General features: G+C 45.2%; 1 protein-coding gene and 1 pseudogene across 2 annotated transcripts; both read left to right on the top strand.

Moving 5' to 3' along the window:
* The first annotated feature begins 19,288 nt into the window (after positions 1 to 19,288).
* Positions 19,289 to 23,152, top strand: LOC308431248 (uncharacterized protein C3orf38 homolog; annotated as a pseudogene). Its single transcript has 2 exons — positions 19,289 to 19,320; positions 21,709 to 23,152. The product of its transcript is annotated as an uncharacterized protein C3orf38 homolog (transcript).
* A 3,064-nt stretch (positions 23,153 to 26,216) lies between these two features.
* Positions 26,217 to 69,582, top strand: ARID3B (AT-rich interaction domain 3B). Its single transcript, XM_080930353.1, has 9 exons — positions 26,217 to 26,311; positions 28,719 to 29,320; positions 51,230 to 51,301; positions 51,471 to 51,543; positions 63,466 to 63,649; positions 64,861 to 65,165; positions 65,281 to 65,526; positions 66,656 to 66,754; positions 68,922 to 69,582. Exons 2-9 carry the CDS (start codon positions 28,790 to 28,792, stop codon positions 69,092 to 69,094), a joined length of 1,683 nt encoding a protein of 560 aa, XP_080786479.1. The 5' UTR covers positions 26,217 to 26,311; positions 28,719 to 28,789; the 3' UTR covers positions 69,095 to 69,582.
* The last annotated feature ends 1,761 nt before the right edge of the window (positions 69,583 to 71,343 follow it).

The following is a 71,343-nucleotide window of genomic DNA, read 5'->3' as shown; positions in this document are numbered from 1 at the left end:
GCAATATTCACCCTGACTAAAACATAGGAGGCAAACGTGTGTGTGTGTGTGTGTGTGTGTGTGTGTGTGTGTGTGTGTGTTGTTGTTGTTGTTGTTGTTGTTGCAGGATGTGTATCTCCTGGATAGGTTTTAAAGGGACCAAGAACGGTGATATCCTGAAGCTTGGAGTCTGCTTAACACCCACATGTTCGAATCTGACTTGTAAGAAACCCAGCTGATAACATCTTCCATGAGCCAAGTACCAAAGGCAGCACCGGTAATGCAGACACTGGCACTATCAGAAGGGTACACAGGAGGAAGGGAATCACTCCTGTGATGTCTCTGCTACATCTAACAAAGGCAGATCAAGGGGCGATGTATGAAATAGCTGGCCTGCTAGCTTCAAAAGTGGTCACGAAGGTCAGGGAGAGAATGAAACAGTGTTCCAGACCAAAGCAGACTAGAGAGGGATGAAAACCAAAAGCGTCCAGTGATCCTGGCCTGGGTACTTTTCCGAGAATGTTCTGGTGACAACTGTCAAACTTGAATGGGCTCGGTGAGTTGGATTGAAGTGTCATTGTCAGTGACCTAGTTTTGATATTATATTGATGTGTGAGAATGTCGTTTCTAGGAAATACATTAATTTTTCCGCATGGGTAATAGGGTATGTTGCTGGTGATGAATTCTTAAATTGCACTAGCTCTGTAATGTTTCAAAACCATTAAATTATTTTATAATAAAGAGAAAAATGGGGGGAAATCTTATTTTCACCATCAATCTAGTGGAGGGAGAAAAATCTAAAGTAGACATGTACAGCTATGGATATTACGTGTATATACTCCAACACAAAATCATCAATTTTCAGAAGTGACTTTATTATACTTCTAGGGAAAAGTTAGTTAATCAGTTTTCACTCTACCAATAATCCATATCACCCGGATCTATTATCACCCATGCCAATAATCCATATTGGCATCAATAAACCCATCCTAGTATAATTTCAAACTCTTGTGATAGGAGGGTCCATAAGTAAAGACCTCAAGACACATGCGTGTGCCTGTACCACTTGTGTTACACAGACTAGTTCATATTCTGAAACCTGGCAGTGAGCACCCTGTTCTGCAGAGTGTAGTCTCTGCTTCAGTTGTGCCTCTCTCCCTCTTTCCCAACAGTATCAAGCATCTTCTTTTGGAACAGTGACCTATATACCTTATGTTGATAGACTAAAGCAGATGCCCAGTATGGTGGTGCTGTTCCTTTAATCCCAGCACTCAGGAGACAGAGGCAAGTGGAACTCTGTGAATGCAAGGTCAGATTGGTCTACATATCGAGTTCAAGGCCAGTCAAGGCTACATAGTGAGACAAATACACACACACACACACACACACACACACACACACACATACATACATGCATGCATACAAAAATAAAAGAAGAAATAAAATAAGTTAGAATGGCTGTGATTGCCTGAGTGAGACCCTAAAAAGACTGGGCCTACTGACAAGTCCCTTGTGGAAGAAGGAGGGGCTCAAGCTGCCTTTCACAAGTCCTCTCCGCAAGGACATAAGGGTTAAAAATTGCTGGGCTGAGCTCAGCCTAATGCCACATACCTTTAATCCCAGCACGCAGGAGGCAGGAAGATCTCTGTGATTTTGAGGCCAGTCTGGACTGCATAGTGAATTTCAGGACAGCTGGGGATACACAGTGAAACCCTGTCTCTAAAACACCAAAACCAAAACAAATAAACAAAACAAAACAAAAAAATAGCTAGACTTGAGGGTGGGGGTTGGGGGTTCTTAGTGGTTTGAACACCGTAAGTTTGTTCATACTCCTGTAAGTACGCCCTCACCCGTGCTGCTACAAATAATCCCAGTTAAACTTATTGGCTCTTTAAGCTCGGTTTTAATGGCATTGATTCTTTGGTCCATCATTAGTAAGGGCTGAGTAGACATTTGTTTATATTTCCCGGGTGAGGTGGGGATATTGTAATACATGGACATTGGTCCCTTGTCTGATACCAACACGGGATACCGTGGCAAACATCTCCTATATCCTAGGTTGGTGATACTGGCCCCAACCTGGGCATAGAAAAGGTAAATCTAAACCTCAAATATAAATCGTTGCCTCTGATTCCAGAACAGAAGTGGTTTAGTGTGGTCAGCAGAGGGTGGCAGTAAAGGGGCCAATATGCAGAAAGAGCTGAAGGCCATGAGGTGACACTGTGTTTTAAGAAATGAGGGGGGAGGAGGGGGAAGGAGAGGTGGGGGAGTGTTATATGTGTTCACATATGTGAGTATGGGCATGTTCATGCCACAGTGCTCACGTGAAGGTCAGAGGACAACCTTAACTGTCAGTCTACCTTGTTTGAGACAGGGTCTCTGGTTTACCACTGTGCCAGCCAGGCCAGCTCCCCAGTGAACGTCAGAGTCCCCTCCTCTTCCCACCTCCCATTTTCCCACAGGAGCGCTGGAGTAAAGACGTATGTTACTGCATGTGGCTCCACATGGGCTCTGAGGAGCTGAACACCATTTCTCAGGCTTTCCTGGCAAACTCTGGGCCTTCCTTGGAAGGAGTTACTCACTCTGAGGACCAGGTCACTCCTTATCAGTCACCCTCTCTGGAGACACCTTCAACAGGCCAGCTTAGAGCTGTGTCTCCTGGGTAAATCTAAATCCCATGATCCCATGAAGCTAACTATTAAAATCAACTATCACAGCCTCTGTCTGTCACTATGGCCACTTTATCCATGTGCCCCTTAAAGTCATCTTGGGGTGGTTGACAACAGAGGCTGGCTTAGGTCATCTGGCTCAATTTGTCTTCTTGGGTGTTATGAGAGTTAATAGTTACTGTTGTTGTAAAGTGCTAGCCTCACAGCCAAATAGCCACCATCTCTGTGAGTTCAGCTGTGCCTGATTGCAAAAGATCACCACAGCTGTGTGTTGACTGTTCCATATAGAAGAAGAGATCAAGGAGAGCCAACAGGATACTCCCCTGAAAATCCAGCCACTCCTCCCAACAGTGTTGTGCAAGTCTGCCCTGTTTTCTTATGGTGTGGGTGTGGGGCTAGAGTATAGAAGCTGGAGACTAATTAAAGAAGAGGGCATGGTCTATGCAGTCATGGGGGAACTGTCTTCCTTTCTGGGTACAGTTCTCCCAGTGTGATTGCTTTAAGGTTATCCACAACCCTGCCTGTAACCATTTTCTCCCTTAGTTCTGTGAGGAAACCCAATAAACATAAAGATTCTCCAGGGTGCACTTTGGTGAAATCCAATTCTGGTTTCTCATTGGAACAGGAAGGGGAGATTATTTTGTCCCCATTATAGAGAAAATCCTCACAACTGTCAACTTGACAAGTGTTTTAGCTACTTTTCTACCGCTGTGATAAAATATCCTGGCTAAGGAAACTTATGGAAGGAGGGGTTTATTTGGGGCTCACAGTTCCAGGGGGTTAGGATTCCAGCACTGCCATCATGGGGAGCACGGCAGCAGGCAGGCATGCTGCTGGATCAGAAATGAGAGCTCACATCCCAGGACACAGAAGCAGAAAGCACACTGGGAATGGCTCGAGTCTTTTGAAACTTCAAAGTCAGTGGCCCTCAGTGACACACCTCTTCCAACAAGATCATACTTCCCAATCGTCCCTGTCCTGGCTATTTTTATACAGCCTGACACCAGCTAGAGAGGATGGTACCTTGGTGCTGCACTTCTAAGAAATCAACACACTACCCGTTTTTGGCTTCCACGGACATCATCGGGCATACATTTGGCTCACAGACACACTTTTGGGCAAAACATCCATACACAAAAAAAGCAAATGAAGTTTAAAAATGTAAAAGAATGTAAATCTCACAGATATGGGTAGAACTGTGTCTTTGTAGGCCTAAGGTTGGAACTAATTCTGTTATTCTTACTCCTGGCATTTTCTTATACATCAGATATTGGTTCACTTCTGCTCAATCCCCGGCCACTCTCAGGGACTAGGAGATGACTCAGTGAGGCCAGTGGACACACCATAGATGAAGCCCGAGGCAGGATCCCACCTGTTACCTGGACTTCAGGTTGTCGATTTTCCTGAGAGGGAAAGGCCATGAGGACTCCTCAGGCTGCCAGTGTCAGAACACCTAGGAGCTCACAGCTCCACCATATCCCAGCCGCACTTGCCGCCATCAGTAACTTCCTTCCGGCATTCTCCTTGGTGTAAAGTGGGCTCACTTTGCAGTTTTAATTTACTTTTCTCCAGAGACTGATAAGACTTAAAACTTCTCCCATTTATCAATTAGTTGGGTATCTACTTTTACAAAGTATAAACATTTAGTCGGTTTTTTTTCCTGATTTGTTTGCAGTATTGTGCTTTGTGTACTTTTCAAAGGGTGATATTCTGCTATAAATGGCATTGATTTACTCCAGAGTCAAAAATTGTGAATTTATCATCATGAATTCAAATAATTGGCCTTTTAGTTTTTATTGTAGTTGTTGTTGTTCGAGTGTGTGTATGTATATATGTGTGTGTGTGTGTGCACATGTGATGTATATGTGTGTGAGTGCAGGTATATGCATGCTGTGGCACATGTGTGAAAATCTGAAGACAACTTTTGGGAATTAGTTCTCTTCTTCTACTATGGAATTTGGCAATTAACCTCCTGTTTGGGAAGTGAATGCTTTTATTAACAAAACGATTTCATTGCCTTATTGATCTTCCTCTTAACGTGTTTTTTTTGTTTTCTTCTTACTACATACCAGACTAATTATATATGTATTAAAATAAAAATACTCTGTGAGTCACTTAAATTACTTGGGTAGCACCCTCAGTCTGGAGGAAGTGCGGACGGCCTAACATGAAGCACATGATCAGGATCCTGCAAGCTCTGCAGCATCTGATGCACCCTCCAGCTCCCTCCTCCGCACTTACACAAGCGGCTCTCAGGAAGCCCAGCGTTCTCCCTACCCTTCTTCCCCCAAACAATGGTGTGTCAGCTCCTGTGACACATTCCTCTTCTCACCTGCTCTGATCTTCTTCAGACATACCTTCCTCCCACATAGCTTAGCACTGGAAGACCTCTGTGCCCTGAGCTACAAGAAGGTCATTTTGATCACATGATCCAATCATAGTTCCACATTCTTTCTACCTGTCATGCAAATGGGGACCAGTTCTGGCTAAAGAGATGTAAGGGGTTCCTAAGAAAGTCGACCTTGCTCCTGCCAAAGAGAACAGAAAGACTTCTTACACTGATCCCTCCAAGGACAATTTAGGACAGCCCAGCAAAGAGATCTGCCTGATAAAATAGAAGCCGTGGAGTGCTGACAGCCATACAGGCACGAAGGGACAATACAGCTTTGTATTGGTCTATAGTCTTTAAAGACCTTTACTACATTTTATCTCTTTATTGGTGGGGGCACATTCATGTTCAATAATTCTTAAGCTTAAGACTGGGAACGACAGTGATTCACACACTTTTATGCCAAGGCAGTTGGTGCCAGTGCCTGATCTCCCAGATTGCGCTCTCCCTTGGCGCAGCAGCTGTTCGAGCAAACATTTACATCCTGGTGCCATTGGGTGGGTAGCCCGGATCCTTAAGTCACCACGAGGAGCTTGCTTGAACACGTGCATTTGCAAGAAATGCCCAAGTTTGTGCAATCAGGAATTGAGCTTCAAAGTTCTATGTTAGAGTGTAATTTAGCCAACCTGAATACAAGTTTCCCAGAAGCACTCTTCATATATTTCAATACCAAAGTAGAGTTTTATTATTTATAAGTAGGCACGTTGTGGGATATTCTGGAATTTCCCCTTAGTTATGTAACAATATGTCTTTGAGGTTTTCTACATCAATATATAGCTCACTCTTCTCACAATTTCCAAAGTATGTCATGAATGCACCTCAATATAGTTCGGAGATACATGTCCTTAATGTTTTTGAATAGATATCACATACATACCGTATAAAATTAAAAGACTTTTAAAGACTATATGTGTGTGGGAGGTCTCCCTCTCACTGTTGTCCTGAGCCAACAAATTCCCTTCCAAAGGTAACCGAGATTTTCTGTGCCCTGTATATTTCCAAAGATATGTCATACACAGGATGCTTAAATAAACTCCCTTTGCTTGAGATCTCAAAATGATAAGGTCGCATGTCAAAGTTAAGCATGGGTCCATCAACACAAAATATGCAAAGATTACAAGGAGCCAGTTTTCATTCCGAGCTCACCACCCACTCACAGCCTACAAAAACTAAACATAAACAATTCAAAGATTTTAGAGAACTCTATTAGCGTGCCAAGTCATTGCTACCACCCCTAACCTCACCCTTACAGGGTATGCAACTTGCCTAATAAGAGAAGTTTACTGGGATAAGCAAGTAAAACATATGTGTCTTCCAATTTGGTAAACATAGTGAGCTAATGTCTGAGTTATGCCTAGTAGATGTGGCTGGAAAAACAAACTCTAATGCACATGACCTATGAGTAGATATAACCATAGTTTAGGATGCAGTACAACTCACAAACCAAGAACGAAGGAACCTATTTTCTCTAACCAAAAATAATGGAGCTGGAGTTAAAGGTGGTTTGTAAGCCACCATGTGGGTACTGGGAACAAAGCACTCAAGTCTTCTGCAAGAACAAGTGCCCTTATCTGCTGAGCCATCTTCCCAGTCTCCTATGCTTGGTTTTTTGTTTTTTGTTTTTTAAGTTTACTATCAAACAGTATGCCATCTGACATATGTAACATACCCAGATATTTCATGTTCGGTAGATTTCTTGGTCTTGTGATAAATGCGGTCCAAATGTGGTAGTTTGAGCATTGGGAGCAAGACTGTATCAGAAAAAGAAAGTTGGGTGTGTTGTCTCATACATATCAACCACCTAGGTGTTTGGATGTTGATCTAGTTTGGTTTCTGTTGCTAAAAGCAGCTTAGGGGAGGGAAGTGTTCATTTCAATTACAGCCCATCACCAGGGAAAGCCTATGCAGGAACATGGAGATAGGATCTGACACAAAGGCCATAGAGAGACATTGCCTACTGTCTTGCATTGCCATGTCTTTGCTCAACCTACTCGTCTATACAACCCAGAAACACCGGCCTAGGAATGGCACCGCTCATGGTGGGCTGAACCCTCCCACATGAATCATTAGCCAAGAAAACACCCCAAAGACATGTCTACAAGCCAATCCAACAGAGACATTTCTCTCAGTTGAAGTTACCTCTTCCTAGATGACTGGAGCTTGTGTCACGTTAACAAAAACAAACAAACAAAACAGCAGAGCTAGTTAGATGTATGCTCTATAATATTCAAATAATGATAAAAACCCTAAATATTCATCTCTCAGAACCATGCCAAATGCTAAGTGGTATGAAAGTCACATGTGTCTCATAATTTGGCTCATTAAAAATTTTTGCAGCTATCTTGGAACTCACTCAGTAAACTGCTGTTCACAAACTCATAGAAACCTATCGGCACGTGCCACCACCACCCAGAAGCTCGCATTTTTAATATCTTTTTTGGTTTTAATTTTTTTTCTGATGGCTGAAATGGGTAAAAATGACAACATCCACATTAAAGGCTATACTGTACATATTTCAAAAGTTATAGTCCTGGTAAAATGTGGTCTTCTATCATTAGACAACTGGATCAGAATAATCACTGTGGGAATATGAGGTACAGCACTGTGAGGTGTGATTACTTTGACCATTGCTTCAATTTATTGAGAAAAGAAATTCACTATCACACTATTACCAATGCATAGCTGTACTACGGTTTGCTAGAGAAGTAGAACTGTGTGTGTGTGTGTGTGTGTGTGTGTGTGTGATTTATTAAAGAATGGCTTACAGGGTGTGGTCCAGTGAGCCCAACAATAGCTGTCTCCCCACAAAAAGTCCAAGAATCCAACAGCTGTTAAATCCATAAGACTGGATACCTCAGCTGATCTTCAGTACAGGTTGGAATAGGAAAAAAAAGTAAGCTCTAATGTCAGTTGAAAGATATTCTGCGGCAGGGTATGGAAACTTGCCAGTGAAGGTGAGGGCAAGAAGGCAAAAAGGAAAAGGGGAAAAAAAAGCAAAAATGTCCTTCCTCCACGTCTTTTATACTTTTATAGGATGCAATGAGGTGTGGTCTAGATTTAGATGGGTCTTCAACCTCAAATGATCAAAAAAAAAAAAAAAAAAAAGAAAAGAAAGAAAGAAAGAAAGAAAGGGAAAAAAGAGAATGAAAAAGAAAAAGAAAAATCTCTTACAGATGTTCCCAGCTGCTTGGGATGTTAGTTAATTCCAGATGCAGTGAAAATGACAACCAAGAATGACCATCACAATCTCTTACTCACACAGGGAAGTCACTGCCTGAGCCCCCTTGTTCCAAGGGTCTCTTAAGATAGGGTCCAACCTATGCTTCTTAGTTTAGATGGTGTTTGGTGTTACATTGTTCATGATGAGCATGAATGGCTACATCTTCTGCTAGGAAAGCTCTTCACCAGTTAAAACAGTTATTGTAGAGAACCACTGTAGGCCCCATTTAAAGTTTGCTAGCAGTTCTGAGACAGATTAGAGGTGCTCACCTCTCCCTGGAGCATTGTGGCAGGAGTTAAGCACTTTTAAGCATTGTTAAATACCATCAACTACTGTGAGCTATTAGAATCATTAGTTTCTGCGCTTTTGTTAAGTCTTTACTGTAAACGCCCTTTTAATGCTTTCTGTAAATGGCTAAACCGTCAAGAGCAGGCGTTTGACAGGCCCCTTCCTTTATGCCTGGTACCCTTGAATGGGGAGCTGTCAATTGAGCCGCCCTTTATTGGCAGCCTGGTGTGTCTGGACACTTTACAATTTCTCGAAGGTTATTTTGCCAGCTGCAGAGGATCGTTATAATGACAACTGAAGGACTCTGCTGGGAACTGCTCCAGACAGCTTTGGAAAGCAGACCTCCAAGCCAGGCGAGGCTTTGGCGAATTCTAAGCAACCCCGCAGCCATTTTCACCGAAGCCAGGAGGAAAGCACTTCCTCAAATCTGAGGCTTGTGCAAACACAGTCCTTCATTTGCTTGACGTATTGTGACAGGATAGATGCCAACGTCACCCTCCATTTGCATATGAGTCCTCTGTGGTGGGTGCGAACGCCCCTCTTGCCGCACTCGCTTCGCCGCTTTGGATGCAGGCCGTGTGGCTCAGTTAGTACTTCAGCTGGGAAACACTCGCCTGTGCTGCCCTCTGGTGTTACAACATCAGAATAGTTTTTGCTCGCCAACATTTTGCTCATAATGAAGCAAGGACCGCAGAAGTAGCAGGAAGGCAGTGCTGGCAGCTACAGCAGTAAAAAGAAACAACGGGCAGCAGAGGTAACGGAAGCCGAGAGAATCTAAGAAAACGCGGAGAGCTAAGAGTGAAGAAAGACAGAAGGGTGTGTATGAAAGCCAAAGAAGAGAAGCCATAGACTCTGGCCACTGGAGTTGGTCTGGATCTGCTGTGCTTTAAAAGGGTGGGCTGAAGAGATGGCTCAGCGGTTACGAGCACTGATTGCTCTTCCAGGGGTCTTGAGTTTAATTCCCAGCAACCGTGTGGTGGCTCACAACCATCTGTAATGGGATCTGATGCCCTCTTCTGGTGTGTCTGAAGACAGCGACAGTGTACTCACATACATGAAATAAATAAAATTTTTCTTTAAAAAAAAAAAAAAAGAATCCTGACGCTCTAGTCCCAAGACCTGTAATGCTAGCCAGCCCAAATTGAAGTCCATGTCAGAGTAGGTCAGGACCCCTTTAGAGGGGTCGAGCAACCCTTTCACCATGGTAGCCTAAGACCATCGGAAAATACAGATATTTACATTATGATCCATAACAGCAGCAAAATTATAGTTGTAAAATAAGGACGAAATAATTCTGTGGTTGGCGAGTCACCGCAGCACGAGGGACTATATTAAAAGGTCACAGCATTAGGAAGGCTGAGACCCACCTGGAAGGCAGGGATCACAATAGCAATCAAACGACAGTGTTCTAGCAGTTCCAAGTTGAGCATCACGACCCCACTGGTCTAGCTCCAAAAACCTGGAACAATGGGCCCTAGCTTTCAGGATTGTAAGACTCTGTCTGGTTCTGTCTACACCCCTCGCCCCGCCCTTGGCACAGAAGGGTCTGGGATCTCCAGCACCAGAAGGGCTTATCCTATTCACAATTTCTATCTAGGTGGAGCAAAGGTGCTCCAGGCATCGTTCCTTAGAGGCTGTCTGCCAACATCTTATGGGACTTATATGCGATGAAATTCTTGAGCCTCTTCCTGACTCATCATCACTCAGGGTTTAAAAGAAGCCATTGTTTAAAAGCCTTCAGGAGAAGCACCTTGTAAGTATGATCTGGTAAAGCTTTATTAGTGTGGACCTCTTAGGGACTGTGGTTTCTAAGCTGTCAAGAAAGATACTCATTTGGTGGGCTTAATGGGTAAAGGTACTTGCCTCAAAAGTACAACTATTTGAGTTCAATCCCTAGACCCATGTAAAGGTGGAAGGGGGAAAAAAAACACAACTCCTCACAATTGTTTGGGAATAAATACCTACACAAACACAGTGTGCACATGCTGGTGTGTGTGTCCGCGCACATGCTTGCAAGCGCACACACACTCACCAAAGATATGAATAAGCTTAAGGAATTTAAAACAAACTCACTAATTTGGTGTCTACCAACAACAACAAAACATTGTTCTTCCCATGATGCTCTGAAGTTATGACTCAGGCATCACAATGTGAGTTGTGTTGACTACTGTCCTGTGCTGTGTTTAACAAGAGTCTAGAGACAGAAACTCAGGCAAGCTCCAAAGTGAAGTGAACCAGAATAAAGAGAGTCCAAAGATGGCTCTGCAGAGATGGGACAGCTAAAGAACCCCCAACAGCAAGTTGAGGTGGAAACTTAAGGGTTTTTTTTGGAAAGTTGGTTGGATGGTGTTTTGCTGGGGCAAACATGTGAAGGAGTGTTTCATTAAAGCGGGCACAGGCGTGAAAGCCAAAGGCTGACTTGTGAAGGAGCTATATCCCTAGTCCCTGTTTTTGCTTTGTACATAGCTGAAGTACCACACATTATTTACCAGTTTCCTATGGATAGACAGTTAGGTTGTTACTAATCTCTTGCTACTGTCTTGAGTTGAGTTCAAGTTTTCCCACTGGAACTCTGTAAATGCAAAGACCTGACTAGCCTCCTGCCAGCACTGGCCAGCTCGACCCACTAGCTTACAATTTCTTTTAGTCTGTAGCCAAGTTATAAAGCTAATGCATTCCTCTATTACTGGTCAGCATCCACTACTCAAAGTGTTCACTGGAGAAGGTACTTGGGTGATAGCAAAGCAGATATTTCCACTATAGGAAGACTATAAAACAGTGGCCTGACAGGAATCACAGTGAAACACCCCTGGACACAAACCCCAGCTTACTACCTTTCCCCAAACTTCAGGCAAGTCACTGAACTTTCAAGCATTAACTTTCTTGAGGTGTGAAGGTCGCTGTGAGAACTAAGCAAAATGAGGTGCTTGGTAGTACATGGTGATTATCAGTTCGTGAGTGTACACAGGGTTTCCCCCTAAACATTTCATTTTCTCAATTAACAAAGAAAGCAATATTTTACCTTTAGTTTAAAAATAGGACATGTATCATAACTGTCTTTATTGTTAAGATAGAAAATTGTTTTTCAAAAGACTGAATCAGCATGATTTTTTTTTCCTTACTTTTTTTTTTACATACTTCTAGCTAGCCAGTTTCTTTTTTAATTAAGGATTCTTATTATTTTTATTTGTGTATGTGTGTGCATGCTTTGACACAGTGTGGAGCTCAGAGGACAACTTGAGCCAATTTTCTTTCCATCATGCTGCCCCCAGGGATCAGTGATGTCCTCAGACTTGGCAGCAATGGCCCACTGGTTTGTCTTCAAATTGAATCACTAATACTTTCCCATGTCAATACAAGTGTGCTAACTTTAGTTATAGATGCTCGTGGGTTGCTTAGTTTGTTACATGAGTTGCTAGGATACAATACAAACTCTGGTAGCAAGTGCTCTTAACCAACAACCTACCTCTTCTGCTCCTAATATTTACTCTGTGTGTGTGTGTGTGTGTGTGTGTGTGTGTGTGTGTGTGTGTGTGTGTGTGTGTGCATGGGTGCTTGTATGTAAGAAGTCAGAGGACACCTTGCAGGAGTTGATTCTTTCTGTCCACAATGTGAATTCCAGGGGTCAATCTCAGAACTCCAGTCTTTACGCTTGGTAATATTTTTACCCGCTTAGCCATTTCACCAACTCCATGTTGGTTTTTCGTTTGTTTGTTTTTTCTCTCTCTCCCAACAGAGTTTCATGTACCCTGTCTGGTCTTGTACATACTGTTTGGTGAGGTTGACCTTGAACTCCTGAACCTCCCGCTCCCACTTTCCAGTGTGGACCATTACATCTGGTTTGCCATCTATTTTTAATAAGAAGAGTCATTAAACTTTGTGACTATTTATTTGAATTTTGTAATTAAACTATTAGGACTAGAATACATCAGAGCAGATCCTATCATTTGGGGCCAGGGGAGTCAGTCAGTTATTGACGATGCCCTCGTTAACACTAAGACATTCCACACAGAGACTCCCTCGCTCTGCAGTGGGCGAAGGGAGAAAGTCGTAGAAGCACAGAAGTAAACGCCAATCCCTTAGCACTTGGATTTCAGAAGTGAAACTGGCTGGCAGGAATGCCCATATTAGGAAATGGCTGGTTATTAGATGGTTGTAGTGTTAAACTAAATAACTTACCCCTTTTTATGGTGTGTGTGAAGGGAATTAGTCAGGATGGTTTTTAACAGTTGCTTTGTGACTACTCTATTATTTTTCAAATTAGATCTCAGTATAGTTTCAAATTCATAAAAATCAAACTTCAGAGTGAGTATGACTTATATGTGTGAAACTGAATTTTGAAAAATTTAAATTGAAACTTGATCTCGGCAAAACAAATTGAAATCCCAGCTGGGTTTGTAAAACTTGGATTTTTGAATCGGGTTCCCAGATGAGCTTTATCGATTTCTCCCTGTGTGGTTGATTTGCATGAACCTTATATTCAACATGTCTTCTTTCCATAGAGCAAAGGCCCAGAGGACAGACAACTTTTAAATTTCTGTGATATTGAATGCATTTCATTTTAATAGAAATTTAGTACCTCAAGACCAAAAACACAAGTGACAGCTCATGCTGGCAAGGATATGGAGCAAGGGGAACACTCCTCCATTGCTGGTAATAGTGCAAATTTGTGTAGCCACTTTGGAAATTAATATGGTGGTTTCTCAGAAAATTGGGAATTGCTCTACCTCAAGACAGAGCTAATCACTCCTGGGCAGGAGGACAGCCAGACCCAGACCCAAGCATGGCTGGTGTCTAGCCCAATTGTCATCAGAGAGCCTTCATCCAGCAACAGATAAAAACAGATGCAGAGACACACAGCCAAACATCAGGTGAAGCTTCTGGAATCCTGCAGAAGATGGGGGTGGGGAGGACCATGGGAGCCAGAAGGGTCAAGGACATCACAAGAAAACCCACAAAATAACTAATCTGGGCTCAAAGGGGCTCAGAGACTGAACACCAAGGAGCCTGCATGGGACTGCACTAGGCCTATGCCACAGTTGTGTAACTTGGTCTTCTTACAGGACTCCTAACACCCGGAGCAGGGGCTGTCTCTGACTGCTCGGCCAGCTTTTGGGACCCTGTTTCTTATACTGGGCTGCCTCTTCCGGTCTTAATACAAAGGGAGGTGCCCTGTCTTACTGCAACTTGATATGGCATGTTTGGTTGACATCCCTGGGAGGTCTGCCCTTTTCTGAAGAGAAACAAAGGAGGAATGGGTAGGGGGAAGGGGCAGAGAGGTGAGGGGGGGAAGGACTGGGAGGAGAGGAGGGAAAGGAAACTGTGGTTGAGATTTAAAAAAACATTTTTTTTAAAATAAAAAATTCTGTATGTCTCATTGTATCTTCCTTTAGCAAAAGTCTAGGAATAAAATAGCATTAATTTTGCAACAGGTGCACATGTGCTGTGTACAATAATGAAGACAATGCATCAGTCCGTATAAAAGTACCACACACCCAAGCAAGCCCTTCCATTCTGTAACTGGGAAGGGGTCTTTCCACTGAACTTTCTCCACAGTGGCCTGCACTCTCTGACACCAGGGTTCTAAAACACCTACCTCAAGAGCATTGTGATTTTGAGATTACCCTGGGCTACCTAATGAGATTCTGTTTCAAAAACCACATTTTGGGCAAGAGAGCTGTCTCAGCAGTTAAAAGCAATGGCTGTACTTCCAAATTTTCAGCAGTTCTCAGCTGTCTGGAACTTCAGCTCCAGAGGCTCTGACACACATACATGAAGGCAAAACATCCATACATATAGAAATATTCAAATATAAAAATTTAAAACACATTAGTTTTAATTGGAAAAAAAGTTTTTAAAGGTTAGCTTTGGCTCTTAGTAGGTACTAGGATTTCCCCCAAACTGCTTGGCTAATGCCTCTGCTTTATCACACAGGGATCACCAGACACCAAATACCAGATGTCTAATTCAAAATCCAAATAGTTCTTTAAAAGAGGAGACTCCAAGAGGAGGCCTGATAGGACATCCCCTTCCTGTAAAATGACATTTGGGAAGCTTCAGATAATACACACACACACACACACACACACACACACACACACACACACACACGGAGCCCTTGATGAATGTGTTAACTTGATAAAATACCTTTCAGGAACCCCTTCTGTCAGATTCTTTCTCTACACACATTACTATTAATACTACTTACTCAACAGAGGCTTAGCACATGCCAGCAGAGGCTCCTGAGAGCATCCCTTGATCTCATGACCAGAGGAAACCTTCACCCTTTAGTAAGTTCCAATGATGGTTAAAGGTACAGAACTTCACAACAGTCTTTTCCAGTCTCGTCAGGGCAATTAATCCCAGAAATATCCCTCAAAGACCAACTCAAGCTGAAGAGGCAATAACTATTCATTTCAAAGGCAATGCACTGTATGTCTTTTGGGTCCTTGAAGGAAAGACCTGATAACTAAAATCTGGTTTCCTAATTGATTCTTGATCCTGTCAATAAAGACAACAGAAGCTGATCATTGGGCAACGATAAAGAGGTGGGTTTTCCAGGTCAAAGGAGGAAGAGGAGGGAAAGAGAGAAAGGTTTTTTGGAGTGGGGGCAGACTTTGGAGAGAAGAACACAGCTATGTAAGGTCTGGGGGCTACCAGAATTGGTAGCGGCCTCCGTCACTGGCAGAATTCTAAATAGGATAGCTGATGAGTTTGGAGCAATAGATTCTTCGCCTAGCAGGTGTGTTAGCTAGCCGGTATGAAAATATTAAGGCTGTCTGGTGTTTTCTATCTGCTGGGACTCAGGAAGGCAGGAGAAAGGGCATAGCCGCAGAGTGATCTTTCGAGGTTTGGCAGAGCTAGCTGGAAGGGGTTGGAGGAGCGATCGCAGCTCCTGGGGGTCAGAGAACCATCTGGCCATTGGCAAAGCTCTGTCGGGAGTGGGACCAGTGGCGGCTCGTTCTCAGAGTCGAACTGAGAGCATGGCCCGGAGAAGATGATAGCAAGGCTTTTTAAAACCACACGCTACAGGTCCCCAAGTTAACACTCACTCATACTGTACTTTCGTCTTTCAGTTAAAAGAAGTATCTTCTGTACATTGGCATATCCAAACCACCGTCTTGGCTATTCTTGTAAGCTTTGGAGCCATTTCTAAGTAAACTTGTGTTTGGAGCCATTTCTAAGTAAAATTGTATTCTTTGAAAACACGCACTGTAACACTAGGACCGTAGATCTAAGACCTGGATGGTTACTAAGTAACATATTCAACATGGATATTCTTCTGACAAAAAGGATGGTTCCTATCCTGGATAAGGAGGGGCAAGATCCTGAGAGAGCTCAGCACACTATTCAAAAGAATAACGAAAAACACTTGGCTGTTTATTTCTAAAATTTCCCCTTTAAGATTTTGGGTCCAGACTGATCATTAACAACTAAAACTACAGGCTGGAGAGACGGCTCAGTGATTAAGAGCCCTGGTTGCTCTTCCAGAAGTTCCCAAGTTCAATTCCCAGCAATCACCTGGTTGTAATGGAATCCGATGCCCTCTGTTGGTGGGTCTGAAGACAGCATCAAGAGTCTTGTAAGCTCAATTTCTTCAAAACCTCAGAATTGTTCTTGGGATGTATTATAGAGCTGATCTCAGATGTAATAAATAAGAGTGGGTTTACTTCAGGTTATTCATTATGGCTGGCTATAGTTATCTGTTTACATGCCTCTGTGGAAAAATCTGTTTTGCCCTGTGTGGTTTCTACACTCAGTGAAGTTTCTTAAGCCTTGGGGTATAAACTGTCTGATGCCTTGAATAAAAACAGCTATTTTATGAGACTTTAGTCTGCCTCATTTTTAGGCTCCATTCTCTCAAGTTCTGCAGGCTTTCGAGTGGTAAACAGAGGGGGAAAAGGGAAAATTTAATGATGGAAATTAATGTAACTGGGCCAAATATATGAGGATGAAAGAGTGTCTGCCTCTGTTTCTTCAGTGCTTAGGAGTTCCAAAAAGTAGATCAACCAAATCCATCTTGACCATTTTTTTTTTTTTTTTTTTTTTTTTTGTTGCAGAATAACCCATCTCAAAAGGTTCTGGTTTAACCATAAGACAATAAATGGTTTTTATTTTTTCATTAGGCTGGGAGTCTGTTGGGGGAATTCTGGTCTCAGCTCAATCAAGCCTCAGTGGTCTAGACTGGCATGATTCTTGTGTCTAGAGGTCTCCAAGCTATTTGTTCTAAGGGACCACACTTGACTATGGGGCAGATGAACGTCCTTTCATTTGTTAGCCATCAGGTCAGTTGGGAGTTATTTATGTGACAGTAGGAAAATGCTCAGTAACACAAGAGGGTTAGCCCCTGTTATCATGGTTCAAGCATCTTTTCACATCACATTTGCTTTTTTTACAGATGTGAATACACTTTGACTTTGTTCAAACATGCCAGAAGAGGGCACTGGATCCCATTACAAATGGTTGTGAGCCAACATATGGTTGCTAGGAATTGAACTCAGGGCCTCTGGAAGAGCAGTCAGTGCTCTTAACTGCTGACCCATTTCTTCAGCAGGGGGTTGGGGGGCATTTCTACAAGATGGACAAAGAACACTTTTCTGTCTTAGCTACTATAGAGAAGTTTTAATCCAGCAAACAAGACCTCCTAAGTCTCTGTGATCCAGATGAAATACAGACACACCTTTATCTCACAACTCTAATTCCTCTGGCTGGAATCTTTTAGTACACACCTTTAATCCCAAACAATGATGTCTAATTGAGGGGCAGACAAAATATTTTAGAGAAAGATTTTACAGAGTGGATCAGAGTTAAGATAGGACCAACTTTCAGGAAGAAAGCTGTTTGAGAGAGAGAGAGATTTTGAGGAGAGGGAAGAAAGGAGAGGAGGAAGAGGAAGAAGGGGAGAGCAGGGGAGATCAGAGAGTTGGGAGTTGAGGAGATGGGGAGCCAATGCAATGACTGCAGTGCAGTGGAGTTGAGCTCTTTATGAGTTCATGCAGTTGAACTTGCAGAGTCAGTTGAAGCTAGAAGATAAGAAGGAGCCAGATGAATAGAACAAATTGCCAGAATTAGTTTGAGGCCAAGTAGAGCAATTCAGTAAGAAGCTGAGAGAAGCCAGATTGAGTTAGTCAGCTTGAAGGGGAGTTTTGAGCCAGGACAGATGATTTCAACCATTCATCCAGAGTTCAGTATGAACCAGAAAGGGTGAGCATATTCAGCAGTAAGCCTCTGAGATGACAATGATTACACCAGGCAAATAAAGGTTACATTTACAAGACTGTGGTATCATCCAGGTTGCTTTCCAGAGCCCACTACTATAACCTGGAGAGGAGCTAAAACCAAAGAGATTGGCAAGTTGGATCTTCCTGGGGTCCTGCAGACTATGTGGTAGAATCTAGGTCTTGATCTCAAGAGCAATGGGAAGCTGTAAGATGCTTTAGTAGGAAAAAGATCAAGCACTTTGGTTGAGAAGACAACAGCAATACTTCTAGATTTTTTTATTTTTTCAACTTCCTATTGATTCTTTGTGAGTTTCACATGCACCCCAGTCCCACTCATCTCCCCACCCCCCATATCCACCCTTCACCCTTGTAACCTTCCACCCCCACAATAAAACACATAAAACAACCCCCCAATAAATAAGTAAAAGTAAAAACAAAGCATAAAGAACATATCGTGGAAGCTATGGTGTGTCAGTGTGTCCCACAGTATGCCCTTCTGTCCACACTTCTTGACTTGAAAATGTTCATTGCAGTGAGTCACTGGTCTGATTCGAGATCTCTGGTTTCTATGACACCGTCAATATGGATCCTCACCAGAACTCCTCTTGGTTATCCTGTTGTTGCCCTGTGTCATGGAGATCCTGCAGCTTTGGATCAGCAGGACTGGCCCTTTCATGAACCCCAACTGTTCACAGATTGTTGGGATCCAGGACTCACCCCACAAACCACACAAACACCGATCTCAGTCAGACAGGGATGGTTTATTGACTGCATACCCTAAGACTGATTGATCAGGACCATGGCTCAGAATTCAGGGGCTGAGGTTACGACCCAGAACAGTTTTCTATATCAGTTTATAAAGGCTAAAATCACAAAACCCACCATGAGCTCATACACAGTGCTGGAAGTGCTGACCAGTGTCAGCCCTGACAAGCCATTTTAGACATAACAGTTCCTATTGACCTTTAATTTGATGGGTCCTATGTGAAGCTTTGTGGAATTTCTTAAGATTAACAGTCCTAATATAGAACATGACAGGGCATGTGGTCAGTATGACCCTGTTCTGAGTCAATTTATATTTCTGTGTCCGTGACTTGTAACCACGTTACAGCAACCATATGAAATAGCTGGCAGGCATGGGACAAAATGGCTACAGCTGTGCTGGGTGGACAGACCTCAGCAGATAATATATACTTTGGAGCATGCCAACTCATAGGCCTGGATCTGGGCCTGAGTGGCAGCTGAGCTGATCAGCCTACCAGGTGTCCTTTATCCTCATCCCCAGCATTGTTCCAGATAGGCCACCCAGTACTGCCATCAGCAGGAGGCCCTCACCTGAGGAGGCCCTTCGAAGTGCTACAGCCCGAAAGGGGCTAAGACAGCGTTCCTACTCTCACACCCTCTGGGCTGGCTAGCAGTGCCTTTGCCACCAAGACCACCTCTACTGTGTTCCCTGTGTGAGGTGCAAGCACTCTCCTGAGTGCTTCTGCTAGTGAGGGGCAGGGATAACTCTCCTGCCTTCATGCCCTTGAGACCAGCTCCTGAGTACCACAGGTGAGCATCATCATCTCACCCTACCCCGCCCCACCCCCATAGCACCTCACAGCACATAAATGGCAGGGCCAAATCTCCTGTGCACCTGTGTGACCAGGGCCACTGTGCCACCGAAGGCAGGTGAGTGGTGCAGTCAGCTCACTCACACTCAGGGCCAGCTCCTGCCTGAGCAAGGCCCACGCCCACTTTTCTGAGCGCTACTACTCCCCAGTGAGAGGTGGGCCAGGTCTCCAGAGCACTGTAGCTGGTGATGGATATCCATACCCCCGACCAGGGACGTCCTCATGTTGTCTAGTGGTAATATGAGTCACAGACACGAACACCTACCCCTGCCGCTGCGTAGCCTTGGACTTAGACTTGGCCCTCAGTGACAGCTGAAGCTGGAGCCTCAACATGGCCCTAGGTGGCAGGGCTGGCCACTCACAATAAGCTCCTCCTCTCCACCCTCGAGTCTCCAGTTTCCATCTCTCTACATAATGCTCAAACTGCTCCACTTTTCTTTCTCTCCCTTTTGATCGTCACCAAATGAACACTGTGGTGGCTCGCACTGCAGGCTGGTCACATGGCTGGGGTGACACCCTCCATTCTCCGTGAGTGGCATGGAGTGTCTATGGCCTGTCTGTGTATGTCATGGCTGGAGGGCAGGTCCGTGGGTGGCATGGTGGTCCAGAGGTCTCTGCTGGGATATGCTATGTGGTGGTAGACAGGGCTCTGTGTCTCTGGTTCACCTGTGCCATGGGGCGGAGGCCAGGCCTGTGGATGGCTTTCCCCACCCACACCATGTGGCATGACTGAACACAAGTCTCTGTCTGTCTTCCTCCTCCCATGCTGAACTACCTGGATTTGGTTTGATTTTTATGATTCCTAGGCATAAAACAGTTTTGGCCACCAAGCCAGGCATCAAACTAGGATCAACCACACCACCAACAAGCTATTTCTTTGCCCATTTCCAGGGGAGAATACTTCTAAGTTTCAACAGGAAGAGTAGTGAAAAATAATGCTTTAATCACCGAGTATTGGGTTAAGAGAAAGGCTTTTTTTTTTTTTTCAAGAAAAATATTGTACTGGCTGGTTTTGTGTCAACTTGACACAAGCTGGAGTTATCACAGAGAAAGGAGCCTCAGTTGGGGAAATGCCTCCATGAGATCCAGCTGTAAGGCATTTTCTCAATTAGTGATCAATGGGGGAGGGCCCAGCCCATTGTGGGTGGTGCCATCCCTGGCCCAGCCCATTGTGGGTGGAGCCATTCCTGGGCTGGTAGACCTGGGTTCTATAAGAAAGCAGGCTGAGCAAGCCAGGGGAAGCAAGCCAGTAACATTTCTCCATGGCCTCTGCATCAGCTCCTGCTTCCTGACCTGCTTGAGTTCCAGTCCTGACTTCCTCTGGTGATGAACAGCAATGTGGAAGTGTAAGCTGAATAAACCCTTTCCTCCCCAACTTGCTTCTTGGTCATGATGTTTGTGCAGGAATAGAAACCCTGACTAAGACAAATATGGACACAGTGCTTTGAGTGCATTCCTGTAAGTTCAGGAACTGGACGTCAATGATCGGTGCAATCGTGTTAGTAGGCGAGGCTATCTGATGATGATGGCTCTGCCTCTGTGAGCAGATTAATGTTATTGCACGAAGAGAATAGGTAGACTTCTTACAGAACCAAGTTTGTGCCCTTCTTGCTTTTTTGTTCTTTCTGCCACAGGATAATGAAACAGGAAAGCCCCAGATAGGGTCTGTCAATCTTAGGACGACTTCACATGTGTGAGTACACAAATATGTGTAGCAGTCAGAAGACAACCTCAGGTATATTTTGTCCTATTTGCTTTCCATCTTGTTTTTGTACCTAGACTCTCTCACTGGCCTGGGACCAAAATTTGGCTAGGTGTGCTGGCCTACAGGCCCCAGGATCTACCTACCCATCGCTCCTCCTCAGCGCTGTGATTACAGGCACACACCACTGTACCCAGCCTCTCCTCCACCCTCACTCCCCGAGGGTTCTGGACGTGGATCTAAGGTTCTGCTTGTGTACCAAGCACTTTAAAGCCCTAGCCTCAAGTATTCTGTGGTAGTAATCGAAACAGAGTAAGAGACTGGAAATAAAGCTTAGAAGCAAATTGTTTGCCCAGCCAGTATGCTGGTTCAATCCACAAGAAAACAAAACAAAACAAAACATGCTAAGTGGGTGAAACACTGATTTGCTTAAATATTGAAAGATCCACTATTGGAAGAGGCTAAAGGGAGATTTCTGAGAGTTAAGGAGAACTTGGCCAAGGCACTCACTGGCTGGCCCTTGGGCCATGAGGGCGACATTGGTGGCATTGTCCTCTCCTTTTCTGGAGGCAAGATGTCAGGACTCAGCCACTTAGAGTTGGAGGACTGCTGAGACCTACTCAGCACCGTCACCAACCGCCTGGTGCAGCCTGTGGACCGCCAAGATGCTATTTGCGCAATATTAGTTAGTGTATAGCCAAAATGTAGAAGAACTTCTGAGGCACGGAAAAGTCCACTGAGAAGTCATATTTAAGTATTTGGCAACATAAGGGGTGGTCGTACCTCCAACTACTGAAAAACACAATCTTACTCAGTATGCAAAAGGTTGCTGGGAAAAACAGTCACCAAAAGTGAAGGAGGCAGCAGAGCCAGTTACAAAGATGTAGGACATCCAGCTCTTTGATCAGCAGGCAAAGGAAGATAAAGAAGCTGGAAAGGCTGATTTTCTTCACTTAGGAGAAGAATTCTGTCACTGGTTCTTTAAACTTCTTAATTCTCAGAACCTTTTCTGGGACCACCTCAAGATGAATGGGGCCCACAGCATTTCTGACATGATGTCAAGCTTAGGTTTTATTATAACACCTCAGAACAGGACATGACGGACCACCATGGAGCAGAGATTGTGAGCCTTCGCTTGCTCTCATTAGTGAAAGAGGAATTTCTTCTTCTCAGTCCCAACCTTGATTCTCAAGGACTAAAATATGCATCTTCTCCTCATGGATTAGTTATGGTTGAAGTTGCAGGGACTGTCCACTGAGGAAATTCTTGTTTGGGCATATTTGAACAAATTTTTGGACTTATCCATAGCTCTTTTGTGGAAAATACTTGGAAAATCAAATTTATCAACCTGAGACTCGCTAGAGGAAGTTCTCTTCCTCTTGGATCATCACTGAAGCCATCTGTAACATTTGAACAGAGTGATGTGGAGATCTTTTATAACATATTTACTGTGTGTAATAGCCCCGAAGTAAGACCCAGTGTAAGGCAGATATTGGATAGTGGGACTGGAGACCAGGCTTTATGTAGTGGAGATGAAACATTGTTGAACAAAAGGGAAATGGATTTGCCTAACCCTCTAAAGCACTGAGCGCTGTGCCTCAGCCTGGAGAAGCTACACCAACACAACACTGACCGTCTCTAAGCCACCGCAGACGTGAGAATTGACATGTTTTAGCTGAAATACCTTCTTGGTCTACAGACTACTGTGAACACTTGCTATTTCTACTTGAGTTACAGCGAATGTTCTGTGAACTTATTGCGGTCCACTAAATAAATCCCACATTAGATGTTGTAGATGCCTGTGTGCCTTAGAAACTTTAGGTAATATTTTCGTTTTATTTAGTGGCTAGCCTACTAATCTCTGCACTTCTAGGTGGCAGAGGTTAATATTAATTATCTTTTATAAATGCATCTCATTAAAGTGCTGCCAAAAGAAAACAGCATTTTAAAGATGTTTAGTATAAAAAGTCTTAATACTGTAAGATACAAGTATCAGACTTGTTCAAAAAGTCCAAGAATTTAGCCCAGGAAGAAAAACTTAGCTGTCCCTTTGAAACTTCTTTTTCAAATTACCTGTTCTAGTCTAAGCAAATATCTCAAAACCTGCACTATTCTGAATTATTTTGGGCAATAAATGCTATTTTCAACACACACACACACACACACACACACACACACACAAAGAGGAACTTAAGACTATTTAAAAACACTTGGTTTGGGGGCTGGAGAGATGGCTCAGTGGTTAAGAGCACTGACTGCTCTTCCGGAGGTCCTGAGCTCATATCCCAGCAACCACATGGTGGCTCACAACCATTTCTGAAGACAGCTACAGTGTACTCATATAAATAAAATAAACAAATATTTAAAAATTGGCTTTGAAGAAAGAAAAAGAAGAAGTAGAAAACAAAACAAAGTAAACTTCAGACCGGAGATGGCTTTATGAGCTGTGCAAGCACGAGGCCTGGAGTTTAAATTCATAAAACCCCACTGCTCTGGCGGTGCTGAGGCAGGAGGATCTCTGAGGCTTGCTGGTCACCAGCCTACTTCCAGATTCAGTGAGGAACCCGGTATCAAGGAAATGAGGCAGAGAAAGATAGGACAGCACATCCAGGCTCCTCTTTCTGTCCTCCATGCATATGATACCCCCCGATTAAAATGTAAGCCCCAACAACTAAAAAGTTTTCTTTTTTGCTACCCTTTTTAATCACCCCTTCAGATTTTTCGAGTTTCAAGAGTGTAATTTTGTGACTGACTTGTTTTGCTCAACAAAATGTCCTTATTCTGTTGTAATATCTAACTCCAAGTTGTTATAAATAACAATTAGGCATTCCTTTTTCTTGCTAATCATTGGTCTCATAACATCCTCCAGGTACAATTCTACCAGTTAGTTAGTTGGGTTCCAAAACTACTATCTTTTTTTGGCTGTCCTCTAACCTATACAAGCAGAATACCAGCAAATCCCAGCAGCTTCACCTTCAAAACAGACCTGAAATCTGACTTCTCACCACCTCTAAAGACATCATCTACTTCAAGACACCATTGTCCTCCTTCAGGATGACTACTTTTATTTTTTCTCTCTCTTCAGCCTTATACTCAATTCTCCATGCCACAGCTGTAATGGTTCTTTTAGAGACAGAAACAAGAGCAAGTGACCTTTTGGCTCAAAACTTTCCACTGGTGTTAGTAGAGACTGGTAAAACTGTCTTTATAGTCTACAGTAGTCTACAGGCACTTCCTTATGGAATCTGTACTACCTACCTCTCACTCAGCCATAAAAGTCTGTCTGCTATGAGTTTGTGTCTCCTTGTTATTCTTAGTATCTCCCTTCCTATTAACCTGTCAAATGAGTTCTGTTCTTACCTCAGAGCATTCAAATGTGCTGTCTCCTCCTCTCAAACATTTTTTTCTTTAGATATCCACTAGATGCGGCTCACCCTTATCAAGTCAGTCCCATTTCGGCTTCAGAGCCCCTTATCAATGAGCTCTTCTCCAGCCTCTAAAAATAGAAGCTGCCTGACACCATTGTTTAATCTTTACTTGGCTTTGTTCTGCATTGCTCTTATCGACACTATGTATTTTGCTTTCTTTCTCCAGAACCAGTGAAGATCACCGAAGGCAGGAAATGAGTTTTATCTGCTGATCAACAAATGCTCAACTGAGGGCCTGGCCAGGCATGTACGAGTAATTTGGTGTTTTTGATTGCATAAATTAAGAAAGGGAAAGACAGGATGGGAACACATGAGAGTAGATTTCTAGATTTCAGGGTATTCTACATTTTCTGTTACTTATATGGTAAGGTGATCAGGGGAAGTGATATGTGAATACAGAGTCAGAGATAGTGAGGATCACACTGAGCAGAAGAATGAACTTTGAAGCCACTGCTTGAATTCATCTTAAGTGGCCAATTTACTGTTTGTCTGTTCAATCATTTTCTATGACAAGATACAAGAATGAAAATTATGTCAGTCTCTTCTGTGTCTCTAGAGGTCTTAGTTGAGGAAAAGGAACATTAGGGTGGGGTTGAAAGATTGGGGTTGTAATGATGTGCCATTGAACCATTGGACAAGAAGTAGAGGAGGTTAACATGCAAGAGATAATGTTGAGGCTTTCAGCAGATTGGAGTTTCTGATGAAGTTGAGGAAGAATTATGTTACAATTCTTGAGCAAGGAGGGAGGAAATGGCATAGTGCCCTCACACACACTTTTTTAAAAGTAACTAAAAACATAAATGTCTTCATCAGGAACTGAGATGGATTAGTGAGTTAGAAGCTTGGAACCAAAGAATAAGAGTCTAAATTTGGATATCTAACTCCTAAATAAAAAGTCATATGTGGTGCACACTGCAATCCTAGCATTTCGGATATAGAGACAGGATTTCTGAAGCTTGAAGGTCAACTACTCTTGCTAAATAGGTGAGCTACCTTTTATCAAAAAAGAAGTGAGAACAAGACAAGACAGTCAGACAAACTTGGCAATAAGGTCTAGGTTTTGGCTGGGATTAGTTCAAGACCCAAAACTAATTCAAGGACGATGGTTGGTAGGGAGAAAGTTAAAACAAGGAGGTGAATGCATACATTGAAAGATGTTTCCCAGGGTCAAGAATCTCAGAAAGCAAGGTTGTTTTGTTGTTGTTTTATTAGGCAGTGCCAGGATTCATCTCCTACCTTTAGAACCTGGAGACAAAAAATATTAACCCAAGAAACTAATAAAAAGCGGGAATGCTTGATGAAAACTGGCTGAAAAATAACACTATTTACTCCTTTCTTTCACTTAATGCAAGCAAGTCGCAATTACGGAAGCCAGAAAACCGTATTGTAGTCAGCCCTGCTCTTTTCAACTCCCCGCGAAAGCCCTCACACCGGAACTCTTCTGTGTCTGTGCTCTCCCATTGGCTGAAGCCTCCGCCCGCTTTAAATAGCTTCCGCCCACAGCTTCAACCAGAGGGCGGTCTTTAGGAGCCACTTCCGCCTTGCACTACCCACCTACCCCCACTTCGTTCCCTTTTTAGCTGCTTCCGGCATCTGGCCACGCCTCCTCTCGTGAGGCCCCGCCCCTACATGCCCCTCCCCCGCCCGGGGCTGACGGCCGAGTACCGCTGCACCGCTTCCGGTGCGGGCCCCGCCCCGGCTGTGGCCCCCAGCTGCGGCGGAGTCGGAGGCTCAGCTGCTCCGCTGGGGTCTGAGCGGCTGCCTCCTCCCTACCCGCGAGCCCGGAACGCTGCACATAGGTGAGCGGCGCAGGTCCAGGTTCTTTCCGCCGCGGCGGGAGTGGGGCTGTGGCAGGTGGAGGGGACCGAAATGGGAGCCGAGGCAGGTGTGTAGGGGGAACGCGGGCCAGTGAAGCCGGGGTCCGCTGAGAAAAAGTGAGAGCACCGGGAGGAGCCCAGTCCTCCCCGTGCCCAGAGGAGTGGTTTGAGATAAAGAGATGGGAAAGGTAAGGGAACCCCCGGGCAACTGCAGAGCGAGCTTAGATGGGGTGATTGGAGAAGAGCCGGGAGATTGGTGGAGTAAGAGTGATAGGGCTCCGTTGGGTGGGAGGTAAAGAAAGGAAAAAGGGGCTCGAAGGGGGTCGGGGACAGAGCAGCTAGAAACGAAGGTAAGGGAAATGGTCAGCAAGGCCGGGCTCAAGCGGCAAGCAGTCCGTTGCTCTCGGTTTGGAGGTCCGGGAAGTTTAGAGAACATGAGCGAGGGATGGAGAGATGAAGTGCTTTAGATTTCTGAGACGTAAATTCTCTAGATGTTAGTATTGTTTGAATCTTTGGCTGCTTAGGGATTGGGATGAGATGGACGCTGTGCGGGAGAATGTGCCAATTGAGTTGTAAAACGGAGTCACCTCTGTCTTAATAAAGACGCTCTCGGACACCCCCTCCCCTGCTGAGGACAGCCTACCGAGATGGTGCCAACCGGACCAGAAGCAGTTGTACAATGACTGGCTGGAGTTGGTTGAAATATTCCAGTTGTGTTGTTTGACTTTAATGATAATACGAACAATTCTAAATGACCATTGAATTGCTTGTTACTCTTTTGTGTGCGCTATTTTGGTATTTTTTGACCCCGAAGTGGTGTTTATTTTAACGAACACTAATGCGAACTTTCAGGCTTCCTTTCAGTGTAAGAACTAAAGCCGAAAGATAGTATTGCTTTATTAAAACAGGCATAACTTATACTTTCCAAACTGCTAAGAGGAAGGAAGGGCAGTAGGAGGCGAATTGGAATTTGAATCTTTTATCCTCTTATGAAAGCTACAACCAAGTGCTTATAAGAAACAAAATGAGATTTGTCTAGCATGGCTGTGGTTGTTTTATGAACTTTACCCCCTGGCTTTAAAAATTGTACTCCTTAAACATGTAAAAATTTATAAATCAAAGCCATTTTTTTTTTTTTTGGTCTTGTTAGAGATTACGTCCCCCATGAATTTTTGAAGATGGTTAAAGGTTTCATTTTCCCATCTTCCAACTCAGTCCTAAAACACTGAGACAATGCAAATATCAAGTCCCAACCTGCACAGTGAAACTTCCCCTTTCATGTGGCAACAGAATTACACACCCTGTTGCCAGTCCTCTTCACCCTAAAATTTGCTCTGAGGGAGACTTGTGAGAAGATATAACTTAAGTGGTGTGTTGAAGGGGGAGCCTGGGAAGGGTTAGAGGTACAAAGTGTGAAAGGGATTTGTGTTTGGAGACAGATGGGTAAGAATGCAGATAAACCTGCCCCCAGGATACTTTGGGACTGGAAGCCTTTTCTTAACTGTACTCACAGAATAAATATAGAAGTGAATCAGAAAGAAAGAGGATGTGAGGAGATTTATTTGTGGTTTATTAAAAAAAAAAGAAAGAAACATTGACTTGTTTAGACAATATTGGTACCTGTTTCAAATTAATTAACTTTCAAATCTCCAGAGGAATTCCCACCCCCCCCCCTGTTTGTTTTTGAGTGAAGCTTGCAATTTGAGCCTAGCCTCCTCCTGGCGTGTTTCTTTCTTTCATGTTGTTGAAACCAGATTCTTTTGGAGGCTATAATGTCCACTCAACAAGCTGCCCTGCAATTTGATCTGGGAAATTTGTGAAGTTTAAACCGAGAGCGCTTTGCTTGGTCTTGCTTTTTCCATCAGAAGAGTCATTCTGTCTGCCTGCTATGACTCTGTCTACCCTGAGTAGTAATCTTCTCCAGAGGGCCCGGGAAAGATAAGCCATATTCTTCCCTTTGCATTCGGGCCATTCCGTGCCTTTGTTAACTTCGATTTTATAGTTATTGCCAGTTTCACAGATCAGACCCTTGTACGGGGCAAGTCAGGGGGTGAAATGCTTAATGGTGTAGAGAGTAAGAGAGGGGAACTCAGTTATTAGCAGACTTAAATTTATCTTCTGGATTTTCTTCATTGAAAAAAAAAAGCTTAAGTCTGCCGCTACAGAGACTTGCACACACCCGCTTCCCCTCGTAGGTCCTGTTCTCTTTATAACTTTCCCTCCCCACCCTCCAAACCCTTGTGCCTTACTCATCCTGAAAGTCAGCTTTGGGAACATTTAGTATTCAGAACTTTACTGGAGAAAAGAAAATCTTTTGTACTTGTTTTACATAGTATTTTTCCCCCTCCTCTTCCTCCCTTGTGGTTCTGGTTACTCACTTAAAATATAGACCCAGTGTGCCTGCTGGGCTGTGCCCAGGGTGAGAGCCATGCCAGTCTGTGGGTGAAGCCTGAGACAGTAATGGAGCCTCTGCAGCAGCAGCCAAAGCAGCCTCAGCAGGCTCCGCTACAGATGGATACCAGAGAGAAGCAGGGACCTCAGACGAGAGAAGCACAGTTCCTGTATGCTCCAAATCTAGGCACGCAGCCTGCTCTCCTTTCTGTCACACCGGGGAGACCTTCCGGTAGTCCTGTTCTGGGTCCCTTAGCCAGAGTTCTACCAGCCACACCGGTGGCTCGAGTGTCTGAACAGAGCAACGTGAACTCGGACCCTGAGGAAGAGGAAGGAGGTCTGGAAGACGAAGATGGAGATGATGATGTTGCAGAGGTGGCTGAAAAAGAGGCCCAGGCTGCTTCCAAATATTTCCACATGCAAAAAGCAACTCGCCAAGAACCCCGAGCAGCACCCATGTCCAGTCTGCTCTCAGCACCTGGACTCCCACCACAGGGACAGCAAACTAAAGAAGACCATACCAAAGATGCTCCCAAGGCCCCACCTTCTGTACCCACAGCTGGGCAGCCGAGCTGGAATCTGGATGAGCAGCTTAAGCAGGTCAGTCTTTCTGCTGTGAGAACCCATTTGTTCTGCCTAGAGGTCAGCTAACGAGGGTGCAGGATGAGTACGAACTGAAACGGTGCCTTCTCACCCCACGTCACCGACCTAAATGTGAAAAAAAAAATGAAGTTTTTCTCAGCATTTGCTCCATGACAGTGTGAGGCTCTACATTCATTTCTAGGAGCACAGAAAGTTAATGGTTCCTTTTCATGAAAGCAGTGGAGTGTATAAGTTAATGTAGTCTGTTCCAGTTTCCTGTTAAAGACTCTCTCCTCTGTTTCTTTAAAGGAAGAATGAGGTGGTAACTGGGTTTTATTAGAATGAAATAATTCCCGTAATTCCAGCATTCAGGAGGTGAAGGAAGAAGAGGCTCACCATGAGTTAGAGTGAACCCTGTTACCAAAAACCAGAAGATGATAACAAGGATAATAATAGTACTAATTAAATAAAAAAATAAAAGAGTTGGATGTGGTGGTATACATTTTTAATCTCAGTACTCAGGAGGCAGAGGCAAACAGATCTCTGTGAGTTCCAGGCCAGTCAGGGCTTTATAGTGAGACCTAGTCTAAAAGAATTTAAATAACGAAGTTCATGGTTCTAATTAGTTTTCTAGTGGGAATGTAGAACGATTTTCTCTAAGAGTTTTTTAACTCCAAGCAAACCCAGAATCATGATCTTTGGTTGTCTTGAAGTTGAAGATAACTGCTTAAAAGCACTTATGTGTATTTCTCAAGAGCCTTATAGACTTGATTTTATTTTATCTTTATATTATTTGATTAGAAAGAGGGAAGGGAGACTCCAGAATTCCCTTTTTACCTAATGAAAGATGAAATTAGTTCCAAACCAGACTGCATATCAGAGTCAAGTGTGGGGAGTTTACTTGTTTCTTTGGGAGGGTGGGGCTAGAGGTGCCAGGGACGAGGGCTTTTTCTTTTTATATAGGCCGACAGTGGAGTCCTAGTAATGATTCATTTTGGAGGGTGGAGCCTAGGGAATCTTCTCAATCAAGTCATTCTCTTCATAGTTTCTTTGTGACCTACACTGCAGTTTTTCACTATTCAAAGTATGAGAGTAATGACAAGTTGTTCCGGGGTGACTTGTTGGCACTTTAGACAGGACATTCATGATAAGGTCCTTAGTACCCAGATATTATTCTGAGCACACATGTTCACAGTGTGGTCCAGAGGTGCTACTTAGTAAAGAGCTGTGGCTCACAAAAGGGCACCTGGGAACTTCTAACTAAAAAGATCTTTTGGAGGCTGAAAAATCAGGCATTGTTTTCTCAAGGGGCCTGTGGAGTTTATCTGAGTTTTATAATGGCAGTGTCTGCAGTAGGTTCTGACCCCATCCCACCCATGTCTTTTTAAGGATCTAAATTGTTCTGAGCTTGTGTTTTCTCAACTGTAGGTTGAAAATAATGAAACTAAGTATGGCTTATATTTGTAAACTCCAGATTTGTAAGGCTGAGACAGTTATCATGAGTTTGAGGCCATCCAGGGGTACAGAGTAAGTACGAGGCCATCCTGAGGTACAAAGTTAAAAACACTACTGTTTTTAAGAGAGTGAGCCACGTGAATGCCTATCTGGTGCCGAGCACGTGGCGGGTGTGCTCTTGGAGTTGTTTTGTGCAACTGTTTGCCTGCCTTATCCGCATCATAAGATGCATACCTCTGAAGTGAAAAGGTACTGGGAGAGCTAAGACTAGAACCAGAATCCCAGCTTCCACGACAGCAGCACCCTGGCCACCAGCCCAGATCTGCCTGCTGGCTGATTTCTTTGGTTTAGTAAAACATCTGTGAGTTGCCGGCAGCCCCTGGACTGCTGTGTGGTTGGCACAGTTCCATGGTGGCCGCTGAGTCAGCTTGTAGTGGGAACCGCCCTGACAGCGCTGGGAAAGTTCAGGCCCGAGGCTGCTGCTGCCCCCGCCTTGGCAGCTGGCCAGCCTCTGTGTGTGGGGTCATTCCTAGAAAGTGCAGCGTGTGTGTGAGGAACAAGTGGAGCTCCAGAGCCTGTCTGTCTTCAGGAAGTGCAGCAGGTGTTGAGGTCAAGCCATTAGAGCTTTGAAAAAAAGAGACTCTTCAGGACTGGCGTGTGTGTGCACACGTGTACGCTGTGGCAGGGCGCCCGGCCTTGCGTTCTGTATGGCAGCTGCCCCACGGCTGCACAGTTCAGTCAGTGCTCTGGAGGCTGGCTGTTGGCAGCTCAAACGCTTTGAGTTCCTTTAGGTTTCTGAGGCATACATACTAAATATAGACTGTTTGGCAAAACACCTGCCAAAAATGTTTTCACAAATGCCAGAGTAGCTAAGGCCTAATGTTTCCATCTATATTTACCTTCCTTCTGAATATAGAGAACTCTGTTGGGACAGAAGGTAAGACAGTGGGTAACAATTTCTTACAGCCTTTGATGGCCTTTTCTTGTTTCTCTTGTAGATTTAGTTTTTCAGTTTGGTCTTCGAGCTTCTCTTTTGCTTGTTTTTGTTGCTGCTTTGTGTAAGTGCTAAATTTTTACTACATTCTGGTTGTGCGTGTGTGTGTGTATGTGTACGAGTGTGTACATGGGCATACACACACACACACACACACACACACACGCCATGGTGCTATATGGTGGTCAGAGGAAGACGGGTTGGAATCAGTTCTCTCTTTACACACTGTGGGGCTCAGGGATAACCCAGGCTGCTTAGTGGCAGGTGCCTTTACCAGATGAGTCATTTTTTTCCATACTCCTCCCTTGTTTTAACGTTGCTTGAATTAATTAACACACATGCGCACTCGAGCACACACACACACACACAAGTGCCACAATGCTCATGGAGAGGTCAGAGAACAGAGGAATCATTAGTTCCGTCTGCTGGGATCAAGCTCAGGTTAGCAGGCGCAGTGGCAGGTACCTTTACCAATCCTTAGACATGTTTTTAAAAGACTAAGTAAAGTGCTTGAGATTCTTTTTTTGAACGCTTTTAGCTATGCTTTGGACAGAAGACAAAATGTGCAGCTTTGAGGGAGAGCCTGTGAAAACCATTAGCCCCGAGACCATTTTCATTCCTCTGCCTTTTGCTCTACCTTTCGGAGAGAAGTTAAGTGGCACTTGCTCCAGCAACAACTCAGAGACCTTTTCCAGTTGACACAAGATCTTAATTGTTAATGAGTTACAGTATCTTTTATTGTAAACAGTATATAGGCTCCCTCAGGGAGGGATGTCTAGCAGTGGTGCTGCAGCTATCTCAGGGTAGGGTTGGAAATGGTGTGTAATGAAACTCCTCCTACCCTGCCTAGTCTGCTCTGTGATGCAAATACTCTGAAACACATTCTTTTCTTTCTTTTTTTTCATTTTTTATTAGATATTTTATGTATTTACATTTCAAATGTTATCCCCTTTCCCATCCCCCCTCCCCCCAGATTATTTTTCAAATATTCATTTACATATCACCACCACCACCCCCCATAGTGGAGAATTCTCAAAAAGTCAGTGAGGGCTGGGCAGGCATTTGCAAACTGAAAACCTTGAGAGTGGTAACTTACCCTCTGTTTCTGGAATTCTGTTCTTATAGCATATAGAGTCAAAACTACCTCATAGAATCTCTTCCAAAGGCAAGTCTTGCAAAATATTTGCTTCTCAAGGCCTGGCTCATTCTGACACCAGGGTGATGGGAAGATGGATAACACTGTGGAACCTAGCATTCTCAAACGGCCACATTACTATGGGCAGAGTAAATAATTGTAAAACAAGACAACAAAGAACCGAGTGTCCCTTTTCTCAAAGGAGATCACCCAGCCGACTTGGGGGGATGGGGGTTCTGCCTTTAGGGGTGGTCTTCTGATGCCTGGATAGTGGGTGTTTGGGCAATACAGGCTTTGTCTTGAGCCCATTAAGGGAGCTAGGCTTCCTTCCACAGAACAGGAAGATGAGGGGTCGTTAGGTAGTCGTGTGGGGGCTAGAGTGTATGACTGGTTTTCTGCATACTTTGCCAGGCACTCTGGTTACTGTGTGTGGCTTTGCATTGGCAGCTGGTGCAGAGCACAGATTTACTAGGCTTCCCCCACTCAATAGAGATCCTCCCCTCCTCAACCCCCTGTGCTGTACAAGGTTTTGTTTAGAGTTGCCTTCTAGGATGGAAGAGTCTTGTTTCAGAAAAGTTGCAACTGAAAAATTCATAACCCATCTTAAATTTTGCTCATTACACGTTAATGAGAACATGGGATTGCCAGCTCCTAACACCGGAAGCCGTTGGCTGCATTTTCAGCCTTCCTTCCGACTGGACCTCTGCAGGATAGATGCAGAAAGCTGCAGGCAGGCAGGAAGGACCATTCAGTTCTCTGTCTGCTGGTGGACAGAAAGGAGTTTTACTTGAGAAGAAGCACTTGGTTTAGAGTTTTTGTTTTGTTTTAATAAATCACTGAATTTGTGGGCAGTTAATGGCACAGAAGTGGAAATTGGGCTCTAGTGCAATTCAGTTGATAGAGTGCTCAGACAGACCTTGAGCTTGATCCTCAGTGACACATTGTCCCCTTGGTGACACATTTCTGCAGTCCAGCATTTAGGAGGTAAAAAAGATCAGAATTTCAAGATAATCCTTAGCTGTAGTTGAGCTTGAGGGCACACTCTGCCTCAGAAAATAAGTAAATAGATTGAAAAACAAAAGTCAAAGTTAGTCTTGTCTTATTATAGAGATTAGTTCCTGCTAGGTAATTAGCTTGAAGTGAGACATCTGTCTTTTTCTTCTAATGCTCTGACAAACTGGTCTCCAGGATCTGTCTCTCTGGTATCTGGACCCATCAGTAGTCCTACTGTGCTTGGTACTTCCTAAGTACTTCATGCAAAACAATTTGAGGAGTTTTTAAAATCTTGTTTAAACTGTTGCCTAGAAAGAAAAAGTGGTAGGCTTTCTCCGCTTCTCTGTCGTGTGTTTTCAGGCCCTCAGTGTCTGGAGTGATAGTCTGTGTAGATCAGTGGCTCTCAGCAGGAGCTGATCTTCTTACTGCTCCAACAGACATGTAGCAGTGTCAAGAAATGTTGTGGTGCATCTGGAAGCAGGAGTGCTCCTAGTAACATCTAATGAGAAGAGCCATGTGGATGCTGCTGAACCTCCCACAGACTATTGGACAAGCCTTGCCCACTCCCAACAAAGAACTGTCTGGCTGGAAGTGTAAGGGCTGAGACCCTGCTGTCAGTGGTTTCTTGTCTTAGCTGCTGAGGACTTTGATAGCCTTCAGTTCTCTTCTTTTGTGCTATCATTTGGTTACTTATTTTTTTCTTTACTCTGTTTAATTTTTGAAACAAGGTCTTTCTGTGTATTACTTCTCTTTGATTTTTGTTTTGTTTTGTTTTGTTTTCAAGACATGGTTGCTCTGTGTGTAGCCCTGGCTGTTCTGGAACTCTATAGACCAGGGTAGCCTTGAACACAGAAATCCACCTACCTCCATCACCACACCTGGCTTCTTATTTTTTTCATTTTTTAAAAATTTATTTACTTATTTAGTTACTCATTTACTTATTTGGAGACAAGTTCTCACTTTGTAGCTTCGGGTGACCTGGAACTTGCAGAGATCCACCAGCCTCTGCCTTCTGAGTGATGGGATTAAAGGCATGGGCTGTCACACCGGCTTAATTCTATTTTTGGTGTCCATTTTGAGTCCATTTGATGGCCTTTGTTAGTCATCACAGTGAATACACTATACTTGAGAGAGGACTGGGATCTAGAACTTGAGGTCTCTTATTTGGCTCTTCAGCCCAGCCCTGTGATATTTATGATCTATGATATTTATAAGCAGATTATGAAGAAGCTTGGTTGCCCTTCCAAACATTAACCCACAAAGATTAAGGCGGATACTTTACACCTGCAGTTTACTAGCAGATTTGATTGTGAGAGGCAGGAAGTGTGTCTCTGGGTCACTTGTCTGTCACAGTGCTTTCAACAAGCACTTTAACCATCTGTACTCAATCCATGCAGACGTGTGCCCCTGAGGGGCGGTAGTCCTCTCCCACCATCCTTACGGTTGGTTGTAGACGCTACATGGTAGAGGGAAAATAGAAATGTGAAAGATGTTTGCGAAATGCATGTAATGTCCAGCGTTATATTGATTTGTCACTAATTCCTAGCTACTTAAGGGTCTAATTTTCAGTCCTTATTGCCTTGGTAGAGAAGATGCTCAGTAAATTCTAGTCACTACTTGAGGATAATCCCCTTCGGTTTTCTAGAGCTGTGGCCAAGCACAAGTTTATGGAAACACAAACCATGGTATTGAGCTGTGCTTTCAATGTTAGCATAGGGAGTTTTCATTTCTAAGTGGAGTGGTACAAAGTGGTCACCCTTTAGTTCTCAGCCCTCAAAGACTAACGCTCAGCATGTGTTGTAGGTCCCGCCCTCTCCTAGAATTATAGGAGCTTGCTCCTTCTGTGAAGCCTTCTGCTTTCCAACTCTTTAAAGTCCTGTCTTCTGAACCATTCTCTGCAATTAAACATCTTTTCTCAAACTTAAAAAAAAAAAATACTGTAGCCTTCAAATCCCACATATCATGTGATTGTTAAGAGAATGTGAGTTTGCTTTTTAAAGAAGCCCTGGACTATACATGTCCCCAGTAGTGGTTTCTCAGAGGACTTGGACATCTTACTTTTCATTTTATCCCCCTTGCCAACGCACTCCACAGGATCCCCAGCCCTTTCATTTCTGCTAAGGTTCCTAATGGCCTCCCTGTTACCTAGTCCTCATTTCCCTGACCTCATTTGATATTTAAGAAGAGGGCTGGATGGAAGTAACCATTCCCTCCTTAAAATATTCTGTTCTTTCTGCTTATTTTTCTTTATCCCTGTAATCTTTCTTTTCACTTAGTTCTCCAGGCCTCACTCCAAGCCTTCGCTTACATCAGCCTTTGCTCATGTCAGCCTCGGGGAGGGGGGCTCTTTTATTCGGATTTCCAATATATGTTACCTGAACACGTGTTTCTTGTCTGAGACCAATGTGTAGAATCCCAACTGCCTGTTTAACATTTCCATTCATACCCCATTCACAACCGGTGGTGGTCGCATATATCTTTAATCCCGGCACTTGGGAGGCAGAGGCAGGGGATCTCTGAGTTCGAGGCTGGCATGATGTATAGAATATGTTTCAGGACAATCAGGGCGTTAGAGAAATCCTGTCTCGATACACCAAGCAAGCTAGCTAGCTAGATAAGTCGAGATAGGTAGATAGGTAGGTAGGTAAGTAGACAGACAGACAGACAGACAGACATCCTACTCACATCTCAAATTTAATACATGGACAACAACTAACTAAAAGCAAATTTTTAAGGAATAGGACTCAAGTCTGAAGTAACCCAGGTTGCTCACCAGCTTGCTTTATAGCTGAGGCTGCCCCTCAACTCTGGATCCTCCTGTATGCACTCCCCATGTTGTGGTAAAAACCCTCCCCAATAATCATTTTCTCTTTGACTTTTTTTCTCAGAGCAATGGCCTTGTTAGGCACTGGGAGCTGGGTTATTCCGTACCTGCCTCTGTTGCTACTTGTTTCTAGCCCATTACAAAGCTCATCAGTCTTCTCTTCCCAAAATCTAGAATCCCGCCACTTGTCCACCATCACCTGCCTCATCCAAGTGTGCTCACCCACTTTACTCCACACAGCCTGTATGATCTTCTAAACACCAAGTCAGGGCAGGTCACTGTTTTAACCCCTCCCCGTCCGCCAGGTGTCCTAACTGTAGGATTCAGACTCTGCATGATCTAAGACCCGCTTCAGCCCTGACTTTAGTAATCTCTCTTGTCACTGTTAGCACGGTGGCCTTTGCTTGTGCTGGTCCTTCTGCTGGAGCCTTGCCCAGGAGGCTCTTTGTCTCCCCAGTTCTCCATCATGACTGTCATTTACTCAGCCATGTGTGCTCACCCTCAGTGCAGGATCAGGTTCTCTCTGTGCTGCCACTGAACATTACAGTTTACATATTTCATCTTTGAGTCGGCTTCTTGGTTGATGTCTACTTCTTAGACTAGAATAATAGTTCTCAACCTTCCTATGCCATGACCCTTTAATATAGTTCCTCATATTGTGGTTACCCCCAACCATAAAATTATTTTGTTGCTACTTCATAACTATAATTTTGCTATTGTTATGATTCGCTATGTAAAAATCTGATATGCAGGATATCTGGTATGAGACCCCTGTGGAAAAGTCATTTGACTTCCAATTCGAGACCCACAGGTTGAGAACCACTGGACTGTATGGTCAGCTCCCAGAGCAGAGGCGCACTTTGGTATTCCTGCAGACAGTATAGTAACGGCAATAGGCACTTGATATTTCGGTACTTTTACTTTCTTTTAATTTGCTCTGCTTTTATGTCACTGGTTTCATTTTGTGTGTGGTGCAGGATGGCGGTGTTGGCCTCAGTTACTTTAAGCCTTTAAAAAAAAAATATATATATATATATATTATTAGATTATTTTCTGTGTTGGGGAAGTAGGCATATGGGGAGACTGTAAGGCAGCCTGTGAGAATTGGTTCTTACCTTCCATCGTGTGTGTTCTAAACACCAAACTTGGTCATCAAGCTCAGAGGCAATCCTGCCAGCTGCACATTTGTTTTGAAATAGATCATTTATTCAGAGTTCTTATAGCAGAAGTAAGCAGAAGGTCCAGTGATAATCCCTCCTCCCGGTCCTTCTTCATCACTGTCTTTCACCAGAGTGTACATTTACTATAATCAAGGAAATGACACTGACAGATTATCATCACTGAGTCTGTAGTTCTTTTTAAAGAAATTATTACAAAATAGATTTCATGGCATAACTTTATGTGCAGGGTGGGGTATTCTGAGTGTGCACATCCCATGGTTAGTAAGTGAAGGTCAGAGGGCATCACTTGGTGGAGTGCTCTCACTGTAGAGTCCCAGGGGTCAAAATCAAACTTAGTCTTTAGGCTTGGTGGTGACCACCTTTACTCTGAGCCATCTTGAGCCTTTGAAACACATTTTTATTGTACATTCCATGGGTTTAACAATGGCCTGCATCTACCATGATACAGAGCAATTCTGCTTCCCGAGAAGTCCCGTGTGTTCTACTGTTTCCTTCCGCCTTCTCTGCCAGCCCCTGGTAACCACTGACCAGCCCTTTCCTTGAGGTTGATATATATGATCTTCTGGTCTTCCTTACACTGTCAGTTTTACTAACACAAATCTGTTCTCTTTTAAGCCCTCATAATTAGAACAGATTCTCCAGCATTCCTGTTATTTAACAAATGCATCTTAGGCTATAAATACTTTAGGTGAGTCTATCTTACTTTTGTTATGTTCTACAAATTTTCATTATTAGTGACTGATTGATTGATTGATCTGTTTTTGTGGTACTGAAGATTGAGCCTGGGACCACTGAACTAACTATATTTCCACCCTTGCTGGAAATTATTACATATTATAATTTCAGTTGTAATTGCTTCTTTGAGATTATATGAGGTGGTTTTTATTTCCATATCTGAGAGTTTTATCTTTTAGAATATTAATCTATGGCTTAGTTGGATTAAGGTTGGAGAGCTAGTGTGATTGGTTGGCTGGTTGTGACAGGGTCTTGCATATCACAAGCTAGCCTGCAACTTGCCGTGTCAATGAGCATGATTTGGAACTGTTGACCCTTCTGCCTGTACTCGCTGAAGATCACAGGCAGCATCCGTGTACCCAGTTTCTGTGTGCTGGGAATTGAACCCAAACTAGGAATACTCCCCCCGCCCTGAAAACTGGTATGCTTTTGAGTCTCTAAAACTTAATGTGTTCTCTGTCTTAATCTTATGTATGATTAGTTTCTATGGATGTCCTTGAAAACAATGTGTGTTCGCTACTTGATAGATACGATGTTACCTGTGTCTGTTAGATTGCATTTGTTAATTTGAGTACTTATATATCTCTTATATTCTAAGTTTTTTGTATGAAGTTCAGAGTATTGTGCATGCCAGGCAAGTGCTGTGCCCCTGAGCTATATCCTGAATCTCACATATGGATCTCACATATGGGTCTGTTCCCACTCTCTGGTTTTGATTTTGATTTAAACATGCTCCTCTTTTGTTTTTCTCCAATCCCGTCTTCATTTATTTTATTGTTGCCTTTATTCATTCTTTATCTCTTACATGGTCTTAGAATTGTACTTTCTACTTCTATTCTTTTATGGATTTTTTTTTTTTTTTTGAGCTTTGGGTCTCCCTCTGCTGCCTAGATTGGTCCCCGTCTCCCAGGTTTGAGCCATGCTCTTGCCTTAGCCACCCAAGGAGCTAAGATGACAAGCATTTTAAAAATTGTATTTATTTAGAATGTATGTACAAGTGCATGCCATGGTGTGCGTGTGGAAGTCAGAGGTCGACTTGTAGGATTCATTTCTCCCTTTCCACCACGTAGCTTAGGTTGTCTGACTGGACAGCAAGTACCTGTACCTGCTGAGCTTCAAGCGGAACAAAAGAAGCAGGAAGATTTTCCTCAGTGTGTCTTTTTCCTTTGTCCTGACCTCACTTGTATAATTGTTCATTTCCTGTTGTGCTTCTTTGCTCTGTCTTCTTTGTAAGCTCATTTCCTAGGGATTTATTTGTAAAAGAGCGGCTACTTAAGGGCGTCTTGTTTTCACCTCTGCTAGGCTCCTGCTTAGCAGCTTAGAAGTGTCTGTCTGTGCCCAGTGAGAGCCTGACTTGCAGGGGGCGCTCTGGCAAGATCACAAGGTTCTGTGCTGCCTCTACCTGGAGAGCAGCTTCTGTAGTTATTCAGTTCTGGTTCTTGACATCGCCTAGACCTGCAACTTGAAGTCTGTTAAGAACTGTAGCTGCCCTTTCTTCCCCCTCCACCCCCAGCATGGTAGCACATACTCTGAATCCCAGCCATCAAAAGGCAGAGGCAGGCAGATCTCTATGCATTAAAGACTAATCTGTTTTAAATAGTGAGTTCCAAGCCAACTGAGGATACCTGCCTGGCGAGACCCTGTCTGGGGGGGGGGGGGGTGGTCACAGAAAGAGAAAGTGAGCTTGGGAACGGAGGTGCTGGTTGCCTGGTGACCGAAGTCCAGCTCCCTAGGACTCATGCAGTGGAAGGAGACAAGGCTCATAACCCCCCCCCCCCATACATTAAAAAGTAATAATTAAAACTAAGTTTAAAAAACTAGTTGGGCGACAATAGGAGTAGAGGCAAGCGTTAGAGCTTTGTGGGAAGTAACACTGACTTGAAGTTTAAAATGTGTGAAGAAGTCACTTTGGGGTGGTTGCTTGGTAAGTCTATATAGCTTTTCAGAAGTTTTAAATCATATATTTTAACAAAAACCGGAACCCTATGCTTTGTGCTTCAACTTGCTTTTTTCTCAATACTGTAGCTACTGTGAATGTCCTGAAGATGTGTGTGTGTGTGTGTGTGTGTGTGTGTGTGTGTGGTTTCTTGCTTGTTTCTTCTGTAGTACTGAAGATTGAACCTAGGTTCTGGTACATGCTATGCAAGCTCCTTAGCCCTCAGCTTTAACACTTGCTCCTGTTTCTCTTCGTTTCCTGATTCTATGCTTAGCTCTGTGTAGGAGGTGTAGATTAGAATTCTTTCTTTCTTTCTTTATTTTTAAAGATTTTAATTTATTTATATAACTACACTGCAGCTGTCTTCAGACACACCAGAAGAGTGCAGTGGATCCCATTCCAGATGGTTGTGAGCCACCATGTGGTTGCTGGGATTTGAACTCAGGACTTCTGGAAGAGCAGTCAGTGCTCTTAACCACTGAGCCATCCATCCCTCCAGCCCCCTAGACTAGAATTTCTAAAGCTTTTGTTAAGAATTGACTGAAGTCAGTTTTTCTACATCAGACTAACCTTTTCTTACAGGTGGTTTTGTTTTTCTTTCTTCCTTCCTTTCTTTCTTCCTTTCTGTGTTTTTAACAGCTAGAACTTTTGTCCTCTGACAATGACTGGCTCTAGTTCATTGACCAGTATCTCCCATCATCTCTTTTGTTGTGTTTTAATGGCAGATGAGGAAAGAGGGAAGTGGCCTGTATATGGTCTCACCAGGAAGAGGCTGGGCAGCAACCCCATCAAGTCTGGCTTACAGGCCTGTGCTCCTTTCTGCTTCGTTGCAGACAGAACAGGGAAGAGGTTTCATTGCTTTAAAAATAACTTTACGGTCTGGAGTGCAATGGAGCACTTATCTAGGACTCACAAAGTTTTGGGTTCAATCCACAGCACCCAATAGACTGGGGGTGTGGTGTCTTAAATTCTGCAGAGCATAGAGAGTCAATAATTGAGTGCCATCCTCAGCTACATACTTGGGTCCACAGCTTAGACTGCTTAAGAACCTGTCTCAATAATCAGTCTATATAACTTCGTTTGTTTGTTTTTTTTTCTCTACAATTGTAGGAGTCATTTGAGCTCATTTAGGAAATATGGAAAATGTACAAATTTATAAAGAAAAGATAACAATCAACTACAGTTGTACAATTTAACTATAAGTATAAACATTTGTGGTATTTCCTTTGTATTTTAAAGGAAAATGCCTACTATAGGGTTATTATTTTATATATAATTTTGTGCTCTGCTTTTATAACCTAATAGTCTGGAAAATTTTTTATTTAAATAAACGCTAAAGTGTCATTTGTAAAATTTAATTAATGGTAGTATACACTTTTAATTCAGCACTTGGGAGTCTGAGGCAGGTAGATCTCTGTGAGTTCAAGGCTAGGCTGGTCTACATAACAAGCTTTAGGCCAGCTAGGGTTGCATAGTGAAACTCTTTGTCTCGATAATATAAAATATAATTTTTAAAAATTTGAGAAAGGATATCACTCAAGCCTTTGCTGGCCTCAAACTTAGAATCCTCCTGCCTCTGCCTCCCAAGTATTGGGCTTACAAGTTTAATTCATTATTTCTGTCAAATGTATTTTAAGATATTTGAGAAGTAAAAATGATATATGGTTTAAAATGTATAAAGTAAAAGTCAGCAGGACTTTGGAGTGGTTTCTTGGTAAGTCTGTACCTTTTCAGATGTTTAAAAATCATGTATTTTGTTTATATTTTTAACAAAAACAGGAGCCTTGCATGTTGTACTTCAACTTGCTTTTTCCTCAATACTGTAGCTATCTATTGTGAAAGTTCATAAAGCTGTGTGTGTGTGGTTTCTTGCTTGTTTCTTTGGTAGTACTGAAGATTGAACTTAGGTTCTGGTACATGCTAGGTGTGTTAGGGTTCTCTAGAGTCACAGAACTTATGGGTGGTCTCTGTTTAGTAAGGGAATTTGTTGGTGACTTATAGTTTGTTGTCCAACTCCCCAACAATGGTCAGCAGCAGCTGTGAATGGAGGTGCAAGGATCTAGCAGTTGCTCAGCCACACGAGGCAAGCAGGTGAAGAGAGAGAGCCTTCCTTCTTCTAATGTCCTTATGTAGGTCTCCAACAGAAGGTGTGTCCCAAAGGAAAGTTATGTACCACCATACCTGAATCTGAAACTCACTTTGTCCCAGTTTACCTTGAGCTCAGAGATCTTCTTGCCTCAATGTCCTGGGATTCATAGCCACTATGACTCAAGATCTCCACGCCAAGATCCAGGTCAGAAACTTGTATCCCCCAGCCTCAAGATCAGGATCACAGGTGAGCCTTCCAGTTCTGGATTGTCGTTCATTCCAGATATAGTCAAGTTGACAACCAGGAAGAGCCACTGCAGTAGGCAAGCTCTTAATCACAAAGGTACATTTCACCCTTTCCTTGTGTTTTATAGTCACTTACCTCAGAAAACAACTATAGATAAATTCAGAGTACAAACTTAGAATCTAAAGTAAACTTGAGAGGCTAGAGAGATGGCTCAGTGGTTAAGAGCTCTTGCTGTTCTTGTAAGTACTGTGCCCCGTGTTGGGTGTCTCACACCCCCCCCCCCCCAAACTCCAGCTTCTGGATCTGACTCCCTCTGTGAATACCTGCACTGCACGGTACCCATATGCACTACACATATCTACACAGACACATACACGTAAGTAAATAGTAAAGTGAAACATTAACCTGAGCCTGGTAGCTCATGTGTGCCATCCCAGCATTTTGGGAGCTTGAAACAGGAAAGTGGAAAGTTTTAGCCCACTTGGCTACACACGAACCCTAACAAACAACAAAGAGTGGTTTTTCAAAAACATTTATAGGCTGACACATGATAGGTTTTTTTCTTAAATGTTTGTGTCTTATGAGACACGCAGAGCAGTGACTGGCCAGTATCCTAACCGAGCCACATCCTAGTTGTCCTCACGGGCTCTGCAGCTCTGAGTAAGCTCCAAGCCAGCAGTTTGTTGGAAACACAAGAGACAGCTGGGAGGGTTGGGAAGGGCTGTGGTGCTGGGCTTCCTCCTGCCAGCCCTGCCTGGCATTGGGTCCTCTCATCACCAACTGTGTTTACCTGTGTCTCCTTGTTTCTGGCCAGTGTTCTTGATTGTATGATGTGATTTTGTGCCCAGATGAGAATGTAGGATCATATTCTCTCTTTTCCTCACCCTGCCCCCTTTCTGCTGCTTAATCAGAAAAAGTGTCACTTGGCTCTTTTTCCAAGCCACTGAGTTTGAATGATCTCTGTGACTCAGGAGGTGGGCAAGCTCTTTCTGGTTCCTGCTGAAGTTACCTGACAGCGGAAGGCGAGCATCTGATAGTTACAGTTCCAGTGCTTCCAGGGCTGGAGTGCTTTAGTTAAGAGCAGCAATCCTGATCTTATCAGTGTACTTCTAACAGTATCTGTTTGACTTCCTGGGGCCCCCCTCTCCCCTCAGGAGTCCCCTGTAACCCTGCCCCCTTCCTTCTGCAGTCAGTTAAAATGGGATGAGATCCGCAGTGGTTTTCTTTCCTTCAAGCTAAGATCTAGGAAATATTTTCAACATCACATCAGTAAAGCTGTCACATATATGGCGCATATAATTCTGGACAAAAGTAGTTATGTGTTGCTTGTTATGGAAAAAAACGAACAAACAAACAAAGCCATCCTCAGCCTCAATACTTCAGATAGGGAATTTTATTTCAGAACAATTAATTGGCACCCAGGAGCTGAGATCAGCACCTTTGAAGCCTGTGATTTTGCTAATGACTACTTTGAGGGTCAGTTCCTAGGAATTTGCCTAGATCCTTGCCTTTGGGGCCCATATCTACCAGATTGTGGACAGGGCGTGCTTTACCGGTCTGTTGTTTCAGAGAATGCTCAAGATGCAAGAATTATCAGTTTGCACAAAGGCATTTAAGGAAAGCCTTTTCTTTTTAAAGGACATCTCTTATAGGTGTCAGAATGTAGTGACCCTAAGTGAAGCGTTAGTGGTAGCCTCACCTCTGTGCTTACCCTGGGGAAAGGGTTAATTTTTGCCCTGAGGAGAAGTGAGGAATGGGAACTAAATTGCTTTGGACATCTGAGCTGGGCTTTAATAAGATATTCCAGGTGGTCAAGGAGTAATCCTAAAATAGCCTAGATACTTAGCTGCTTTAAAGTCAGGCTCCGGGCTCCAGGGAGGTAGGGCTCTGAGGAATGCAGGCTGGCTCCTGAGGTCTTAGAGGCGTGGCCTGCTGGGGTTGTTCCTGCCACCCCCAATCCAGGGAAAACAAAAGCCAAGCCTTCTTGGGTCTGGAGGCATTTGCTAATATTAGACCTTTTCCCCCCACTTGGCAATAATAAAGCCTCTGGCTTCTCTCCTCTAACCTGGCTTTCTTCCTAGCTGTGGGACTGGTATTGTCACCCTATCCCCTAGACAGTGGTCTGTTTTCATTAGTGCTCAAAGGCTTCCTGCTTGATCCCCTGCCTGGCTTCTCTCTGTTTGCACAGGAGCATACTTCTCTCCCTCAAGAATTCAATCATCCTCTCTTTCATTCCCTCAGCCCAATCCAACTGATTCTCTGAGTTGGTGTTCTTTAGGAAAGTCATTTCGCCTGTTTCTGCCCAACTCTCACCTAACCCAGGTTCTTAGTTGACAACGCCACCCACCCATCATTATTTATACAGACACTATATTGGCACTATAAGTCACCACTGGAGATACTAAAAAGATAGACTCAGACTTGTTTTGCCTGAAGGACTAGCTGCTTCTATGGTAGGCTACTCTGTGCTTTCGGTGCTTCCTAAGTACTGGTCTGCATCACTAGGGGAAGGGGGAGGTACGGGGACAGGGAGTAGTATACAGTGGGTCAGAAGTTAATGTCTGGACTAGTGAAACGGGTCAGTGGTTAAGAGCACTGGCTTCCCAGCACCCACATGGCTTAATGCCACCTGTAACTTCAGTTCCGGGGATTTGCTTCCTTCTTCTTAGCTCCAAGGGCTCCTACATGTGCGTGGTACACACAAACACACACATACATGTAAGAGAAAAATTATTTTAAAATAACTTAAAAGTTAATGCAGGGCTGGGTGTGGTGGTGCATGTCTTTAATTCCAGCACTTAGGAGGCAGACAGATGTTTTATGAATTCGAGGCAAGCCTGGTCTACGTAGCACATTCCAGGCCAGGCTGTAACTGCTAAGACCCTGTTTCAAAAGAAGTTAATGTAGAAAAAAAATAATGCTTAAGGAAACCATAGACAAGGGTTAGAGCCATGGCCTGCCTGGTCAGTATCTTTTTAAAAACTTACATTGTTTCCTCCCACAGTGTTGGAAATTGAACCAGGAGTGAGCACTACCATTAAGCTACATCCTTAGCACAGATATTATTTAAAATTGTTTATCTCCCCCATAAGCTTCACTAAATTGGAGGCTTTGATCTGTCTTGTTTTCTCCCCTCAGAACCTCTCAGAAAGTCTAGTTTCTCTCAGGAGATCAGAAGTTTGTATATGAACAACTGGAACAAGAAAAAAGCTGCAAAGTAAAAGACACCACGGCCCTAGCTCTGTGAGGTGTCTGTACATCCGTGTGTATAAAGGACTTTCTAACAAAAGTCGTTTGTTAGAGCTGCTCAGAATATTGATTTCATCCCAGTTCTTTTCATTTCAGAATCGGCTGCTGCCCCCCCACTGTTCACAGTTGAGCATTACGTTTACATTTCCTCCTGGTATTCAAGGCATTTCGCAGCCTGTTTCCACTTTAAACATTTACTTGGCATACTAACATCCTCCTGCCAAAACATGCCTTGTTTATCCCCTTCCTCATGCTCATTTGGACTATAAATCTCCCTCAGCCCATATTCCTCGAGGCTACTCTAACCTCCAGCTCTGAGCCTCCACCCTCTACCTCGCAAGCGCCTGGTGATCTGGTCTTTGTAGCCTTACTCTATGTATGCATGTTCATCTTGTTTTTCTGGCTCCTTGGTAACCCTCCCAGTGGTGGGAACCACTTTTGTATTGGAAAGCTTTTCCTCAGCAGCTTGCCTTACCTGGTGGGTTCTCAAAGAAATCTGGACTGATTGAATTTATCACCACATTTTTGCTTCCCAAAAGAGAAAAGGTAAAAGCCACATGGTCCCAACCCCACCTTGTACGAGATTCCAAACCGTGGGATTCCAGATAGATAGTCGTCTGGAACCACACATCTGCTTGCTTCCTGAGACGGTTTTCTCCATTGCCAGGCAGTTCTGTTAGAAGAAGGCCTTTATCTGTAGAGCAGAGATCTTCCGGGCCAGGTCAGCTGCTGCACTGTTGCTGGCTAAAACTAAGCCTGGCTCCTTCCTTCCACAGGCAGCTTTTTAGATTCCCAAAGAATGGTCTGTTCACTTTCCCCTGCTTTGTTGATCTGCGAGGATTGAGAAATTAGAGGTTCAGTGTTTTAATTTTAAATAGCCGTCATTTAAAACTGACTTATCTTATTTTGAGACCTTGATATGTACATGTCACAGTGTAAAGTGTCACATTCCTCTGGTCCAGTAAGAAGTGTGATCTCCCTCCACTTTCCTTCCCCCTGATCTCCTTTCTCCCTGTGGGAAAGAGCGTCATCCTAGAGTAGACGGTCTGTTTTGGAGGTAGAGGTAAAGGTTTCTCTTTTTGATGGGTCTCAACTCTAGGGCAAGAGAGGCCAATTTTCATTTGGCTGAAATACATAGATGAAGCCAGTGAAAAAAATAAGGAATAAAAGATTCTCTCATTGATAGACCACTCAGGCCAAGTTTGGCTATTCTATAGACAGGCTTTTCTCTCTCTGCCCCTTTCTCCCCTTTGCATACTTAATTCCCCTATGCAGAGCACATTAAGTGTTCTTTGCCACCTAGGAGGTAGCAGCTCAGCACCCAGCAAGCCAGGCAAACCCAGTTAGGAGTTGAGAGAGTACAGCAAGAGGCTTTTCAAATTCTCCATTGATCCCATGTTTTCTCCAACTCAAACCATTTCCATACGTGGGAGTAAGGAGGACAGTCATCTAGGGCGCTGTATCCGATACTACCTTCCTGCCCCTTTCTCTCTCCCAGTCTTTCACTGCCTTTTGAAGGCCTTTAAAGGCAAAATAGCCTGGTTCCCCTGGGGGAGATGAGTTGAATGTGGCTATGGCAGCTAAAACTAGTCTTTGGTGGGTATTTGGAGACAAACTGTCCGTTTCCTGTGAGCTCCTGGTGAGATCAAAGATGTTAAAAGGATTTTGAAGTGAGAGGAGGCTGTAAATGGCAATAAGTAACCATTGGCTACTGTTGACTTCTACCCTTACTTCCTCTTTAATACTGCTGCCTGTGCCAGTGGCTTCAAAGCCGGTTCCTGGCAGGCAGTGACTCTTCTCTTTACGGACCCCTGGTGATGACAGAGGGTGTGATGTCTCTTGGCGTGTGTTTTACCCCTTCTCCGTCCCTCTGCCTCTACTTTTCTTTTTTTCCTCACTGCTGCAGTCTGTCAGTCACACTTGGTATCTAAGAAAAATTATCTTAGGGCTGATGACTTTTTAGTTAATCATGTCCACATCCAGGTGGTCAAGAAAACTTGAATTGCATAAGTGAGCTATTTTCAGCATCGGTTTATAGCATCCAGTCAGAACTGTAAACAGAAAAGAACTGTAATGAACCCTTTCACTGCAGGCAGAAGGGATGACAGAGGAGACAGTGAGTCCCAGGGAAACTGACCAGGTCTCCTGGCTGCTATCAGTGCTGTCACTGTGCTGGGGGCTAGGGACAACCTGAAGATGCTTAAAATTTGAGATGAAGGGGCACAGATAACCAGAAGGGAAACTAGCCACTTTCATCAAGAAAAACTGCCATTCCAGCTGCACTGTGATGTGGGCAGGCAGGATGCAGGGTTAGTTTCACTATAGCTAAAACACAAAAACAAATAAAAACTGTAAAGCCGAATAAAGTTTAACTGCCTCAAGATGAAATAATATGAGAGGTTTCTGCATAGGCCCCAACCAAATATTTTAAACTAAGAAATGGACTGTCACTGAGCAGTGTGGCGCACTCTATTAATCCCAGCACTTGAGAGACAGAGGTTGATAGATCTCTGAGTTTGAGGCCAGCCTAGTCTCCAGAGCAAGTTCCAAGGCAGTTAAATTTACACAGAGAAACCCTGTCTTGAACCCCACAAGGAGGGTTATTTTTGCCTTGCATTTAAAAAATAATAATAAAGTTCAGTATCTCATTCTGTCATGTGGCCACTGGGTTAGAGATGTTTCTGGATAAAACCCCATCACTTTAGCAAACATTGGCACTCACGTTATAGTGTTGTTCACAGTTCTTCCTTCTCCTCCACTCCCTCCACCCCACCTTCCCCTTAGCTGACTCCTCTCCTGACCCAGCACATTCTAAGCTGTTTCCTACTAAATGGCTATACTAATAATTCCTTGCTATTAGGGTAGAGCTGAAGAAATTGGTGAAGACATAGCGGATATCAGCCTCTCTCCTACCCCCTCCTCATCCCCAGTGTTCTTCTCTTTGCTGTCTCTGGGGCTCTGCTGGCACTTGGGTGTTTATTTTCACACATAGCCCTAAGGTGGCCACACTGGCATGCTTGTTCTCACACCCCTCCCCCCACTTCTGAAAGCCCCACTCATTCAAGGTTGTGGATTAGGTCCTTTCCCTCCAACTGAGCGTGACACAGTTCCTCAGCCTTTGGAATGCCTGCAAGTTACTGTAATTAGCAAAAACCCAGTGTTTTCATCTTGGGGACTGATAAAGAATTCTCCTGTGAGCTTCTGTGAGCATCGCCTCAGATCTCTAGCTGCAGAGTTGGAAATTGAGCTGCCACAGTAAACAGCTGACATAACAGAAGCCCAGTGATCCCCCATTAAATGTCCTCCAGCCAATAGGAGCTCCCAGGATAATTGACTTTCCAGCAGGAATTACTGGCTAAACAAAATCATTGGGCATTAGGGCAACCTACTGAAGCCCTTTGAAAGGGGTTCAAATGTAACTGGTTTTGCTGACCTGACAGACATAATTCATCTTGATTATTCATTGTGCTGGTTGTCACCAGATGATACTAGATTCCTGGTGACTATCATTACAGTGTGAAGTTGAATTTAACAACTGAAAAGAAAAAACAAAAACCCACAATGCTTTTACTTGGTTATTGGCTTGGAAGGACACTGGTAACAGTGTCTCCCTCTGGGCCTGGTGTGTGCAGTCCCTGACCAAGCACTTCCTTACACACATCGTTGACTAGATAAGCAGGAAACCAATTTGGTGTAGCCTGTTTTATTTCAACTGACAAGGGGTCACTTCTCTGTCTCACTGTGTGCTGTTGCTGCTGTGAGGAAGAAGTGGATCTGCATCTGAGAAACAAATCTGAGTAGGGAAAGCAAAGTGTGGCCTCAAAATATAGCTAAATAATGCCTCTTGTTTCCAGGCCTACAGGGGTCTGGTGTGTGCCTGTGTGTACGAAGCAGAACTTTCCCAGACTATTGTTGCACGATTTTAGAACAAGATTTCTGTGCAATCCAAAGGATGTTCTCCAGAGAAGTTCCCACTCCTAACCCCCATGCCTTCCTCTAGCCCTTTACATACTCCTGCTAGCAGGGTGGTGTGCCTGTGGTTCAGGAGAGAGAACAAGGGAGCATTGTCACAGGCTCAAGGTAGAATTGCATCCACCAAGACACAGTGACCGGAGAAGGGCCCTGGGAGATGTCATACTTGCCCCAGGCACTGAGGCTGCTGGGCCATCTCTGTTATATGCATTTGTGTATTTGTTGAATAGATTTTTAGTTCAAATAGCAAATTGATTAAGTAGCAGGCAGTGTGGTGTTGTGATGAGCTAGAAAGAAAATAGGTACAATTGATTTTCTATCAGGGAACATTCCTTTCTGATGATGATGACAAAATTCCAAAAGACTGAAATTCTGAAGTAGCAGCAGAGAGAGTCTGATTCTGGGATTGTTAATGCAGCTGGGGTACAGGGTGGGTTTCCTGCAGAAGGGGAGTAAAGCCACCTGGCTGAGTAAGGAACATGAGCACTTCCCCTTTCCTCCTACTCAACTGAATGGCATTGCTTTGTTCTAACCAAAGCTTGGGTGTTTTGCTTGTATGTTTTGTGTTTTAATTCCCTAATGAAAATTAGTTTTTGTGCCTACTCTGCACCTGGGGCATGATCAAGCATTCTCCTCACCAGGCTTGGGGCTGATGGGAGGCTATGTTGAAAGACAACAGCTTGTGGATCTTTGCCTCACTCCCTTGCCCTTTGACCACTCACAGTGGGGTGCTGGGAACCGAGCTGAGCATCTTTGCACCCATTGTTCAATGAATGATCGTTTCTAGAAAGTCAGTTGGAATGGGGGTTCTTGGGACCCTAGGCTTTGGGTCCTTCTCAGCATTATCAAGCACGACCAATATCCATCTTTGCCAGTAAAGGGAGAAGATCTTTTTGAAACCCACCCACAGACCAAACCACATACCATATTTTGAAACCATTCTCCAAAGCAAATAGGAGGTTCTCAAAGAGTAGTGGAGGGTCCTGACTAGGCCCTTCTAGTGGGCGGCAGGCAAACAGGAGTGCTGAGGGTTGTCGTGTCTCCCTGAATGAAGGTCTCCCCTTTCCACTTACATGATTCCCACTCTCCCTGTCAATGCTGTGCTTTGTCTCCTTCAGAATGGTGCTTTGGCCTGGAGTGACGATGCTGATGGAGGCCGGGGAAGAGAGATCTCTCGAGATTTTGCCAAGGTCTGTAACGTCTTAAGCTATAGAAGCAGCTCTGCACTGGGCTGTCTTACCCCCTACACATACCCATGTGAGTGGCACACGTATAGTTACTCAGATACCTGTAGGCACTTGGGATGGCACCTGGAGATGGGATGTTTCATTGTGTTTTCTCTTGGGGTCCGGCCCGCAGCTGTATGAACTGGACGGTGATCCTGAAAGGAAAGAATTTCTGGATGACCTCTTCATCTTCATGCAGAAGAGAGGTACGTGCGGTGACTGCTGTGTCACTGTTGCCCATCCTCCTTGTCCAAGAATCATTTAAATAATTGGCAACCAGATTAAAGGGAACAGAGAGGACCTTAGCAACAGATGGATTTGGTTCTGCCTTATTTTTGTCTCTTTTCTAATTAATTGATCTCTAGAGACATTTCAAATCCATGTGTTTTTATTGTAGCCTTATAGCTGCCTCAGATCTCACTTAAGTCAGCATGTGGCATGTACTGTAGGTGGGTAGTTAGTCCCATGTGGATAGAGAAAGGTAAGTAGAAACATATAGGGAACCCCTTGGGTTATTCTGGAAAACGTGAAAGGTTCCATGTAGAGGAATGGCCAGCATTATCTACTGGATCTCTTTGACACAGTTGGAATATTCCTGCAGGTTAACTGCCCAGTATGGAGACACCCATTCATAATCCACTTCTCATTTCTTTGTCCTGCCCACCCTTCACCCCTACCCCAGATAGCTGGCTCCACTCTGGACCATGTCGTAACTGAGTCTTGAGCCCAGTGACTCAGCTTCCTGGCTTTATCCTGTCATAGCAATGGGTTTAGCTATGTCAGGCCTCAGGAAGCATGGCCAGGACTTCAGCCACTCTATGAGGCAACCCATAGCAGTTTATGTAGCTCCACGTTCATCACCCACAGGATATATATACCCACTGGAGCCACTGGGCCCCACCAGACCCTGCTAATACCTGAGCACACATCCCTTGAGGTCTGTCGGTAGCTTAAGATCTGGAAGGGTGTTGTCCTTGTTCTTGTTGTAGGCTGAGCTACTGTTCCTGTTTGATTGTTCCCTCCCTCCCCCTTTCTCATTCTCCGCTTTCTTTCCTCCCCACCACTGACTCTCCACCCCTTCTCCCTTTTTCCTCCTCCTTTTTTCAAAAGCCTTATGCCTTCATGGCAATGAGTATCACTGCTGGCTTTCTTTAAAAGGCAATAGAAAGATTGGGGGCTTTGTTCCTCTGTCTCCAAGCCTAGCAGAGCAGTATACGCAGCGCTAATTAGTTTACTCCTCTAGCAGTTATCTGGAGCCGGTGTGTGTGAGTGAAAAACAAAAATACAGCCCTGAAAGATAATGTGACTGGCAGCAGAGAGACTCTCTACGCCCTAAGAGAGAGAAATCCACTTAATACTTTAGTCTCGCCTTCCAATTGCCTTTTAATTATTTACAAGCTCCTCCTGCCCAGCTGGTGCAAAGCCAGGGGCTGCCCCTGTCTCAGAGGGGCTGCTGAAGCAGTATAGGTTTTAATCAGTGGCGGGGCCCCTGCTTTATTTCTCTACTTTATTATCTTCCTCTCTTCCCAGAAGGATCTTATAAAAAAGACGTAAGCTAGATCAGCCTAGTCATGAGTGAGGATGGGTGACTGTGTCCTCCTCTGTGTTTCCTGAAGGACAGTCACTTTGTCACACCTTTATCTCTGGAGCCAGGCGGGTTGATGCTCAGGGTGTTTGCTGTCTGCATCTTGTTGGTTCTCCTGACTCCCTTGCCCTGTCGGTGGCTAAGCTACCTGGACTGCTGTAGATCTGCTTCCTTCCCATAACAGAACTATAGTTCAAAGCAGTGGCCCTGCTTTCCTTGGGCTGTCCCAAGAGAGGAAACATACTGCATCTCACGCTGGTTAGTCTAATGCAGGTTTTCTTGGCCTTAGCAGCTGCTGACTATAGGGACTGGATCCCCGTTTTTATGGAAGTAAACTTGTACACTGCAGATATTAGCAATAGGATGGCCTCTTCCCAGGAAAGACCGATAGCAGTGTTCAGTCATGACAACCAAAAAGTGTCTCTAGAAGCCAGGTGTAGGGCATATGAAAGGAAAAGTCACGGGGCACCAATGTTGTGAAAAGATGACTTCCCGGGTTACAGCACCAATGTTAGGGGAAAGATGAAGGGAGTGGGGGGCATATGGCCCATGGAGGTGCGGCAAGGCCTGGGGGTAAGGGGGATGCCTCTGGGGGGGGGTCCGTGTTGGGAATCCCTTCCCCCTGAGGGACCAGCTACACAATGATATAGTACAGAATAGAGTTTATTCAGGTCATGGGAGAGTTAAGAGGGTGGTAGAGGCAGGGGGGGAGAGGAATAGAGGAGTAGAGGCCATGAGCACGTGGAGAGAGGGGGGAAGGGAAGGGGAAGAGGAGGGATAGGGGTGGAAGAGCAAGAGAGCCAGGAGGCGAGAGAGAGGAGGGGACAAGCAGCCCCTTTTATAGTGTCAGGTCACTGGGGTGGAGCATACCTGGCTACTGCCAGGTAATTGAGGGGTGGGGTTTACAGAATCCCAACAGCATATACCTAAAATCTCTCCACCTAGGAGATAGAAGCAGGATTAGAGTTCAAGGCCAACCTCAGCTACATGGTGTGTTGGAAGCCAGCCTGTGCAACAAGAAATCCTGTATCAAAGAGGTCCTGCCTGTAGATATCACAAATGGCCTCTGGGGACAATCTCCCTCTAGAAAGAGCGACACTGTCTTGTCATGGAAAAGAATAAGTAGAAAGTTTTCAGTGCAGGAAAAAAACAAAGCAAACAAACAAAAGTGTCCTCTATGGACACCATATTACATGGTTGTGGGGTTGGCTTTTGTCAGGTATCGTCCCAAGCTCCCCACCCAGCACCTGCTTTAGCATGGAAGTGAGCTCCAGGAGCATAGTGACAGCCGTTAAGGCAGACTCAGGACCTCCTTCCTGGGACACTGTTGGCTCCTAGCCTAGCTTAGAGTGTGGTTCTGGTGACTGGGAAGCAGGTTTAATTGTGTGACGCAAGCTGTCTTTGTTCTTACGTGTTACCTTCAGAGTGGGATAGAAGGCATTCAGGGTGTAGATCTTCTTAGTTGGGATCTCTGCAGCAAGTCAGCTACTGCAGGACCCTAGCACATTGGAAGCATAAGCAGTCGATTCCCCAGGATCTTCTGTATAAACCTGAATTTAAAAGTCCTGGTGATGCCCACCTGGGCTGGGAGCCGGCTGGGGCAGCTTCTATATAACCGGCACCTCAGAGGAAGTGGCTGGGGCTCTGAGAGAGCAGTACACAGCAGGCCGCCTGAAATGACTGCAGCTGCAGGTGATAAAAACAGCCCTCGTGTGGGAAGGGGCACAGGTTGTAACTGCTGCTTTGTGCTGTCCCCGCCTGTTAACACATTTGGGTGAATTAACTGCAACAGATGGGCCTTTCAGCCTTTGGCCTTTAGTTTCTAGGCTGAACTAGTTACTTGCACCCTGGCAGCCCCTCCCCTCCCGATAGGTCAGTCTGCCAGTAGAGGAGCCTAAGATCACAGTGGGCTGAGCTCCTGCTGGCCTGAGGAAATGAGGCCCTTGGAGACAAAAAGGCTGTGGATTGTGCAAAGCCAGGCAAACACCCCATCTTCTCCACCATCTTGAGCAAAGCCCTCTCCTTGGCCTCACCTTCCTTATCTGGGAGATGCGGGAGGTTCACTTTGTCAGAGTGGGAACCTTTTGTGTTCTCCTTCCATGGTAGCTCTGCTAAAGCTCCCTGCAGACCATGTCTACCCTGGGGAGAGACGACAAGAGAAGCCCTGTTAGCCGGTCTCTAGCAAAATAGTTGTACAAAACACCCCTAGATTCTCTTAAGACCAACTGTCTCTTCCTTTTTCTTGTTGAAGAACACCTTCTTTTGCAGACCAAAGCCAAGCTGAATGACACACATTGTGTTGCAGCCAGAGTCTCTTTTCCTAGAGCACTGTTCTAGGAATGATGCTTAGATTTTAGAGTTCTGGTAACCTTTTTAGCTGCACATGTATTCAGGAGAGAGAGAGAGAGAGAGAGAGAGAGAGAGAGAGGGAGGGAGGGAGGGAGGGAGGGAGGGAGGGAGGGAGGGAGAGAGAGAGTTTGTATGTGTGTGTGCTCGTGTTGTAAAAAATAAAGCCAAACATGTGTAAATAAAATCTTGTACTAATTTTATTCATGGGGAGGGCCAGTCTGTAAGTCTGGTAAGCAGAGACCATGTGTAGGTAGTTGCATTTCCACTCCAATGGTCAGAAGGAAGAAACGCTCTTTGCCTGAGGAAAACCAGAAGTGTGAGCTCATTAAAAATGATGATCTGGTGGTGGCGGTGGTAGTGGTGATGTGACTTTACAGTTATATTATCCCAGAGACTTTGCATAACATTTTCAATCAATTGAGTGATCTTTTCCTACCAAGAGCTCCAGCTCTGTAGGGTGGAAAAGTTAAAATGTGACAGTGAAGAATCAGTCCCTAGGTTAGGAGACTAGCCAGAGAGCAGACTCAGCATCAGTCTCCCCAGTCCTCGGCCGTGCTCTTTCCTTCTTGCACTGTCTTTAGAGACTGTTCCTAACACCAGCAGCCTTGTGGTGGCTTGGTCTGCTTTTAGAGACACATGGAAGCCCTGTCCCTCCTGTAGCATAGGATACCCACTCAACTGGCCACTGTATAGCAGAGGATTTGCTTTACACAGAGTAGAAGTTTGCATACAAAGGGAAATCCTCATCTCTAGGCCAGCTGTGTCTCTTGGAAGGACAGATGTGACAGCTCAGCAATGGGAAGAAGGCTGCTATCTGCTGAGGCAGAATAAGGCAGTGGACTTAGGAAAAACACCCAGAGTACCCTCTAGCAAGTTTATTCTTTCTTGGCTCTACATCCCTGCCCCTCATCCTACACAATCCTAAGCAACTGTGTGGTCACAAGGAAGACCTTACTCAAAGATCTGCCCTCCCACCAGTTCTGTCCAGGCTGCCAACTGCCCCTGCTTTTCCCCAGTGGATTGTTAGATCTGTTTTTGATGTGTATATACAAAGAATTTACTGTGGGAAAAAGGCTTGGTCTGCCTCAAAGTGCAATTTGAGTGTTTTTCCTTCTGTTGTGTGCTTATCTATCCATCTCAGACAAGGAAGTGTTTCTGACATATATTGCTTTGCCTTTTGGTGAAGGTGGTTTCTTCTGTGCTCTGGGTATGGTGTGGTAAATGCTCTGTGCCCAGGACACCCTTTCTAACAGACTAAGATGTTCGTCAGATGAAATGGGTTTGGGCGCTTTATCTTTAGAGTTTATCCACAAGTGAGAGCTTGAGATGCAAATCTGTGACTCAGTGTTAGTCTTTGTCTGAGTTCTATCCCCCCCCACGCCCCACCCCTGTGATCCAGCTACTGCTAAATACAGTTTTTCTTCCTTCTCTGTCATTTAATACCCTGTAACCACCCAGCTATTCACAATAATGGAAAAGGGAGTCTGATTTTTTTAAATGTACAATTATTTTAAATTCCTCACTTTTATTAAATTCACCCCTTCCCCCTTCACAGTCTTGCATATGTGAACTAGCACATGAGAATTAAGTTAGTTATGGTCTTCTGTTCCCTCTGTCACAGTGTGAGTCATCATCTTAAGGGCTGGTCTAAGGAAAGACTGCACTAAGGTTTTGGCCCTCTTACACCATTAGGTGAGGATGGCAGAGGAAGCAGATAGCCATCTATGTTCTGGCCTGGCTGCTGTCCTCTGAACTCTGGCAAGTGTGATCCACTAACAAGCAAACAGGAGGAGGACCACAGCCCACCACCTCCTTCAAACTTTTTGCTAACCTTTGAACTCAGGGATCTGTGCATGCTGAGCTAGCACTCTGATGTAAGAGGAGGTATGGTCATAGTCAAAACTTCATTATTAACAACTGCAGAATGTAAGATCATCTAAAGCAAACCCAAGGTGAAGTATCAAAAAGGGCTCATTTAGAATTAGATTCCTGGCTATAGAGCCACCAGAATCTTCTTCACTGCTGATGACTGAAATGATGAGCCCTGTCTCAGTCAGATGACGTGATACATGAGATATATACATACAGCCGTAAGAGTGAACCGCATCTGGCACACCCAGGACAATTCTCATAGCCCTCATGTGGGTGGAGCAAAAGCCAGACACATAGATTATACTAAAGTTCAAGAAAATATACACCTCCAGCCCTGGTATAGGAGGTGTATTTTATTATATGTAGATATATATTACTGGGAGGGAAGAGCTTCGAGGGAATGTTCCGACACTGGAAATGTTCTATTCTGACCTAAGGGTTAATTCCACCCTCTGTCCAGTTAGTGTACTACGTGACATGTAAGTTACATATCCGTGCTGCAGGCAGTTGGAGACAGGGCGTAAGTGTATCCTTGTTCTAATAACAGGATATTGGCATGCCATTTTTTTCCCTTGCTTGTGGAACACCATGGCACAGCCTGCTGTCGCCTGCCAGACACTGCTACCCAGGCCCCTGTTGGGAGATATGTTCTACATAGACAAAGCAGGGGAAGAAACCACCATCTAGTTCCCTTCCTGTTCCTGAGGAGCAGGGCAAGGATTAATATACAGAGGAATTGGGGGGGGGGGGTTGTCAGCCAGCCAGCCTGCCTGTACACATTCCCGGTCTAACATGGATTTTAACTCTTCCTGACTCCCCGGTTGATTGTCTTATTCAGGCTATGGGCATGATTAATTACCTTTTTTAAACCCAGGGAAAAAGCAGCAAGGGTCCCTGGCAGGGTCGTCCCCTAGGTCCTAGGCACTCACCCCCAGCCATAGACAGGAAAGTGCCCTTTGAGTCTCATTGCTCAGATTGTTGTTGCTAGCCTTCATTGGAACAGGCCATCTCTGTGATGGAAAGGGTGGGGCTTCCCTTCAGCATTCTCCTAGATGCCCATCTTTATGTCTAGAGGCAGAGGCAGTTGTCTCTTTTGCCTTTTCCTTCTACTCTGGCTACATGTGCACCACCTGAGTGATAGAGAAGGTACCATGCAAGGGAGAAGCTTCTACCTACCGATTCTACCCTGGAAGCTTTTGATGACAGCTCTAGCCTGTTAGTGCTAGTGTCCAGCAGCATTTCCACCAACAAGGGTTAAAGCCCCAGGAGTCTCAAAGGCTTTGCTTGGGTCCCTAGCCCTCATAAAAGCCTTTTTACATTGTCCCTGGGGCTGCCTCAGGCTCCCTGGCTGAAATCTGATAAGGGCCCTCTTTGTTGCAACTGTCAAGTCTCCTTTATTGAGGAGGGAACTAGAGACCAGTGGCATTTCTTGGGGTACAGATAAGGCCCTGGATTCCTGTCAGAGTGAGCATGATTAATTACCCTCAATCCTAGCTCCTGCTTTGATAGCAGTGAGCGACAGTCTGCAGGCTTCCCTGTCAGGTGCTGCCCCCACCCTTCCCTGTTGGAGTAGAGATCCTCTCCTGCAGGGCCAACCGTGACCCGCAGAGTTCTTTACCACGGCTGTTGCTCTGTGGTCACTTTGCATGCCCCTCTCAAGCAAAGAGCCTACTTGCCACAGAGGAGGATCTGACAAAGCCAGAGCCCCCTTTCCCTTCTCTAAAAGTCTGGGGAAGCAGCCATCGGTTGTGGACTTGAACTTTATAGACTGGATCTTAAGCCTCACAGTAGTCCTTAAAAAAAGAAGATTCCCAATCATCCATTTTCAGGATAATTTGCCCATATTAGTCCCAATTCAGTAATCCAGACAGCTCCTAAAAACCAAGCCCCTCCACACACACACTTATAGTAATTAGCTGCTGTCTCCCATGTATACACATGCCCTGATATCAGCACAGCATCCTAACAGACTTCCCTCTATCTTCAACAAGGGAAACGGCTTCCAGGTCCACTCATTGCAAAGCAAACTGCTGAGAGACCAGCCTGAGCATTCCAGTTGGTTCTCCTATTTGTCAGGAAAACCCCAAGCAAGGCAGGTTTTTGAGTCTGGTTTATCTGGATAATGTAAGAAAAGCATGTGTTTCTGTGGATGCTCAGGGGCTAGCCTGCTCTGGGAGCCATCTTCTTTTAACACTCCTAACAGAGGGCTAGCCTCAAACCAAACAGACAGTACCAGTCCCCTTGCACCAGGAACCTCCTCTGAAACCGAAGGTACCTGAGCAGTGGGAGGCCGCAGAGTAAGGGAAGCAGAACCCTGGCTTTCCCATGCCCAGTGGCCGCAGTCTCTGGTGTTGTCAGCAGTGTCTGCGCTCTCTATAGGGAGCTGGTAACGTTCCTGGTGAGGACGCAGCCTTGACTTCAAATACTGCTCTGGCGTTTCTTACCTTCTCTGATCTGGTTTTCTTCCCTAAGTAGTACTCAGACTCATACCTGAGCATTCCCTGACTATAGATCACAGTTCCCATATCTGCAATACTGTTTGCTTTGATAGACCTCCAGTGGCCAGTGCCTAGCCTAGTAACTACATCAAGTGAACATGGAAATTCTGAGAATTTCATACTCTAAAGGGAGTATGAACCACAGTAACATTTGTCATGGTTTATGTCCATACCTCATTTTCAGTCAAAAAACAGGATAAGCCAGGTAGTAGTGGAAAATGCCATTAATTCCAGCACTCAGGAGGCAGAGGCATGTGGATCTCTGTGGGCTCAAGGCCATCCTGGTTTATAGGTCAAGTTCCAGAACAGCCTGGGCTAGATAGAGAAACCCTGTCTCAAAAAACCACCACTACCACCACCACCAACAAAACCAGGATAAACAGCCTGGCTCCTTTATCTTGTATAGTCTGGCTTGTCTCCAGATGAATTGTGACTATTTCAAAAGGTAGAATTTATTATTTCTTTTGGAAGTTTTATTACTGTTGAAGTAATCCAGAAGAAAATAATGCCATTGAGACACGGTGATTTAAAGGGTGTCTGGTTCTTCACAGACTTTCTGAAGAACAGTTGTCCCTGGTTGGTAAGCCCTGCTGTGCTGGTTAAATGCTCAGCTACAGATGAGCTGTGTATTCCACACCCTTCTACCTTCTCTGACTGTACGTTCCTTTCCCACTCCTCCCTCTGATGGAGTAACAGTTGCTCTGCCTCGCCAAGACCGCTTCCTCTGCATCCTTCTACTGGTAGCTTGATCGTTCTACACTTCTGTTCCCTGGGCTCTTCAGTAGTGGCTGTGATCCCAGTGATCTATGACAGAACTTGACTGACACCATTAGACATTCAAAGCCAGTGCTGGGTCTAATTAAGTGGCTCTCATCTTGCCCCAGGCTAGCCTGTGTAGTAGAAAATCAACTTCAGATCCACCTGCCTCCTCCGCTTCCCAAGTACTGGGATTACAGTGATTTAGTCCCAATAATATTAGTGCATGAAGGAAAACTAGTCCCTGCTTTTACAGAGCTAACAGTTCTGGGAAACCATGTGGACAGATTTGAAACAATGAGAAGAGTGTGCTGAATTTGGAAGGGTATAACAGAAATCCTGAGAGGGGAAAGAAATCTGTGTGAATTGGAATAGTTAGAAACTTCTCCCTGTGGGCAGTAGATACTGAAGAAGAGACAGCACAGAGAATTGAATGGATACAAGTATCCAGATCTAAGAAGAGGTAGTTGAGGCAAAAATGAGCTTGGCTTGAGGGTGACGTTAGGAGGGTTGGTTGGCTATTGTGAGAACAGTTGCTGTAATCTACTGGAAATAGTCAGTTTTTCATGGATCAGTCATGAATGTGAGTCAAGTCTGGTGGGATGAGCAATAAGGCTTTCTGAGCCTTTAAATAAACAAATGAAATACCTAGTAAAAGTAGAAGGTGATCTGGCTGCAGTGTGCACATCATAGGTGTGAATCCAGGCTGCTACAGGTTAGCCAACACAGGTTGGTGGCCCAGGCCAAAAGGAAAGGTGCTTGTGAGGGGTACCTCAGAGGAAGAGGCAGCAAACTTTCTGATGAGACGAGCCAGGGCTGACCCAGAAGCTCCTGCATAACTTAAGGCCTGTGCATGCTGGGAGGAGGACAGAGGAAGAGAGGGGCATGGGGCAAGTTAAGGAAGTGGAGATGAGGTCAACGTGCACATTTCTGACTCGGAAGTAGACAAGTTACTCATGTGAAAATGCCTTGGAAACTTCTGGAGGATGGGCCTCCAGAAGAAGATGGTATCAGCCCTAACCACAACTCTACCATCTTAGGCATTTTGTCGTGGTAGGAATGGGTTCATTCATTCAGAGCATCACAGAAAAACCGTGGTCAGCCTGGAATGTAGGTCAGTAGTCTGATTATTTATTTAGAGACAGTGGTCTATACAGTAGAGACTAGCCTTGAGATTTCTCAGAACCTTGTGCTAGAAGCATTGTCTTTGGGTTACCAGTGCATTTTTAAACCTAACTCCATGACCCTTTGTCAAAGGGTTCAGAAAAACAGCTGGTCAAAACAAAGGTCGTGAAGCTCAATGGTCCCTTTCTATCCACATATCCCTCATAGCTGTGTTCACACTGCTTTCTCTTTGGAAATGGGGACGTGGTAGAGGCATTCCTGGGGATGGCACACAAAATTGTCCTCTGGCCTCCGTGTGCATAGACACAAAAACTCGGCATGTATAAATTCAGATTTTTTTTTTTTTTTAATTTTGAGATAGGGTCTTACCATGTAACCTTGACTGGACTCTTTGTAGACCATGCTGGCCTTGAACTCACAGGTCATAGACATCTACCTGGTTCTCCTTCCCAGGTGCTAGGATGATAAGCATGTGCCACCATGCCCATATATTTTGTGTGTTTTGCTGTGTGTATCTATACCGTGTGCATGCACTTCTCACAGAGGCCAAAAGAGGACATGAGATTGTTGGGGACTAGAGTTACAGCTGGTTGTGAACCTCCGTGCGGTTGCTGGGACTCAAACCCGGGTCCTCTGGAAGAGCAGCCATTACTCTTAACTGCTGAGCTATCTTTATCTTTTCAGTCCCTGCATAAGATTTTTTTTTTAAGGGTGGGAGCCTCACTTCATTCTCCTGCTTGGATTATCCTGTGAGACAGCAGAGGAACTGGATGTGTTGTCATATTTCAGAAGGCCAGGGCTAGGAGACTGAGGCCAGCCTGGTCAACTTAGGTAGATCCTGCACTTCCTCCCCCCAAAACAAAACAAAAACAAACAAACAAACAAAAAAACTGGTAGTGGTAAGGCCAGTGAGTTCAGCTGAGGGATAAAGCAGAAGCATCAGAAAGGAACAGCCTCTATTCAGGCTGGCTTACCATTAGGAGGCAACTCAGTAAGATGGGGGCAGGGCAGGGAAGGGGTGGGGCGAGGGCAGCAACCGGGTACAGTAAGAGGAGTTTGCCATCAAAAGGCAACAAGTCTCATTCACTGCCCCGGATGCTGACCCTTCCCTGTGGAATTCTCTCCTCTGACCTCCAGATCATTAATCCTGAGCTGCCAAATGACAGTCATCCATCACGCCTCCTGACTAGCATCCCAGCCTCCTGTGAAAGGACCTGGGCCCCGCCCTCACTCCTGTCCCCCGGTGCTCATTAGTAGCCCTTCCTGCCCAGTGCCAGGTTTCCTAATCAAGTCCCTGGCTCCTCTCACTTCCCCTCTGGGCCAGTGGGCGGAAGCTGCTCTGACCCTCCCTCTTTAAGAGGCCAGGGGGAGGGGAGTAGTGATTAGTGAGTGGGGAAAGAATTGTTGAGTGGTTTTTTTTATTCCCGGGGAGACCTTTATGTCCAGTAGCTACTTTGACTTGGCTCATCGGAAGAGGAAGAAAACATGTCTCTCCATGCTATCTCAGGAGAGAAGGCAGGCAGCCTACAAAGGAACGTGTTCAGCTGCTCTCGGCACCAGCGGGGATGTAGGCAGGTGGATGCTTTAGCAGGGCTTGGACAGAAATTGATTCCAAAAGGTCAAGGAGTATAAATTGCCAAACTATTAGAGATTATCTGAGATTGTACTTCTGACAACAAACAAAACACTCTCTAAATTCCTCTGCATCAGAAAGGCTTAAGGGGCTCGCTTCAGGCCACAAATCCCATGTTGGGCCTGCCCTGCTTCTTCCAGAGAGAGCTGACTATGAGTCTTATCGTTGGACCCAGGGCCTTTGGGGTCAGATCACACTTGTGAAATTCACGAACACTGTGTCTAGCCTGCTAATGATGAGCGTGAACACATTTGATGTCTTCTTACTCAGCTTGACTGACCCAGCCCTCTCTCTTGTTGGACAATCACAGGCACTCCAATCAACCGGATTCCCATCATGGCCAAGCAGATCCTGGACCTGTATATGCTATACAAACTGGTCACAGAGAAAGGAGGCTTGGTGGAGATCATCAACAAGAAAATCTGGAGAGAGATCACCAAAGGCCTGAACCTGCCCACATCCATCACCAGCGCTGCCTTCACCCTCCGGACCCAGTGAGTGGCCAGGGCTAAGAAGGAAGCCAAGCATGCACTGGGTGTTTAGCCCTAAGTGAGGAAGGGAAGAAGATTCCTCCACCATGGCTCCTGAATCCCAGTATTTTACTATTCTGTGTGATTTAAACCTCACAATCTGTCTGGCAAGTAGATACCATCCCATTTTGCAGATTATGAAAGCTTAAGTCTACTCAATTCAGTCAGTGCCATAATGGGCCAGAAGGCCTGAAATTCAGACTTAGGCTTCTGTCCCTGCAACCTATGCTTTTTTGAGAATATGACCACGCAAGAGGCCCCTCTTACCCTATCCTCGGGCCTCAGGTCAGTCCAGCCTCATTGTTTGCTGACCTATTTGGCCACTGATTAACTAGTTACAAGGCTTGTTAGAAACAGTAAATCTGAGAATAGCCATGTAAAACAAAAGCCAAAGTGGGGAGTATCCTTCTGGAATGTTCTAGTTGCCCTGTGAATGAACAATTGGCATATCTTGAGGTACCATGCCCTGGTCTTGTTGAGAGATGATAAGGTTTTGGGGGCCAGAGAAATAGCTCAGCAGGTAGATGCTTGCTGTCAAACCTGACTATGCATGTTCAAGCCCTAGGACCAAATTGACATGGCAGAAGAGGGCTCCTGCAGGTTATCCTCTGACCTCCACATCAGCACTGTGGCATGCATGTGCTTACACGATGAACACATGTACACAGATACACACGAAATAAGTGAGTGTAAAAACTACCAACAGCACTTTCACCCATCAGGACTATTAGAAACAGACAGCTCTAACCAGAATGTCAGTGGTGAAGGAAGAATGGCCCTGTGAACAAATGACACACACAGGAAGGCCCCCTCCTGGGTCCGATCCAGTGGGGAGACCAGCCTAACTGAATGAGGAGGAGCAAAGAAGGCTCTGTGAGACACAGGCCTCATTTCCCTAACGGCATTTCAAAGGTTTGAGACCAGACGGAAGATGTTAGCTAAGGCTTTAAGGTTCCCTTTATGACTGATGCTTCAGATTCAAGCAGTGTGCGTGCCTGAGCCTCACTGAGAAGCCTGGAGGAATGTGTCCTGCGTGCCTAGACTGCTTATTTCTGCTATGTGTACCACACCTTAGCTCTTGCCTGACCAAGGTTGCTTCCAAAAACAGATCCACCTAAACGGGACAGTCTCTATCAGCACTGTGCTCTAGATCACTCTTCCCTCCTTTCCTGCAGGTACATGAAGTATCTATATGCCTATGAGTGTGAGAAGAAAGCCTTGAGCTCCCCAGCTGAACTCCAGGCAGCCATTGATGGCAACCGGAGGGAAGGTCGGAGGCCCAGCTACAGCTCCTCCCTCTTTGGCTATTCTCCTGCTGCTGCCGCTGCCGCTGCCGCTGCTGCTGCTAGTGCTGCCTCTGCTGGGGCCCCTGCCCTTCTCTCGCCCCCCAAGATCCGCTTCTCCATCCTTGGGCTTGGCTCCAGCAGTGGCACCAATGCCAGTAGCCCTCGGATACCCCCAGCATCGACTCTCAGGAAAGGTGAGCAGGGCCTTTGGAGGTGGAGAAAGGAAGCCTGGTTTCCCTTTGCTCAGGAGGGGCACTGTAGTGAAGACCTGAGTTATAGTAGATTGATCTAGCTCCGGGTCCTTCACAGGTGATGGAGTCCCAGTGCCTGTGCCAAATCGCCTGGCTGTGTCAGGGACTTTGGCAGGCCAGCAGGCTGGCAACCGGACCGGCACACTGGAGCAGCTACGGGAGCGTCTGGAATCAGGGGAGCCCCCTGAGAAGAAGGCATCAAGGTTGTCGGAGGAGGAGCAGCGCCTGGTGCAGCAGGCTTTCCAGCGCAACCTCTTCAGCATGGCACGGCAGCTCCCCATGAAGATCAGGATCAACGGCAGAGGTTGTATTACTCCATCAGTGTATTACTCCATCTTCCCCTCCTACCACCTGTCTCACACACACATACACACACACACACACACACACACACACACACAGCTCCACTCGGGCCCTGAGGCTTAGTGTCACTAGGTGCCTCCTGACTGCCTGGCCTGGGAAACATCCTCTCCAGCCCTCCTTCCCATTGCCTTCACTGCCCTAGAAGAGTCGAGAGCCAGAGAAAAGCCACTGGAGGTGTCTGCTTGCTGAGAAACCTTCATGTTTCAAAGTCAGAAGTTGCTTCAGGCATAGATGCTGTGCTCACCCAACCCTGCCTAGCCTTTTGATCTGTTTAAATTACAAGGTTTGCGTCCACCCCGTGCCTTACCGGATATAGTCTGTCATCAGATCTGTCACTCCTGAGAAATAGCGGAGCCACCAGTGGCCTTGGGAATAAGAAGTAGGCAGTGCACATTTAGCAGAATGTGTGGTATTTTTTCCTCCCCCTCCTCATTTTCCTAGTTTTCCACCTCAAAACACACGTCGAATTTCCCTCATTTTTCTCCCTGTATTCCCCTTCAAGCCCCCTTTCTATGCCATTGTTGCTGTGCTTCTCCTTGGAGCAAACATGGCAGTAGTGTGCTGAGAGGGGAGGCAGTGTGAAAGGAGCCCTCAAACTCCCAGGCAGCCAGCCCTCTCTTAGATGATGGGAAGAGGGAACCATTTAGAGGCCAGTAGAAAAGGTAACTCACATGGAAGAGTGTTTGACTGAGGAGGGAGAGTCCCATGTGCCAGCCTCCTCGAGGGGCAGGAAGGGCAGGAAGGGCTCGGTGCTGGAGGCAAAGATCCTTCTCTCTAAGACCCTCCCAGTTAAGGTCCACCAGGCAGTTTGAGGCCAAGGCTGCTTTTCAGATTACTTCAGCATAGTGAGTAATCTGTTAGGGTTGGCCTGCTGTCTCTTCACTCTGTAAGTCAGGGAATTGAACTGACAGACAGTGATTAGCCTGGCTTTGCTGCCAGACCTATGGTCAGAAGTAGGAGAGGCAGAGAGGGTGGAGTAGAGACAGTGTTAGACTATAGATCAGCTTGACTAAGCAACACCAGATGACAGCAGGAACTTGACCATGTCTGCTTTCTGTCTGATTCCACAGAAGACAGAGCAGAGTCTTCCGCTGCAGCACTGAACCTGACCACAAGTAACATTGGGAGCATCAATATGTCTGTGGATATTGACGGCACCACCTATACAGGTAGGCCTCTAGAGCTATGGGAGGCCCACACTGGCTCACAGCCACAGCGCAGCTTCCTAGCTGGCCCTGCCTAACTCCCTCAGACACCTTGGGGTGGGTGTGATGGGGATGTGTCTTTTTACATTGATTTGGCATTCCTAAGATAAAGAGGCCCTGGACTGTAGGTACACAGATTGATAGTACAACCAGTCTTCTACATTGACAAGAACCTTTCAGTCAGTGGCTGGTTGGCTGAAGATGTATTTAGTATGAGTACTACACATACATTTTAGCAAAAATTATGAGCTGATCATACATGGTCACCATCTACCATATACAGTCTGCCTTGTTCCAGGCCTTTTTTTTTTTTTTTTTTTTTTTTCTTTTTTCTTTTTTCTTTTTTTGGTGGGTTAATGCAGGGGGGTCAAGACAGGGTTTCTCTGTGTAGTCCTGGCTGTCCTAGAATTCTTTCTATTGTTACCATAATTTTAAAAGTGATATTTTCTCCTCTATCCCAGCTAGCTCCCAAATAAAGGAGACTGTAAGATTTATTTGATGTTTTACAGCACAGTAGCTGAGCAGTTACTAATCTATTCTATTACTCTAAACAACCTGGCTCCGCCCAGCCATGATCCTTGCATTTTAGTATTGGTCTGGCTCTCTGCTCTAATTGTGTTCCCCTGGTGTCTCTACAACTCTCTTCATGGCAAGTCCTCTTTCCCCACCTCTCTGTCCCTCTCCCTTTCTCTTCCTCCTCCCCTACCCTCATAGTACAGAATGAGATCCTGTCAAAAGTAAATGAAATGTTTGCAGTGACTCTGAGTGCTGCAGAAGCCAGCCTTGACCTCAGGCATTGCCAGTTTGCAGTTGGAGCTCATAATATAATTGCCTGCAGTATTTTGGTGGGTAGTGGGTTTTTATCTGTAATGAACAGCTCCATTTTGCAAAGGTGTTCAACACAGAGTTCACGAAGGCAACACACCCCAGCCCTGAATCCCTGGCTATTCCATGTGTTTAGGGACAAGCTTGAGAATATGCTCAGCTGAGTCTTGTTAAGCACCATTTGATGAGCATGAGCTAACAAGCTCAGGCTGGTGACATCTGTCTGTTTCAGCAAGGGATGAGGTATGTCAACTACCTGGTGAGCATTCACATGGTGACCGGTAAAACCTGTGTTCAAACCAGGGTATTTCTACCTAGGGATAGCTCCTGGTCACCTACAGGAGCACTAGCTACAAGCATCAAAGTTCAGCCAGGAAAAGAGCAGATTCCTAGAAGTAGCCATGCTAATGTGGCTTGCTCTTGTACCCTCCTGGCGCTGTTCATGATGTGGCTTGGGACATGTGGAGCTGGGTTGAGTCCTGAAGAGAACAGAAACTAGGAGTTACAGCCAGATCTCAGCATCCTGTTATCTTCTGGGGAGGAAGAAGTGAGCAGCCTCCTTTCCTCTCAGGACAGGAAGGGGCAGGAGTTAAGGCTCCCAGCACTCTGAAAATGGCCACTCGCCCGTCTTGACCCTGTCTGCCCTACGCTTTCTCAGTTGGGATGTGGTACCCAGGAACCTAAGGGTAGTCTTGGGGTTCAAGGCCATTATCCTTCATCAGCTCCCTTCTACCTGCTGCTTCTCACACCTGTGCTTGCTGCCACTGCCAGGCCTGCTCCTCAGCAGGCCTCCTGGAACTTGTGCATCCTGAATTCTAAATGTCTTGGTCTCCTCCTGGTTAGAGCATCCAGAGCCTCCAAACAGGTTCCTATAGCTGTCTAAGGCCCACCCACCTCCTCAGCCCCAGTGGGATAGCCCATCTTGCTGCTGTGTCTCGGGTTCTCTGGCCACCATCTCTTTAGTTTGCTGGTTTTCCCTCTTCAAGCAATCTAGACACTACTAACCACTAAAGCCTTTCTGGGCTGTGCTTCTGCTCCTCTCTCCAGAACCCTTATGATGTGCCCAGCAGCAGAGGTACACCAGTCTCAGAACATTTATGTCATCCTATCAAAGATACTGTTTGCATGCTTGTCCTTCAGCAGTTTGTGAACCTTTGGTGGCAGGACAATTGTCTGGGCTTCCGTTGACATCTGGCATGGTAGGAAAGTGATACACACAGGGTTAGCTCAGCAGCCACGCCCTGTTTAATTGAGCTGAGCTACAGTCTCTCCTCCTTAGCCCACACTGCTTTTCCTCCCACCCCAGGTGTGCTTTTTGCCCAGAAACCAGTGGTCCACCTCATTGCAGGCTCTGCTCCCCAGAGCATTGGCAGCAGCGCCGGTGTCAGCAGCAGCAGCAGCAGCTCTCACTGCTCACCAAGTCCTACCTCATCCCGGGGTACCCCCGGTGCGGAGCCCTCCACCAGCTGGTCCCTCTGATGAGCAGCACTCTGCACCCATTCTCTACTCTCCTGCCAAGATTAAAGGAGATTGATGCACAGAATTTACCTCACCTCACGGAGCCCGCATCAGACACCATCTGGCCAGGTGTTAAATTTGGAAGTGTCCGCCTGGCCAAGCTCCATTCAGGTTCTGCTATATTCTGGGGGCAGGACAGAGTAGCGTTGTCCAATCAGGGATTGTTTTGGAGAACTGGGTGGGGCATCCAGCTTCCCCAGGGTTCTCCAACCACCTCCCATCCCAGAGTAGTATATCGACAATCTGTAAGGCGACATGGGGCTGGAGGCTTTTCATTTCCCTTCCCCCTTAATTTATTTCCCTTCTGCTGCCTTCTGCCTTCACCCCAGGGTCACCAGACTCTTAGTCTGCCCAGTACCCCAGCGTTTAAATCCCATTTGGGGCTCTAGGAGTTGGGAACTTGTCTTCCTTGCTCTTGTTGGCTGAGCATGGGATGGGGATGCATCTTCCCAGGCCTCCTTTATTCTCCGGGTGTGGGCCTCCCATATCCAAGTCTTAAATTCGTTCCTCAGGGCCCTGGAATACCTTCTTTGTTGTTCCTAAGAAAAAAAGCATGTTAGAGTGGGCTTTGGGTTCAGGGCCCCTCTGTGTATGGAGAGGCGGAAGCACTCATGGTGCCTAGGCCCTGATACCTATCTGACAGGACTCCGTTCTGATCCCCAAACCTCCGCTGCCTATGTTGGCCAACTCTCCCAGGATATCACTGATCCCTGGCCACTAATGTTGTCTCCTGGGGCCATTGCAGCCCCACCAGCCCAAGACATGCTGATGTCAGGTTCACTGAAATACCTCAGATTTGTAATTGTTGATATTTGATTCTTAGGAAGTATTTGCATCTCTGTAATATTTTTTAATATGTGTTTTGCTGACTTTAATTTTTAAATGTTTATTGTTGCTATTGTAGCACCAAAGAAATGAAAGCAGGTCACCCTAGCCAGGTGCAGTTTGCTGCCACCTCCCTCCAACCTGCCCGTGCCCTGGCCAGGAGGTGTAGCAGGTAGGGTGGCTCAGGGATCACCACAGCAGGAGGATGGGATGGAGGGGCCCATACTTGCTGGTGGATCCTGTAACCACACTGGTTCTTTCCAGCACCGCTACCCCAGCTGTCAGGGTAGGGCAGAGTGTCTTTCTGCCCTTAGAGCCCTCACCTTGGGGTATAGGCAGATGGCTGTGGGCCCTGCCTGAGGCTGAGCTCCAGGGACAAGAGGATGCTAAGAGCTCTGTCTCCTGTTGGCGTACTGTGGTAGAGAAAGGGTGGTCCTTACACAGGGCTCCGTTCTCCTCCCAGCGTGCCTCACTCTGATACATAAAGCATCATCACCCCTACCCACCGGGACTCCTCGGGTTGTAGCGGTGGAGACCACAGCATGGCTCAGCAGTCCTGACTAGGACAAGAAAGGGAAAAGCTTATGCATAAACATACCTCAGCCTGGCAAGCACAGCACTGCTGACTTCTGGCTCTTATCCCCGCCCCAGGATACACATACTCAGTAAAACACGCATAGCTCCTACACTAGGGTCCGACCCTCTTCGGGCCTCAGAAGCCTTATTATCCACAAGGCACATGCAGGGTTGGGCAAAGACATTTGGGGTCTGGTGCTGTGAAAAGCCTATTTGGCCAGTGTGTCTCAGGATTTAGTCATGAAGGATAGACTCTTTCTACCCAGAGGTGACAGGGACAGTACTGCAAGACTTGCTGGTCATCAAGTATTCTTTATTCGGGCAGCTTGTCCACCTGTCCCTCTCAGTGCCCCTCACTGCCCTCAAGCCAGCAGCAGGCTCCTAGCCAGAAAATGCAAGAGCTGGGCGCCTGTGTGCCCAGCATTAGGGCTTCGGCCCAAGTGGCGCTTCCCTTGCAGGTGTAGTCCTGAAGGCCATGTGGCCATGTGGTTGGCCAGGACAGCATCCTCCCCTTCCATGTCTTGTATGTATTCTAACCAGAAAAAAAAAAAAAAATGTGATAGCACATGGTAGCCTAGGCCGTGAATAAATACCTCAGATTTCCTCTCACAGCAAGTGTCTGTATATGTCGTGGTTATTTTCTGTCTTACATGTTTTCGAATGTTTGTATTTCAATAAAGCTCTACCTCTTCACATGAGCCCGTCTGGGATTCTCTCACTGACTTAAACTGGACAAGGACCTTCAGAGTGCACAGGGCCTTCATGAACTGAGCCTCAGGTCCCCAGCTCCTCCTGAACCTCTTCCCCCT

Source organism: Micromys minutus (assembly GCF_963924665.1).
Source record: "Micromys minutus genome assembly, chromosome: 16".
NCBI classification, from domain to species: domain Eukaryota; kingdom Metazoa; phylum Chordata; class Mammalia; order Rodentia; family Muridae; genus Micromys; species Micromys minutus.
This window is presented reverse-complemented; position numbering and strand designations above follow the sequence as displayed.

Excerpts from the sequence above, each read along its gene's own strand:
- ARID3B (XM_080930353.1), top strand. The coding sequence starts at position 28,790 with ATGGAGCCTCTGCAGCAGCAGCCAAAGCAGCCTCAGCAGGCTCCGCTA. Across the intron at positions 63,650-64,860 it reads GCCTTCACCCTCCGGACCCA|GTACATGAAGTATCTATATG; the intron begins GTGAGTGGCCAG and ends CCTTTCCTGCAG. Across the intron at positions 66,755-68,921 it reads TGACGGCACCACCTATACAG|GTGTGCTTTTTGCCCAGAAA; the intron begins GTAGGCCTCTAG and ends CTCCCACCCCAG.